Consider the following 60948-nt stretch of genomic DNA (forward strand, 5'->3'; position numbering starts at 1 on the left):
AATTGAATTTACCACAGATTGACTCCAATCAAGTTGTAGAAACACCTCAAGGATGATCAATGGAAACAGGATGCACCTGAGCTCAATTTCGAGTTTCATAGCAAAGGGTCTGAATACTTATGTAAATATTTCTAAAAACCTGTTTTTGCTTTGTCATTATGGGGTATTGTGTGTAGATTGCTGAGGATTTATTTATTTTTAATCCATTTTAGAATAAGGCTGTAACGTAACAAAATGTGGAAAAGTTTGAATACTTTCCGAAGGCACTGTATGTTCCTTTTATTCACCATGTTCTCTATGAATTCACCATGATGCACTCCAAACAGTCCCCAGGTCCAGAACAAATTCAAGGAAATGAGTGCATGGAACTCCCTTCCATCTTATGTGAAGTGAACAGCAAACCTGGTTTCAAAAAACTAATAAAGCAACACCTCACAGCACAACGCCTCTCCCCCATTTGACCTACTTGTTGTGTGTATGTACTGACATGTATGTGTAACTGATAGATGCACACACACACACTACATGTTAATGTTTTTAAATGTATGTAAATTGTAAAGTATTTTGTCTGTAATGTATTTTTCGTTATGTGTCGGACCCCAGTAAGACTAGCTGTCGCAATTGGCGTCAGCTAATGGGGATCCTAATAAATCAAATCAAATCCCAGTTTACAGAGAGAGAGAGAGAGAGAGAGAGAGAGAGAGAGAGAGAGAGAGAGAGAGAGAGAGAGAGAGAGAGAGAGAGAGAGAGAGAGAGAGAGAGAGAGAGAGAGAGAGAGAGAGCGAAAGAGAAGGAGAGAGAGAGAGAGAGCGAAAGAGAAGGAGAGAGAGAGAGAGAGAGAGAGAGAGAGAGAGAGAGAGAGAGAGAGAGAGAGAGAAATAGAATGGGAGAGAGAGAGAGAGAGAGAGAGAGAGAGAGAGAGAGAGAGAGAGAGAGAGAGAGAGAGAGAGAGAGAGAGAGAGAGAGAGAGAGAGAGAGAGAGAGGGAGAAAGAGAGAGAGAGAGAGAGAGAGAGAGAAATATAATGGGAGAGTGAGATAGTCAGGGAGAAAGAGGAGAAGAGAGCTGTCACAGGCACGGACAGCTGACAGCTGGGATTGGGGAGGTGAATCGTCGGGGTTGGAAGCAGTGGGGGAGTGGAGCGGAATTTAAAACAACAGGAAGAGTCTTCCACACACTGTGTTCCGGGAAGGAGAGGAGGACAGCGTTGGCCTCCAGAAACTCTCCTTTGTGATATAGTAACAGAGAGACACCTAAAACTTAATTAGCGAGCGACCTCACCCCCCACAAACACTCACTCACATGCACACATGCATGGATGCATGCATACATACACACACATATGTACGTACAAACACACACATAAGCATACACACACGTACTTAGATATGCATGCACGCCTACAGACACCCAATCATCACCCCATTAGTGATTCAGTGCAAAGGTTAATGCAATAGTTGCTATTCAGTGCCTAATGAAAGTTTAAACTCAGATATTGTCGTGTTGGAAATAATGTTTCTGTCGTTTGTGAACTGATGTATTCATTGGGGCCTTATTCAAATAATTCCTGATGTGAGATCGATCATTTATTTTTCTAATCAATCTATATGGCAAATATACAATAATTATTATTTGTTCCCCATTTTTGTTACAATGGTATATATTGCATTATTACACATAATACATAACACAGGTATTACACATATCTGATTTCAATATGGTGTCATCAAATGAAATGTATATATTTAAAATATGTATTTATTTAACCAGGTAAGTCATTGAGAACACATTCTGTTTTACAATAACGACCTGACATATATTTGTTAAACCAACTTCTGTGTTGTTACATGAGTAAACATATGGATGTATTGTTTTTCAGAATTAGAATCACTTTATTTGTCAAGTGCATTTACACATAACTGGAATTTGACTTAGTGAATAGATGATGCCAGCAATAGACAATGTACAGACAGAATACAGACATAAAGTGAACATAGTCAACATACAGAATAGAATATGAATACAGTAAACATAAAAGGCTGGATAAGCTGATTTACAGAAGGATATACAATTTACAGAGGGGATATCTATATATGTAGTGGGAGGGATGCTGCCATGAATAATATATACAGTTTTTTTTATAGCAAAAGGGTCTAAAGGTTCAAGTATATATTATGCATATTTGCCAATAAGATCAATTCCAAGTGTAGATAGATGAGGTTTGAAATAATTCATGTTAATTTCATTGATGTTTCATCATCATGTCTTGTCCTTCAGATCACTGGACTGGTATGAGCGACACGCAACAGATGGAACATTGTCCTCCACCTTTACCCTGTGTTGTGCTGCCCCTTGGTGGTAGAATTATGCCACCACAGGTTTAATTAAAAGTAGTATTTTTAAAGTAGGCCTATGTATTGTATTGCTTTTTATTAAAGAATTTCAGTGAGGACCCAATATTCAACATACTTCTGCTGTAGATCGACGATGTTGATTCTGGAAATAATATATGTCTAAACATGTACTATTACCTCTGATGACTCCCGAGTGGCGCAGTGGTCTAAGGCACTGATACATATTTTATTTTTATTTTATACATGTATACATTCACTAACTGTAAGTTGCTCTGGATAAGAGCATCTGCTAAAATGTAAATGTAAAAAAATGATTATCTTTACATTCCTTATGCTTATGTGATAATATCATACTGAATACTTTTGTTTTTACAGAAAAAAGCAATTTCTATTCATCCCTTATAGGGCATTTTAGGGCCTGCTGAAACAATAACAGCCGCTTTAGAGCTTTGGGTGGCAGAGGTCAAGCTTATATGTGACCACCAGGTGGAGTAAGGAGTGAGTTGTGCTGTGGAGCCTGTTGGCCGCAGGCCCAGTAGGCCTCATTAGATCAGGTCTGAATGTCTGGGACATTTGGCCTCCACACTTGAATTAAATACATTTTTAGTGACCTGACAGGCCATACAAACGCCAATCAAGTACAGTATGTCCGTTCTTCTACTTCTTCTACTTCTAGTGTCTACTTCTTTTTTTAGGTGCATGAGAGAGGTTGTATTTTGTTAATATAGTAGAAATCTTACTATAATAGTGTTATTTAATAGATATATGTTATAAAGAAAAGGTATAGTGCTTTCTATGTATCCAAACAACCTATGGTTAAAGTGCAAAAACGTTTTTTAAAGGATCTCATCTAAAAATGTATTCTATTGCACTGGATGTTTAAATAATTAAGACTAGGAGTTGTAGGACATTCGTGATTCTAATGTTCAGAAGTACAGAAGTTCATAAGTACAGCTGCATATCCTCTGAGCCAATGGGCTCATGTCTCATACATAATGCTGCAGGTGGGAGGGAGGAGAAATGGCATGCCACTAATTAAGGGGCGGCCTAGTTTCTGTTCCCAAGGCTGCGGGAAACAACCTCCCTCAGTCCTCCCTTTTTCCCTTTCTCTCTTGCTTCCACAGGATTGACATAGCCTGGCACGAGCCTGTGAGTAAACCAACCAGGGCTTTAACAAACTGCTGCATCCACCGCACAAACAGACAACAATAATAATGCAATGTATGCACAGTTTTTTACACACAACAACATGTTACTGTACATATGGTTGTTCTGCCCACTTCCTTCCTCACCTGAATAAGTGTCTTCTTAAAAAACACTATGGTATAATGCTCCAATGGCTCAGATGAAACACTGATTCTTATGGAGGAGAAGGAGAGATTGTTTTGTTCAAAGACACTGGTAGCAATGTGACAGATGACAGTAATAGAAACTGTTACTCCTCTGAGGGAAGTCATTTATTAGTAACAAGAACAGTTTCTGTTTATTCCCCAGATGAGTCATAACTCATAAGTAGGTTGGGAAGGTGATGGTGGGTAGGGAGGAGTGTGGCATCATCATTAACCCTCGTGTTGTCCTCCCAAATGCCTTACGCCTTTTGTCCTCTGGGGTCAAAAATGACCCCGCCTGGTTTGACTGTTTATAAAGCATACAGTATACATTTTCAATCAATTCTGTGTTACATCTTTAATCTTACTTCTGTTCAACCCATTACTAGAATTTTTTTCATTTGTTTTGGAATTTAGAGCCAATAGACCTTGTTTACATAAAAGTATACCCTGTTTTTAAGTAAAAATACAATGAAACTATGAATTATTTTGACCTATTATTATTTTGACTATTTGACTTATCACTGAGTGGTATTTGTAAAAGTTTAGTGAGGATGCTGTTTTTGAATCATTTTATTTTTATTAATGACAGCCCATAATCACACCTTTTGTCCTCTGGGGTCAAAAATGACCCCGCCTGGTTTGACTGTTTATAAAGCATACAGTATACATTTTCAATCAATTATGTGTTACATCTTTAGTCTTACTTCTGTTCAACCCATTACTAGAATTTTTTTCATTTGTTTTGGAATTTAGAGCCAATAGACCTTGTTTACATAAAAGTATACCCTGTTTTTAAGTAAAAATACAATGAAACTATGAAATATTTTGACTTATGATTATTTTGACTATTTGACTTATCACTGAGTGGTATTTGTAAAAGTTTAGTGAGGATGCTGTTTTTGAATCATTTTATTTTTATTAATGACAGCCCATAATCACACCTTTTGTCCTCTGGCGTCAAAAATGACCCCGCCTGGTTTGACTGTTTATAAAGCATACAGTATACATTTTCAATCAATTCTGTGTTACATCTTTAGTCTGAAAATAACGTTAGTTGTTTAATACTATGTCTTTTATGATTCAAACAAATTTGAAGTAATTTGATTGAATTATGGGTGTTTTACTAAATGTAATAACTTCTGTTGTCCTCTGGGATCAAAAAGACCCCGCAGCACAAAGTTTACATACTGCTTGGCAAAACATCTTTGATCATGTTTCTTTGATGTGTGGGGTCAAAACATCTTTGATCATGTTTCTTTGATGTGTGGGGTCAAGCAATGGTTATGACAAAAAAAAAAAAAAAGTATTTTCTCACAGGTGTTTGGGCATTTCACATTTTAGTCTGAGAGAGACAGGCAGCACAATGAGGAGGCAGAAGTTTTATAATGCACAGGAGGCTTGCAAGATAATTTTTGAAATAAAAGAAAATAATGACCAGGAGGACAATGCTGCACATAATGAGGATGAATCAACTGATGAAGAGGGTTCAGGGTCAGAAGAGGAGGAACATAATGATGAGGTGATAGATCCAACATACAGACAGCATGCTACTTCTTCCTCCGAAGATTCCCCCACATCTCCTGCTGCAGAAATGGAAGATGATTATGAATATAAGGAAATGGATGAACGTGATGATGACGTAGAATCTGAAGCTGGTATGGAAGAAGTGTCAGAAGTGGAGCACTGCACCTATTATGATGAAGAATCAACAGATGAGGTAGAATCTGAAGTTGAAATGGAAGAAGTGTCAGAAGTGGAGGACATCATCTATTATGATGAAGACGAAGAATCAATTCTTTCTTCCAACACCGCTAAGGGTGGTTATAAGCTGACTTCAAAAGCTTACTGTTTATAACATATGGCAGTGTCAAACGTGTTATAGGCCTAACAGTGTTATGTAGCCCTTATGACAGAGAGTTCAAGTTACCAAATAAAGCATGAGAATTAATACTGACATATGACTGAATTACATTATAGTCATGTCATGGAATCATAGAGAACTGTTCATTAACATAAGTGACAACATTAAGCTGTCAGTAGTCCTCTGTAGCTCAACTGGTAGAGCACGGCGCTTGTAACGCCAAGGTAGTGGGTTCGATCCCCGGGACCACCCATACACAAAAATGTATGCACGCATGACTGTAAGTCGCTTTGGATAAAAGCGTCTGCTAAATGGCATATTATTATTATTATTATTATAGTAAGTAGGCTAATGGACAGTGACATACTTTAGAATAGGCCTGTCAATCACTCTCCCACAAGAAGGCATGATGGACTTGTTTACAGATAAGATACTGGTAAGAGTCCACATTGTACTGGGGAAGAGTGAAAACACAGTTTACAGCTTGGGTAGAGATGGAGGAGCACAGGTATATAAACCAGGCATGGCAGCCTGTGGTGTAAAAGAAGATAAGAATAGAGTGGTCCATAAAAAGGCTTACTTAAACCTGACTAACTTCATCAGGAACTCATGTGCTCCTGTCTCAAACCACCATTGTCTTCTGCTATGACTGACTTTGCCAACATTACGAACTGCACAGACACAGAGACAGCACAGCACAGAGGAACACAAGGCACATAACAAGATGATGATGTAAGAGTTTACTTTAAGTCTATTTATTGACGGATATGTAAATAGATAGGCATTACATCATGTTATGTTTTATTTTTTCTCGTTACAGTGCAGTCTAAAAAGGAAAGAAATACGCGTTTAGCAGGGCTTGTAGACGCATGAACGTGTCTGATCTGTCGGGGCGCTGTTTTGATTGTGTGTGTGCCCAGCGCCGTACACTGCAGGCCCTCTCTCCCACCAGGCTTATGCGAACGAGGCTTAGCAGGCAGCGCAGTTCTTCCGTAGGCTCCAGCTTTTCCCCTCAACCAAAAATGTCGCATATTCGTCTTATGGAGAGTGTGAAGACATATCTTGCCTTCTCGAAATATAGAACTGTTATCTGATTAACATCTTAGCATATTTAATGGTTGTGTATTTATCTAGGACGACTCCACTCCACCCCCTATCCAAGGTCTCTACCATATCATTTCCTTTCCAACAATCCACACAAATAAGCCAATACGTGATTCAAACTCTCTTTTGATGTTCAGGGCATGATGGAGTCTTTATGGAAATTCCTGCGCATTATGGCACACTGTCCCCCTACTACACACACCAGTTACATTTACCCGTCGTGAGCCTTTCTTCTGTAACCTGACATATGATATACACTAAATATTATTGTGGAAAGTGGTTTATTCAACGGTGTTTAATGAATGAATGCAGCTTTGCATTGAGGCTTTGGAATGTTTTGGATGGATTGGAAATGTGTGCGTAATTGCGGTTCAATCTTTTTTTGCTTTGATGTGAACTTCATATCGAGCATATTTTAACACTTTGTGGCCTGTTTTTTGTGAACAGACTCCATTTTGAAGGACCCGGTGAGCAGAGAAAAGGCTTTGCAACTCATCTAAAGAAAAGGAAGCCATCTGTTTTCTGGGTAGCCTATATTAGAACCTATTTACATGAAGATATTCTAATCCTATAATTTAAAAGCGCATGAGGTGTCCATATGGGTTATGATATGATGCCATTGTTGGCACAAGTTTAGCAAATGACAGGCATGTCATAGTGATTCATGTGAATGACAGTAATTGAACATGTATGTGATAATTAAAGACCAGTAGAGAGGAATATGTCCGTATTTTTTCCATCCCACATATTTTTGGATTTTTGGTGGAACTCAAAGCCTCAGCAATACTTCAAGCTGGGGGTTGGGAGGCAGTGCGGATTGGTCCGCTCTCACACAGACACGGGCAGGCAGGGGCTGCAAGGGGCAGGTCGACAGCTAGGAAATAGTAATAATTTAATAATGCATTGAATATGAGGTAACAAGGAATTAGAAACTTATAGCACTGTATGATATGTCGCTGTAAAGGGGTGGTTCTCTCAGTAAGTGAAATGCATGCATATATTTATCGTTTGAAGGGGCCGCGGGTGGTGTAAGAGCTATCGCAAGTAGAGAGAGTGTATGTCCACAGGATCCTGGCCTAGTATTGCTGCTGCTGGGATTCTCCTCATCCGCTTTCACAAAATTCGAAAATAGCATATTTAATGACAGAAATGAAAGGGTTGACAGTTGTTTTTGCGGTGACCGACATTTAAATGGTAAGATTCTTGCGGCATATCATTGTCATACGCGTTTTTATTTGTTTAAACATTCCGTCATTGTGTACAGTATACGTCTGTCGGTGGAAGTCTGTACGTATGTGTGGCAGTGTGAACTTGTGTGTCGATACTGTATGTTCGCGTGCCAGCTATGCACTAAACCTATATCTCTGTGGTGCCTCGTGAGCCGTGGCACACAGAGTTGATGCACAGGCGCTGTCAAGAGCTGTCCATTTTATTCATGGTTTCGCTATTTCTACACCAGCCTTTTGAAATCAACTTAACCCTTCGTTGTCGCTGGGCAGGACAGCGTGTCATTACAGTTACTCTGGTCTAATTTTAACATAACCAGCGGCCTGCCAAACGCGCAATAGGTTGCCACAGGTCCACGTTCTTGGCGGTGTAGCGAGGAGTGGAATGATGATGACACTGTTGCCTAATACTTTATTTTCTCTCATTTTTGAGGTGGGGCAAGAAAACCATCTCACATTTTTATATATAACGAAACTCAGTAATTTAAAACCTTCCCAATTTTACAACACTATTGTTTTTGATAACTTTTCAATAATATAACTTCTTAGCATCCCCATTTTGCCACTCTCTATACTAGCTAACAACGAACAATAAAACAAATTGTATGTGATCAATAATTGCAAATCCATACAATTAATGTTTTTTTTATGTTTAGGATGGAGCCTTGCTAGGATGAGTTGGCCCTATGAACTGCCCATCAGCGATGCTCAGGCCTGTCACTCTGACCCAACATTGACCTCTGCCCCCAATGACCCCGTCTCTCCCTCCTCAAAGCACAATAACCCCAATTCTAGACTAGACCCTTCACATGCCATGCAGCTGTCCACCGCCCCTGGCCTCAAACCTCCATCCACCTATGGGTTCATGCACAAGGACCTATCCTCTTCCTACAGTCCTCTGAGAAGGCTACAGCACCTGACCACCATGGTCAGCCACCCGGACCTGGTACTGCTTGGAGAGGGGGAGAGGGCCTCCCAGGGCTCCAGGGAGGACTCGCACACCCGGAATGCTGTTGGGAAAACTGACTTTGGGAATTCCTTGGCCCTCACAGCTCCCCAGCCAGGCAGCAGAGACACAGACACCAGTAAGACTAATCCTAGTGTGGAGAAGAAGAGTGACTGTTGCTTCTCTGACCAATCTAGTCCAGCCTTCTCACTGGATAGCAATAGCCCTTTTGCGAATGGCTACCTGCCCTTTGAGTCCACTTTGTTTGATGATGATGATGATGAAGAGGATGATGATGACGATACAGCTTTACCTCTGACAGACAGACAAAGAAAAGTTGGAAAGTCACCTGAACCACTTCCTGAATTTTTCAACTTTAAGGTAAAACAATTACTGGAGCCAGGGCTATCTGTGGGTAAAGGCTTGCAGTCCCCTAGTGTCCCCCCATTAACGGCACATGAAGGTTCAGACGGGGTCTGGGGGAGTGACTGTGAGCCGCTCTCTTTTGGGAATAGCCCCTCTGGGCCTGCAATGGCAAGTCCTACTACTGTTATGACCTTTTACATAACATGGCTATTCACAGCAACATCATATAGTACCCAACAGCCCTCATATTTAATCCTGTAACATGTCACAGTTCTGGCCTGGGTACTTCCTTTTCAGTCCAGATCACCTGTTTTTTTATTTTTTTATTTTTTTATTTCACCTTTATTTAACCAGGTAAGCCAGTTGAGAACAAGTTCTCATTTACAACTGCGACCTGGCCAAGATATAGCAAAGCAGTGCGATAAAAACAACAACACAGAGTTACATATGGGGTAAACAAAACATAAAGTCAAAAATACAACAGAAAATATATATACAGTGTGTGTGAATGTAGTAAGTTATGGAGGTAAGGCAATAAATAGGCCATAGTGCAAAATAGTTACAATTTCGTATTAACACTGGAATGATAGATGTGCAAAAGATGATGTGCAAATAGAGATACTGGGGTGCAAATTAGCAAAATAAAGAACAATATGTGGATGAGGTAGTTGGGTGGGCTAATTTCAGAATGGCTGTGTACAAGTGCAGTGATCGGTAAGCTTCTCTGACAACTGACGCTTAAAGTTAGTGAGGGAGATAAGAGTCTCCAGCTTCAGAGATTTTTGCAGTTCGTTCCAGTCATTGGCAGCAGAGAACTGGAAGGAATGGCGGCCAAAGGGGGTGTTGGCTTTGGGGATGACCAGTGAGATATACCTGCTGGAGCGCAGACTACGGGTGGGTGTTGCTATGGTGACCAGTGAGCTAAGATAAGACGGGGATTTGCCTAGCAGTGATTTATAGATGACCTGGAGCCAGTGGGTTTGGCGACGAATATACAGTGAGGGCCAGCCAACAAGAGCGTACAGGGCACAATGGTGGGTAGTATATGGGGCTTTGGTGACAAAACGGATGGCACTGTGATAGACTACATCCAATTTGCTGAGTAGAGTGTTGGAGGCTATTTTGTAAATGACATCGCCGAAGTCAAGGATCGGTAGGATAGTCAGTTTTACGAGGGCATGTTTGGCAGCATGAGTGAAGGAGGCTTTGTTGCGAAATAGGAAGCCGATTCTAGATCTAACTTTTGATTGGAGATGCTTAATGTGAGTCTGGAAGGAGAGTTTACAGTCTAACCAGACACCTAGGTATTTGTAGTTGTCCACATACTCTAGGTCAGACCCGCCGAGAGTAGTGATTCTAGTCTGGTGGGCGGGTGCAAGCAGCGTTCGATTGAAGAGCATGCATTTAGTTTTACTAGTGTTTAAGAGCAGTTGGAGGCTACGGAAGGAGTGTTGTATGGCGTTGAAGCTCGTTTGGAGGTTTGTTAACACAGTGTCCAATGAAGGGCCAGATATATACAAAATGGTGTCGTCCACATAGAGGTGGATCCGAGCGTCACCAGCAGCAAGAGCGACATCATTGATATACACAGAGAATAGAGTTGAGAATTGAACCCTGTGGCACCCCCATAGAGACTGCCAGAGGTCCAGACAACAGGCCCTCCGATTTGACACATTGAACTCTATCTGAGAAGTAGTTGGTGAACCAGACGAGGCAGTCATTTGAGAAACCAAGGCTATTTAGTCTGCCAATAAGAATGCGGTGGTTGACAGAGTCGAAAGCCTTGGCCAGGTCGATGAAGACGGCTGCGCAGTACTGCCTTTTATCGATCGCGGTTATAATATCGTTTAGGACCTTGAGCGTGGCTGAGGTGCACCCATGAACAGCTCGGAAACCGGATTGCATAGCGGAGAAGGTACGGTGGGATTCGAAATGGTCGGTGATCTGTATGTTAACTTGGCTTTCAAATACTTTCGAAAGGCAGGGCAGGATGGATATAGGTCTGTAACAGTTTGTATCTAGAGTGTCACCCCCTTTGAAGAGGGGGATGACCGCGGCAGCTTTCCAATCTCTGGGGATCTCAGACATTACGAAAGAGAGGTTGAACAGGCTAGTAATAGGGGTTGCGACAATTTCGGCGGCTAATTTTAGAAAGAAAGGGTCCAGATTGTCTAGCCCAGCTGAATTGTAGGGGTCCAGATTTTTCAGAACATCAGCTGTCTGAGGGGGGCATGGGCAAGTTGCAGCGGAGGGTGCAGAGTTGGTGGCCGGGGTAGTGGTAGCCAGGTGGAAAGCATGGCCAGCCGTAGCAAAATGCTTGTTGAAATTCTCGATTATTGTAGATTTATCGGTGGTGACAGTGTTTCCTAGCCTCAGTGCAGTGGGCAGTTGGGAGGAGGTGCTCTTATTCTCCATGGACTTTACAGTGTCCCAAAACCTTTCGGAGTTAGTGCTACAGGATGCACATTTCTGTTTGAAAAAGCTAGCCTTTGCTTTCCTAACTGATTGTGTATATTAGTTCCTGACTTCCCTGAAAAGTTGCATATCGCGGGGGCTGTTCGATGCTAATGCAGTACGCCACAGGATGTTTTTGTGCTGGTCAAGGGCAGTCAAGTCTGAGGAGAACCAGGGGCTATATCTGTTCTTAGTTCTGAATTTTTTGAATGAGGCATGCTTATTTAAGATTGAGAGGAAAGCATTTTTAAAGAACAACCAGTCATCCTATACTGACGGAATGAGGTCAATATCCATCCAGGATACCCGGGCCAGGTCAATTAGAAAGGCCTGCTCGCTAAAGTGTTTTAGGGAACGTTTGACAGTGATGAGGGGTGGTCGTTTGAGCACGGACCCATTACGGACGCAGGCAATAAGGCAGTGATCGCTGAGATCCTGGTTGAAGAGAGCGGAGGTGTATTTAGAGGTTAAATTTGTCAGGATGATATCTATGAGGGTGCCCATGTTTACAGATTTAGGGTTGTACCTGGTAGGTTCATTGATAATTTGTGTGAGATTGAGGGCATCTAGTTTAGATTGTAGGTTGACAGGGGTGTTAAGCATATCCCAGTTTAGGTCACCAAGCAGTACGAACTCTGAGGATAGATGGGGGGCAATCAGTTCACATATGGTGTCCAGGGCACAGCTCGGGGCTGAGGGGGGTCTGTCGCAAGCGACAACAGTGAGAGACTTATTTCTGGAAAGGTGGATTTTTAGAAGTAGAAGCTCAAACTGTTTGGGCACAGACCTGGATAGTATGATAGAGCTCTGCAGGCTATCTCTACAGTATATTGCAACCCCACCCCCTTTGGCAGTTCTATCGAGACGGAAAATGTTGTAGTTGGGGATGGAAATGTCTGAATTTTTAGTGGCCTTCTTAAACCAGGATTCAGACACTGCTAGAACATCAGGGTTGGCGGAGTGTGCTAACGCAGTGAATAACTCAAACTTAGGGAGGAGGCTTCGGATGTTAACGTGCAAGAAACCAAGGCTTTTACGGTTACATAAGTCAACAAATGATAACGCCTGGGGAGTAGAAGGGATACTGGGGGCTACAGGCCCTGGGTTAACCTCTACATCACCAGAGGAACAGAGGAGGAGTAGAATAAGGAAATGGCTAAAGGCTTTAAGAACTGGTCTTCTAGTGCGTTGGGTACAGAGAAAAAAAGGGGCAGATTTCCGGGCATTGTAGAATAGATTCAGGGCATTATGTACAGACAAGGATATGGAAGGATATGAGTACAGTGGAGGTAAACCTAAGCGTTGGGTAACGATGAAAGAGATAGCATCACTGGAGGCACCGATTGAGTCGGTCTCCACGTGTATGGGGGGTGGGACAAAGGAGCTATCTAAGGCAGGTTGAGCTAGGCTGGGGGATCTACAGTGAAATAGTACAATAAGAAATAACCAAAACAGCAATAAGCAAGGCATATTGACATGGGAGAGAGGCATAAAGCAATCACAGGTGTTATTCAAGAGAGCTAAGACAACAGTTGGTAATGGGGACAAAGTTTCGGCTGAGGCTAAACATAAACAGGATGCGGTACCGTATAAAGGAATAGTCCAGCAGGCATCAGCTGTATAGCTGAGTTATCATAAGGTCTGGTGAACAGCAATAGGAGAGTTCGGAGGTAGTTCGGGGGCTGCTACAGCACTGGCGGGCAAGAGGCCACGGCTTGCGTGTGCTAGCGGGCCGGGGCTAGCAGATGGGTCTTCGTGGTCGACGTCGTAACGGGAAGCCTTTTGAAACCACATCAGACAATTTCGTCGGCAGACCAGTCGTGTTGGATCGGCGGGGCTCCGTGTCAACACTAGGAGGTGTTGACAGAGAGGTAGATAGCTGGGAGATGGGCCTGGCTCGAGGCTAGCTCAAGGCTAACTGGTGCTTGCTAAGGGGCAATGGTAATTAGCCAACGTCAACAGCCATTCGGTTGCAGCTAGCTAGTTGCGATGATCCGGCACTAGGGTCCAGTGAGTCCAGTTTTACTGCGCAACATAAATTGTCAAGCTTATTGGTTTTGATTATATGTGAAATGTCAATGAAGATAGTGAGAGGCCTAAATCCTAACTAATTAGCCAGAAAGGTCAAGCAAGGTCACTTCCTCTATAATAGATAAGATCCTCATAGCTGGAGAGGATCCATGTAATTCCAGCATATCATATGGTGAATTGCAATCAATAATAACACCTGCACAGAGAAAAGTAATTAGTCAGGCCATATCCAGAGCTTTGTTTAGTGGCTGGGATGTTATGCATGATCAGTTGATACAAGTTTAGTAAGGTTGACTGACATCTAGGCCAGAGAGTGTGCACAGAGCTGATATATGCATTTTAATGTTTAAAAAAAGTTCCTTCGAGATTTTTAAAAAGACAGTTGGTAATATAATGTGGGTTTGCACTATCTTGCATCTGGTGAAAATTAGGATAGAGTTGCAGGGATTTAACTTTACCTAACCTAATTTACCTCCTAATACACTTCAAAAGCAACCAGATTGGTTGTTGATGTATCATGACTGTGGTCCTGGCCACTCAGCAACTGTATAGTCTTGGAAAATATTGGAATGCTTGTATATGTTTTGACAGAATATTACATTTGCATATTTAAATTGGCATGTCAATTCTGATATAGTACTTTATATATATATATACAGTGGGGAGAACAAGTATTTGATACGCTGCCGATTCTGCAGGTTTTCCTACTTACAAAGCATGTAGAGGTCTGTAATTTTTATCATAGGTACACTTCAACTGTGAGAGACGGAATCTAAAACAAAAATCCAGAAAATCACATTGTATGATTTTTAAGTAATTAATTTAAGATCATACATTTCCTGTAGGTCTTGACCAGGTTTGCACACACTGCAGCAAGGATTTTGGCCCACTCCTCCATACAGACCTTCTCCAGATCCTTCAGGTTTCAGGGCTGTCGCTGGGCAATACGGACTTTCAGCTCCCTCCAAAGATGTTCTATTGGGTTCAGGTCTGGAGACTGGCTAGGCCACTCCAGGACCTTGAGATGCTTCTTACGGAGCCACTCCTTAGTTGCCCTGGCTGTGTGTTTCGGGTCGTTGTCATGCTGGAAGACCCAGCCACGACCCATCTTCAATGCTCTTACTGAGGGAAGGAGGTTGTTGGCCAAGATCTTGCAATACATGGCCCCATCCATCCTCCCCTCAATACGGTGCAATCGTCCTGTCCCCTTCGCAGAAAAGCATCCCCAAAGAATGATGTTTCCACCTCCATGCTTCACGGTTGGGATGGTGTTCTTGGGGATGTACTCATCCTTCTTCTTCCTCCAAACACGGCGAGTGGAGTTTAGACCAAAAAGCTATATTTTTGTCTCATCAGACCACATGACCTTCTCCCATTCCTCCTCTGGATCATCCAGATGGTCATTGGCAAACTTCAGACGGGCCTGGACATGCGCTGGCTTGAGCAGGGGGACCTTGCGTGCGCTGCAGGATTTTAATCCATGACGGCGTAGTGTGTTACTAATGGTTTTCTTTGAGACTGTGGTCCCAGCTCTCTTCAGGTCATTGACCAGGTCCTGCCGTGTAGTTCTGGGCTGATCCCTCACCTTCCTTATGATCATTGATGCCCCACGAGGTGAGATCTTGCATGGAGCCCCAGACCGAGGTTGATTGACCGTCATCTTGAACTTCTTCCATTTTCTAATAATTGCGCCAACAGTTGTTGCCTTCTCACCAAGCTGCTTGCCTATTGTCCTGTAGCCCATCCCAGCCTTGTGCAGGTCTACAATTTTATCCCTGATGTCCTTACCCAGCTCTCTGGTCTTGGCCATTGTGGAGAGGTTGGAGTCTGTTTGATTGAGTGTGTGGACAGGTGTCTTTTATACAGGTAACGAGTTCAAACAGGTGCAGTTAATACAGGTAATGAGTGGAGAACAGGAGGGATTCTTAAAGAAAAACTAACAGGTCTGTGAGAGCCGGAATTCTTACCTGTTGGTAGGTGATCAAATACTTATGTCATGCCATAAAATGCAAATTAATTACTTAAAAATCATACAATGTGATTTTCTGGATTTTTGTTTTAGATTCCGTTTCTCACAGTTGAAGTGTACCTATGATAAAAATTACAGACCACTACATGCTTTGTAAGTAGGAAAACCTGCAAAATCGGCAGTGTATCAAATACTTGTTCTCCCCACTGTATATATATATATATATATATATATATATATATATATATATATATATAATATAACATGAATTTAAACCTTTTTAAACATGTCTTGAGGTAATTTAAATATTGATTTATTTGGTGTCTGTCAACAGATGGACAGCCCAAAGAAGAAGTCCCTTCCACCTGTAAAGTTTTTAGAGGGTGAAGTTATATGGGCAAAGTTCAACCGAAGACCCTGGTGGCCTTGTGAGATGACAGTTGACCCAGTACAGGGAACCTACCACAAAATGAAAGGTAGGCCCTGGTCCTGGGTATTATTTTAACAAGCCATTGTTTGGTTTGAACTGATCTTGTTGAACAGATTTGCACTACCTTGGATGTGTTATATTTCACAATCCACTTTACATTGAAATTGACACATCTCTCTTGCTAAATCTATTTTATACCTGTGATAAAGGTTAAATTAATATGAAATCTACAAACACTAATACCTAGTGGCCCTGGTCCTTTGCTCCTGTGTGGTGATGTTTCAGAGCCCAGTGATAGGCCTTGTCGGCAGTACCACATCAGGACCTTTGGGGAGCCTGTCGAACTGGCCTGGGTCGCAGGGAAAGCTACACACACTTTTCATGGAGGCTTTGAGTTTGAACAGCTCCCCTTGATACGCAGGAGAGGAAGGCAAAGAGACAAAGACTACAAATACACTGTAATTATTCATGTGAATCAAACATGTGGCACAGCTTTTTTGTATGTTGGACAATAATCAATCATGTTTTACCTGAATGTATCTAAAATACAAATATTTGTGATTACAAAAACACTTTATTTTCCTCCATAGATACCCAAGCGTTTTAAGGCGTCTTGGAAAACCAGTGTGGCTGAGGCAGAAGCTGTCCTCCCAGAGCGGCCCAAAATGGTTTCCTCTATACCTGACTCCATAGATACAACCCTCCATGATGGGTTCACATCAGAGAATGAGGACAAGGCCCTTCCAATTCCCCCTTCCTCCATTCCATCCGCCTCTATACCCCCTGCACCAAGTCACTTAACAAACGGAACTGTGTCACCACAAAGTAAACCTTCCTCAACGAAAGGAAGCATTTCCAAGAAGCCTCAGAGGAAGAAGAAGCAAAGTAAAGCATCAAAAGCTAAAAATGAGTTATTCAACACCAAAACATTTGGCAGCACTGACAAGCCAGAGGGGGACATAGAAGAATGTCCATATTCGGACCTAGACTCTATCCCCAATATTTTGTGTCCTAAAACACTTGAGCGTCAATCCAAGCCCTCTCAGACTCATCCCTCAGTTCCAGAAGTAAAAGAAGTGAAGAAGCAGCCTGAAGTCCAAACTGGCCTGTGGTTCAGCAAACCAGGAAAAGACAGGCGACTCAACACTACCACCTCCATATCTAAACACAGTTCCTTTAGCAAGGGCCTCTGCAAGAAAAAGACTCAAACTGCAGCTGCTGTCAACAGAAAGACTCAAGTGTCCAGTGTGGCAATCAAATTATGCTCTAGTGATCAGTTGAAGACTCCAGTGTCCAGTGTAATAGTCAAAGAACGCCCTGCTGATCAGTCGAAGACTCCAGCGTCCAATGCAACAGTCCAAGAAATGACTGGTGATCAGTTTAATACTCCAATCTTAAGTGTGCCCAAGCTCTCTGATCAGTCGAAGGCCCTGGGCAAGCAGCCTGCGCATCTGCCCGCTAGCAACCACCTGATGACCAGAGCACTTAAAGCTATGGAGGAAGCTGAGCGGAAGGTCTCATCTTCCACAAACACTACCTCTGATAAACCAGAGACCAAAACAGACTGTTATACAGAGGACAAATCTTCAATGGTTGACAACGATAATCAGATCACAGCTTTGCCAAATTGCTCCTCATCAAAGTTCACCAGGTCGAAGGACTTTGAGGCAGAGGTTAAGACGGAAAATGAGGGCATCTTGGTATCCCAGATGCCTGTGGACTTCATACCTCTAACTTCTGGGAAGGCAAAGAAAGAGAACTGTCTGTCTCACATCTCCTCCTGTTCCTCTCCCTCGCCATGCTTCTCTCCCATGGACGCCTTCAAAGACATCAAAGAGTTATCCTTCAAGTCCCTGGAATCAAGTGATGGTGATGGAAAACATGTGTCTTTTAAACCAAACACTAACTACAAGTTCAGTACTATCCTCATGCTGCTGAAGGACATGCATGATACCAGGGAGAAAGATGGTACACCCTTGGAGCTGGAAATCGGACCACCTAGTGCCCATGTAAAAGAGGAGCCATCAGTGAGTCCACCCTTACTGGGAGAGGAGTCACTCGGTCAAGGCCCTAGTCTCAGTAAAAGTCAACAGGGCAAGGGAAAAACAAAGGCCAAACCCAAGCTCAAGTCTTCTCTGAAAGTAGAAACCCCACAACTTGAAGGCAGCACAAACCAGGACTTGAAAAGGCCAGCCAAAAAGAGAGGCTTGTCTGGGACTAAAAATAAACGTAATGGAAAAGTGCCTTGTGGTAAGAGGTCTCCTGGACCTGGCTACCTTGAGATGGAGACCTCACACCACCTTCCGAGCAATGCTTGGCAGAAGGTTGACCAGGATTCAGGAACATTAGGGGGGGTGGGGGAGGGCTGCAGTGGGCTAACGAATGAGAGACTACAGAACATGGTGCGTTTGGAGCAGGGTGGTGCAGACCCATCGGTGTCCTTTCAGACAAAGACAGGGTTGGACCAGCAGACTATCCCTGCCACCAATACTGCAAACACTACACCAAGAACTGGGGAACGCCTGGAGGCTCCCACAGGTAAGGAAGAGGGTTTTTTTCTTGGTTTGACAGAATGGTATCCCAAAGGAGATTATTACTGATCAATGCATTGACTTTGCTTCAGGAATTATACCATAAGGAAAATATCAAAAGCTATGAAGTAAAAGCGTCCAATTCAGGGCCATGATGCCTAATTTTCTGTAGATCATGACATTTCATGGTTTTTACATGTATTCATACTTTTTGCACACTTGTCCTCCATCAGCACATAAACGAATTAGAAAACCAAGCAAAAGACTCATAGAATGGACAGAAGATTATGATCAGATATTCTCCACAAGGAAGAAACAGAAAAAGGCCCTCCAGTCTTTGGGAAAGGTAGCTCACTCAAACATACAGTATTACATCTCTTGGATTTTCAGGGTTTTGTACCAGCTTTATACCCTCTTCATGTTTTTCCAGGTGGCACAGTCCAACAGCAACAAACCATATCCCGTACCATCAGGGAAAACCACACATGACCACGCCCCTCTGAACCCACTTCCTGAACCATCCAAGACTCTGAATGGACAAGTCCCTCCCCCAATAGAGAACACTCCTCCTCAGGATGCACCTATCCTGTCCATAGATACTCTAACCCTGCCTCCTGAAGCAGACCCTTCGCTGTTGTGCGACAGTCTGACAAAGAATGTTGGTGAGAAACCATTAACCAACATTAACATTTTTACATTTTTAGTCATTTAGCAGACGCTCTTATCCAGAGCGACTTACAGTTAGTGAGTACATACATTATTTTTTATTTTTTCATACTGGCCCCCCGTGGGAATCAAACCCACAACCCTGGTGTTGCAAACGCCATGCTCTACCAACTGAGCTACATCCCTTTAACACATCAAATGTATACTTTGGTTGATTTGCAAAAAATTACAAAATGTTTTTGCTAAGCAATGTACCGTGAAACATTTACATTTTACATTTTAGTCATTTAGCAGACGCTCTTATCCAGAGCGACTTACAGTTAGCACATACATTATTTTTATCGAACCCACAACCCTGGCGTTGCAAACTCTACCATGCTCTACCAACTGAGCTCCATCCCCTGCCGGCCATTCCCTCCCCTACCCTGGACGACGCTTGGCCAATTGTGCGCCGCCCCATGGGTCTCCCGGTCGCGGCCGGCTACGACAGAGCCTGGATTCGAACCAGGATCTCTAGTGGCACAGCTAGCACTGCGATGCAGTGCCTTAGACCACTGCGCCACTCGTGAAAGCAAGGAATGTTTTTATTACATTACTCCTCTGTAGTAGGGGTCTTAGATCCTAAACACCTCATTATCCCAGATGTGTGTAAAGGTCCATAATAACACTGTCCTGTGGCAGGTGACGTTCCTTACTTGGAAACCATCCGTAAGAGACAGAGGAAACCCACTCTGAAGATTCTGGAATACTCGGAGGCTGCCACAATCCCAAAGAAGAAGGTATGGAGGGGTTAGGGAATGGTTGTGCTTTGTTCATTAAAGGGACAATCTGCAGTTCAAACAACAACAAAGTGCAGACCCCGCCACCTTTTTGGGTAAAGAGCTTAGGGATGGAGCTGGAGAAATGTAACCACTAAATTCATAGATGGGTCTATGGATGCAAGGACTGACCATCTATGAGATCAAAATGATAGTTTTAACCATGTTTTGAAGCTATACAGTGTTTGTTTACATTTGTGAAAAATGTTATAGTGAAAAATGTTATATTTTGGGTCTGAATGGGTTAGACAGTTGAACTAAGCTCATGAGGCATTTATACATTACATTCTTCAAGAATAAATTGCTATATATAATTAATTTTAAAGTTAAAAGAAAAATGTAACAATTGCAGATTGCCCCTTTAAGGATTTTTGTATCTGATGGGTCCATTGATTTTCACAGTAATGAAGGCCTTACAGCAGGGGTTGACTGGTTAATTATGTATTACAGGTCAAGTCCCTGAACTCATCAAGCCATGCTGTTCATTCAGGTCAGTCTACACAGGAAGGATCTCCCTCAAACTGTCCGCATTACACAGTTCTTAAGTGTCTTTCCCACTTTTGTGTAAGATGAGTACGGAAAAAGCATTAAGAAATCTAAGGCTAAACACTGTTTGTCACAAGGCTTTGTGATACTGCTTTCATTTACCTCATGATTGTCAATTCAGAGGGTTGATTGGTCTTGGGGTCAAAGTTGACTTGACCGTTTTTTCCCCCAGGCTCTGGACAACACTCCTTTAAATCAAAGATCAAGCAACCAATGACATCCACCCCTGCATCCTCCATGCCGTTGCCCTGCACGCCTGCACCCTGCCCCCAGACCCCGAATTGCCTGGCGAGGGGGTCAGACTTCGACCTCACCACGCCCCCCACTAAGGACACTGATCTCCATGACGATGGGCGGGACACCATAGACCCAGAGATCAGACAAGAGGTTAAATCTGCAGCTTTATTTTATGGTTCATACATTTTACCTGATAATAACATAGAACTTATATGGTAAAATTGTAAAAACACAATAATTATCAAATAAAAAAAAACACTAAAACAAGCACCAATACGTACCTGAAAGAAATGTTTCTGCATCGAATAGTGTTACGGCATGATTGCTTGCAATGTGGCTTTTGGTGCTTGAACTGTCCTGCTGATTTTCATCTTCTTTGCTCCTCAGGGTTTTACATCCAGTTTCGATGGCAGCTTTTCATCCATGAGGGAGGAGTCTTCACTGTGTGATGACACACTCTTCCCCAATAAGAAGATCATAGGGGACAGAGGGGGCGCGGCCACATTGAAGGAGAATGTGTGTCAGGTGAGTAGGCCTCACATCACCAATGTAAGAGTAGTTACCTTATGTTTTTTTAACCCTTTGACATGTGGTCCCTGCAGCATACGCTCAAACCTGTGTGATTAGAAAGTTTATTTTGAACGTCCAGTTTCGATTGACGCAATCACTTCCATTCAATTACAGAAGTTTACTTCAAAGATGAGAGAACCACTCCTTCACCTCATTATAACATCTTTGGTCTGACAGACGTTTACGTGACACCCAGAATGCATTGTATAATGTCAACAAACATAGTGCTACACATAGCTGGCAAATAGCTTAGCATTAGCTCATCATACAACCTTCAAAAAAGTATTTTACACACATCATAGGTGTCCATTACAATCTATGCAATAATCGGAATGCATTATTTGTCACCAGTACATGAAAACGTGAATAAAACTGTAAATACATTATGCTCCATATATACTGTACATACACTACCAGTCAAAAGTTTGGACACACCTACTCATTCAAGGGTTTTATTTTTCACTGTTTTTTACATTGTAGAATAATAGTGAAGATATCAAAACTATGAAATAGCACATATGGAATCATGTAGTAACCAAAAAAGTGTTAAACAAATCAAAATATATGTAATATTTTAGATTCTTCAAAGTAGCCACCCTTTGCCTTGATGACAGCTTTGCACACTCTTGGCATTCTCTCAGCCAACTTCATGAGGTAGTCACCTGGAATGCATTTCAATTAACAGGTGTGCCTTCCTAAAATATAATTTGTGGAATTTATTTCCTTCTTAATGCGTTTGAACCAATCAGTTGTATTGTGACAAGGAGATAGCCCTATTTGGTAAAAGACCAAGTCCATATTATGGCAAGAACAGCTCAAATAAGAAAAGAGAAATGACAGTCCAACATTACTTTAAGACATGGAGGTCAGTCAATACGGAACATTTCAAGAACTTTGAAAGTTTCTTCAAGTGCAGTCGCAAAAACCATCAAGTGCAATGATGAAACTGGCTCTCATGAGGACCACCACAGGAATTAAAGATCCAGAGTTACCTCTGCTGCAGAGTTACCAGCTTCAGAAATTGCAGCCCAAATAAATGCTTCATAGAGTTCAAGTAACAGACACATCTCAACATCAACTGTTCAGAGGAGACTGTATGAATCAGGCCTTCATGGTCGAATTGCTGCAAAGAAACCACTACTAAAGGACACCAATAATAAGAAGAGACTTGCTTGGGCCAAGAAACACGAGCAATGGACATTAGACCGGTGGAAATTTGTCCTTTGGTCTGGAGTCCAAATTTGAGATTTTTGGTTCCAACCGCCGTGTCGTGTGGGTGAACGGATGATCTCCGCATGTGTATTTCCCACCGTAAAGCATGTAGGAGGAGGTGTTATGGTGTGGGGGTGCTTTGCTGGTGACAATGTCTGTGATTTATTTAGAATTGAAGACACACTTAACCAGCATGGCTACGACAGCATTCTGCAGTGATATGCCATCCCATCTGGTTTGGGCTTAGTGGCACTATAATTTGTTTTTCAACAGGACAATGACCCCACACACCTCCAGGCGGTGTAAGGGCTATTTTACCAAGAAGGAGAGTGATGGAGTGCTGCGTCAGATGACCTGGCCTCCACAATCCCCCGACCTCAACCAAATTGAGATGGTTTGGGATGAGTCAGACCGCAGAGTGAAGGAAAAGCAGGCAACAAGTTCTCAGCATATGTGGGAACTCCTTCAAGACTTTTGGAAAAGCATTCCAGGTGAAGCTGGTTGAGAGAATGCCAAGAGTGTGCAAAGCTGTCATCAAGACAAAGAGTGGCTATTTGAAGAAGCTCAAATATAACATATATTTTGATTTGTTTAACACTTTTTTGGTTACCACATGATTCCATATGTGTTGTTTCATAGTTTTGATGTCTTCACTATTATTCTACAATGTAGAAAATAGTTAAAATAAAGAAAAACCCTTGAATGAGTAGGTGTGTCCAAACATTTGACTGGTACTGTACATACTGTATGCTACAGTGGAAACGACAACACAATATACAGAAAATAAGGCACTTACTTTGAAAGGAATGCACACATGTCCAAAGTTATTATTTGTTAGGAATTCAACAATGAAGGCAATGCGAGCGCCAGCCAGAAAATGTGCCAGGGGGAAAAAGTTTGTGCAAGACAGCGCAAATGTCTGCATACTTGATCTGCGTAAACACTGGGGAAGTGCTTGGGCTCTCCTTGAAGAAGTTAGACCAGCTCAGTAAAGCCTCAAACATAAATTGTCCGGAACAGTGAAATGGGCTTGTCACGAATTCAGCCGAGGCTGCCCTTCCTCCTTGCTCGGGCAGGTTTCGTCGTTCGTCGTCACCGGCTTACTAGCCACTACCGCTCCATTTATCATCACTCCAGTTGTCTTGTCTTGTCTTGTCAATCACACACACACCTGGTACTCATTCCCTCATTAGTCTGTGTATAAGTGTTCCCTCTGCCGCCTTGTCCTTTGTGAGTGATTGTTCATTGTGAGAGTGAGTAGCTCGGTTGAGCTATTCTTTCCTTGTATGTAGCCAAGTAGAATTTTTCCCTTGTGCTAGTTTCGTTTTGACGCTTGCTGCGCTTTATTCATGTACACTGAATAAACTCTGGATTTCTGTGTTTTCCCTCCTGCGCCTGACTCCGTCATTCACACCTCATCACAGGGCTACTTCTACGTGAATTAATGAGGAGGCGGAACACACCTCAATTCAAATTGTTGTTAGAAAATAAAACCTATTAGAAAATAATTTGAAATTTACAAGTTGAAACATAGCCTACAGATAATTAGCAGGCAGCACGGGTTAACTGTCGCATTGCGTAACAATCACATTTTGGAATGTGCATAAAACAACTCACGCTGGGGTGACCGTTAGAGATATTTGGAACTCACACGTGAAAAGGTTAAAGTGCTATAAGTGATTTTGGAATCTATTTCCTCTTTGCCCATCAGAAAGTTTCAGATAGCTGTGTACATGTTGTTCTAATGTTGTGTAAACCTTTATGGACTGTATGGTAGGTATGTGAGAAGACTGGGGAGCTTCTGCTGTGTGAAGGCCAGTGTTGTGGGGCCTTCCACCTCCAGTGTATCGGCCTCATAGAGCCTCCTAAAGGGAAGTTTGTCTGCCAGGAGTGCAAGTCTGGTGGGTCAAGCACATATTCTGTAAAAACACAACCACTTTATCCTCATTAACACGTTTTTATGCCTCATTCCTGCTCAGACAAAATTGTGGAAAGACTATTATTAGTTGCATATAAAGTTATCAGTGTGCTATCTGATTGTATCACGCAATTTTGCTGATTCTCTCCCCTCAGTCATCCTCTCATCCTAACGTCCACCATTCTCTCTGGCTTGTAAAAGCAAATCAGTTTATTAAACTTGATGTGTTTGTTGCTAGGTGTCCACACCTGTTTTGGGTGTAAGAAGCCAGGGGAGGACGTGAGGCGCTGTATGATTCCAGTGTGTGGGAAGTTCTACCATGGAGAGTGTATCGCCAACCACGCTCCCGTTGCCCCTCTGCACCGGGGCTTCCGCTGCTCCCTCCACGTCTGTCTGTCTTGCTTCATCACTAACCCTGTCAACCCCTCCGTCCCCAAAGGTGTGTGCTGCTCTGCTCCACCCAGCACAGTTCAGTTTCATTCGATTTTATGCAAATCTGCTTAATTGCAATCACCTTACCCTGGTAACTCTACAGGAGAAAGGGATGACGTTGGAGTTGGAAAACTGAAAAATGTTAGCAAAATATATATAATTTTTTTTTTTGTACAAGAAATTCAGTTAGTTCAATTCGACGCCATGATAGAAAGACCAACTACTTGAAATTAGCTGTGGGAAGTAAATATATGTATACCAGATATTCTAACTAACAGCTCATTGTGCCTCTGTCTCCCCTGTGTTGTGTGTCCTGTAGGTCGTCTGATGCGCTGTGTGCGTTGCCCCGTGGCGTACCATGCCAATGATTACTGCATGGCAGCGGGCAGTGTGGTCCTGGCCAACAACAGTTTCCTGTGTCCCAACCACTTCACCCCCCGCAAGGGAGTCCGCAACCATGAACACGTCAACGTCAGCTGGTGCTTTGTCTGCTCTGAAGGTACGCCGGCCTCCACATATGTTGGGTTGTTAGAGTCCGATATGCATAGATACACATATGCATTACATGATCAGGGTCCAATTTCCTCCGAACACATGATCAGAGTTCGTATGTACTAGAGCCCAGTTACATCTCTGTTTACTCATGTGAGTTTTCAATCCCATAGACCAGTTCAGTAGACAAACTGTTATTCCTCTCCCCTGCTCCAGGGGGCAGTCTGCTGTGCTGTGAGTCGTGTCCTGCTGCCTTCCACCGGGAGTGTCTGAACATCGACATGCCCGAGGGCAGCTGGTTCTGTAACGACTGCCAGGCCGGGAAGAAGCCCCACTATAAGGACATCCTGTGGGTCAAAGTGGGCCGGTACAGGTCAGTACAGCCGCCTGGGTACCAACCTCACTGGCTCACCATTGGTTTGGCAAAACAAGTTGGCTAAAGCAGAAACAGATTGGCATCCAGGATATTAGTAATAGTCCTCCCCTACCTAAACCACATTCATCATGCTAAAGTATCCTATAGGTGTTCTGACATTACAAAACAACAAAGGTACTGAGAACCGAAATGCACCTGCATTTCTCTTCACAATAGGGCAGTGGTTGCAAATGGTAGTGGTTTTTCTGCCATGGCCCATTTTCTTTTCTCATTCATATCGTCTTTTCCCTTTCTATCTTCTGTCTAGGTGGTGGCCTGCGGAGGTCAACCATCCCAAGAACATTCCGGAGAACATCCTACGTGTGAGGCACGACGTAGGAGAGTTCCCTGTGCACTTCTTTGGCTCCAACGACTACCTGTGGACCTACCAAGCCAGAGTCTTCCCCTACATGGACGTAGACACCAACAACAAGGAGAAGATGGGGAAGGGTGTAGACGCCATCTACAAGAAAGGTATTCACACCAACTTTGATTGGCAGTAGAGGAAATTTGAACGGGAGGCTTGAGCTGTGCAAGTGTTTGTAGTGTGGGTGTGTACAGAGAGTAAGAGTGTGTTGTCGAAATGAATTGTGACAAGGTTGTTGTTGACTTAATGTTAATCTTTCCCCAGCTTTGGAGGAAGCTGCTAGCAGGTTTCTGGAACTGCAGGCAGAGAAAGAACTGAGACAGCTTCAGGAGGACAGGAGAAATGACAAGAAACCCCCTCCATACAGACACATCAAGGTACCACAACTGCCACACCTCTTGCCACACAAAATGTATACATTACAGGCCAATTGCAGTCAAAAACATGACTTTCCTGCGTTTTATATACACTGAGTGTACAAAACATTAGGAACACCTTCCTAATATTGATTTGCACCCGCTTTTGCCCTCAGAACAGCCTCAATTCATTGGGGCATGGACTCTACAAGGTGTCAAAAGTGTTCCACAGGGATGTTGGCCCATGTTGACTCCAATGCTTCCCACAGTTGTGTCAAGTTGGCTGGATGTCCTTTGGGTGGTGGACCATTCTTGATACACACAGGAAACTGTTGAGCGTGTAAAACCCAGCAGCGTTGCAGTTCTTGACACACTTAAACCGGTGCGCCTGGCACCTACTACCATACCCCGTTCAAAGGCACATCAATATTTTGTCTTGCCCATTCACCCTCTGAATGGCACACATTCACAATCCATGTCTCAAGGCTTAAAAATCCTTCTTTAACCTGTCTCCTCCCCTTCATCTACACTGATTGAAGTGGATTTAACAGGTGACATCAATAAAGTATCATAGCTTTCACCTGGATTCAGTTGGTCAGTCTATTTCATGGAAACAGCAGGTATTCCTAATGTTTTGTATACTCAGTGTATATTTCCACTATGAGGTTGGAATAATACTGTAAAATTGTGAAAATTATAATAATGCCCTTTTAGTGTAAAAGCAGTTTGATAAGACTGCCTGAAATTTTAGCCTGTTTGGGTGGGATGAAGTTTTGGCCTGCCTAGTGACATCACCAGGCGATAAATTAGTTAATAGACCAATAAGAAAGAGAGTTCCAAACCTCTCTGCCAATAACAGCTAGTTTTCAGTTTTCCCTTCCCCACTCAGACAACTCCCAGACATTCCTAGCAAAAGTCTTGCTTGAGAAATTGCACTTTGCTAAGAAGCTATTTTTGTACATTTTTGACTATTTTAATTGAAAACAATCACAGTAAGGTACTTAATTGTTACCCAGAAATGATTTGATATTGAGATAAAAAAAAAGTCTGCGTTGGACCTTTAACTTTCAGTTTTCAGTTGCAGAAGTATTACCACATCCCCTTGACAACTTCATTCCTCTGAAGTCACTCTCCTAACCCCTCAGGTGAATCGGCCAATCGGGAAGGTGCAGTTCATCACGGCCGACCTATCAGAGATCCCGTGCTGTAACTGCAAGGCATCGGACGAGAACCCGTGTGGCATTGACTCTGAGTGTATTAACCGCATGCTGATGTACGAGTGCCACCCCCAGGTGTGCCCGGCGGGCGAGGGCTGCCAGAACCAGGCCTTCAGCAAGCGCCAGTATAGCCAGGTGGAGATCTTCAGGACACTGGCACGAGGCTGGGGCCTCCGCTGTGCCCATGACATCAAGAAGGTAATGGTGGAGGTTTTACCATGAATCATGTAACGTAAAGATCAATGTGCCACCATGAAACTGTATCCAATGGGGCTAAAACTATATTTTCAAAAAGCTATGGATTTGAAAGGGGGCTTTGTTTGATTCCTCTTCTATCCAGACAGATTTCAGTCCCAGCATACTTTTTTTCTAGAAAGTGTAAGCAATATTTTGGATGTTAAAGGAATCCTCTCCATGTAAAGATCAAGTATAATGACTTTTGAAATGGTAATCAGTACTATGTTAATTTAATCATCAAACCATAAAGCGACGAAGCCCTGTCATCAATAGCCATCATGGCTTTGAAACATTGATTTGCACAAATCTATCTGCTATGATCTTTACATGTAAATTACCCTTTCAAAAGTCAGTTAGACCCAATGGAGCTCTCAGATGAATCCAAGAGTCCAATCCAAGAGTACTTCTTTGAGTAGTAGAATGATTGGTAGTAGAATGAGTGTTCCACTGTATCTCTCCTGCTGATGGTCATGGTTGTGTGTTCTTAGGGGGAGTTTGTGAATGAGTACGTAGGAGAGGTGATCGATGAGGAGGAGTGTCGGGTCAGGATCAAACATGCCCAGGATAACGACATCTGTAACTTCTATATGCTGACTCTGGACAAGGTGGGGCTCAGGAGTCAGGATTTAAGAGCTCTCATGGGACTGTCTCTTGGCCTGAAGTTATCTCTGTAATCTTATGACCGTTAACCACGATTTCTGTAACTAGCTACAGGAAGTTGTCATGGGTTATTAATATTGGTTACGTTATTGGTTATTATCACTACTATTGACCATTTTTGGTTTCTTGTTCTCTTAGATGTTAAGTCCCCTATATAGATTCTGGACCGGTTCTGGGCAGATTCTGACCGATATTTCTATGAACAACGCGCTCTGTGAACGGCGTTACATCAATTGCCTTACACTCCCTAAAAGCGCTGGTTGTCCTGATTCATATGCGCTATTGCAAGCGCAGCTGTGAGTTTCACAGACACAGGAAATCGGGTATTTGCATAGGGAGCGACACGTCACATTTTCTGTGCCTGTGAATCTCACAGCTGTGCTTGCAATAGAACATATAAAATGGGAAAGTGAAGCTGATGTAACAACAGTGGTTTCGTCTCGCTGTGATGTTCTCAGGTGGATTTATAGCTCTGAAATTGTAACGAGTCTGCACACATTTGAATGGTGTCTCAACGCCGCTCAGAGGACGTTTGGCAGAAAAGTCTCTGTCGTCAGCAATATGAAACAGTGCCAATATTGTACTGTCACTAAGTATGATCATATTTATTTTACAGTTATAAGAAAGGTGAAATCGTATAGTAAGTCATTTATAATTTGATTGTTACTATATTTAGAAAGCATTTAAGTCCTTTCAAGCCCTATTGCTCCACTTTTGTTGAATAGGGGAAAAAATCATAATACAGAGCTGCCAACTCTTACGCATTGGCCCCTCTTCTCACGCTCTCACCGCACACCTCTTATATTTCACGCATTGAAAAGTACTGCTTTTATGTAGTCCATTGTATAGTCAGCGTGTTAACCTTTCAACTGTGCTCCAAATCGTTTTGAAATCGGAGCATCTGCGCCTTCAATTTAACATCATCAAGAGCGGAACCTCTATCATTGTCCTGTCATGTCACAGCACTGTGAACCGCGGCACATTGAAGTATATGATTGGTCTAGATATGTAAGCGATCAAGGGGGTTGGTTGCATGTTTTAAAGATACGCCCCTCAAGATTAGTTTAAAAAGAGCAGCACGGTAGCGCTGTTTTATGTACAATGTTGTCAACAAAATGAGGTTGCTGTTACTCTGGTCCCTACTGCAGAATGCAGCCTTCTGACAGCTTGTACTAAAGTCGATTTAATCCACACTTGCATTAGTCCCCTCGTTTGGTGATTGGCATTTAGGCTACAAGCCAATTTATGCTTTATCCATATATATATATAAAAATATTTTTTTTTACATTTTTTGGTCATTTGGCAGACGCTCTTATCCAGAGCGACTTACAGTTAGTGAGTGCATACATTTTCATACTGGCCCCCCGTGGGAAACGAACCCACAACCCTGGCGTTGCAAGCGCCATGCTCTACAATGTGGTCGGAGGCTCCGTATGGATGGTGTAACGCAATTGTGGAGCCTCTGGAGACATGCAGAGGCCAAATTGTGCTCCATACAGCATTGCTGTGCGACTCCCAAATTCAGTAACAATGCGGGGGGTTCCTTATAGCTCAGTATAGCTCCGCATTGACATGATTGGTTGACGGTAGTTGGGTGCGGGAGGTCCTGTATAAACACAAACTCCCTTCCTTGACAACTTCCTTGACACAGCTCTGCTCAACAGATCTGTGCTGCTACACGAAGCGCAAGAAGTATGAATGCCCTGACTTCTGCAGAGGCCGTATCGTCATAATGCTGCACTGCCAATGCAGAGGCCAGATTGACAACGAAAAGGCAGCAGACGATATGTCTGATATGTTTTATCAGGGAAGTTTGGTAGGGGCAGATTTATGTCATCTTGTCTTCAGGAGATTTTATTATCTACAGTATTTACTTGATTTAGTCTAATCAGTGGAACAATTGTCATTCTTAACAATGGGCTAAAATATAGGGTAATTAGTGTGCTTGTCAGCAAGAACACTACTGTTATTCCCCACACTTATTTTATTATAACACTTCTTCCCAATTTTGCCAGTGGAATCACATATTTGAAATCTGATATGACTACTTGTGCCTTTTGAAAATGAATTGTACAAGGCTATGTATTAATGCAGCCATTCATGGACAGTTTTCAATAAGTCATACAAATAAGCATTGGATATTAAATGCTCCAGGAATCAAATGTAATTTGTCACGTTAGTATTGTGCACATGCTAGGCAGAGATGGTAGGGGGACACAACTCAAACACATCATATTTTGTCTATGTACAGTAAGATGATGGCAAGGATCTTCAACTAGTAGGCATAAACCACCTGAATATTGATATTCATTAAAGAGATAGTTCACCCAAATGACAAAATGTTTGTGTCCTTACCTTGAAAGCAGTCTATGGACAAGGAGACTGCAATCTATGATTTGGTTACCCACTGCCATCAACCATTAATATTAACAATTCCTGTGCAGAGCCTTGGTGAAGTGGTAACACTACAACATTCCACCTGAGAACAGGGCTCAATCCCTTTTTCGAACCTGCCCACTGTTTCTAGAATGTGCCTGTCTCCCTATCTCACTTCATTACTGTCTGAATAAAGTGTCAAACCAACTACAAATATGTTTACAAAAAAATATCAGCATACTTTAAATTTCATCCCCCCAAAATCTCAAAGTAACAAAGTCATCGAATTGAGTGTTCATTTAATGTTGAAAGCATCCTGAATACACCTCACCTGTGGTTTTTATGTTTAACTTTTCCACCCTGGTCATAGGCCTAAGCCATGTCAAAATACGTAGAATTGCAGGAAATTAGTTTTAAACAGTAACATTTTCCTGGGGGAGGACACACAGTCCCCCATCTAGGGGTTGTGCCAGTGGGCAATGAAATTCACATAGCAAAACCTCACTCCAAGCTTTCTTCAAAAGTTGGCAGCCCTGTCATATTTATGATTTTTCATAATCCATAATATTTGTACTATGTACTTGAGCTTATGTCCTCAAACGTGAGTACACCTCAGCTATTAATTTGTGAACAATTACCAGAGGGGTGAGTTTTACACCTTTCTAAAACTATGCAGCATTACCATTAATGTTTATGGCCATCTAATGAAAAATATTTACTTTTGAGTATGTCTATTTAGGCAGAAATCTACATTTCCCCCTATCATTCAAGAGAGGGGATTATTTTGGTTTACTGTATTTCATCTCAGAAAATTGCATCTGCTTTGCATGGTAACACAAAGACACCCAAAAGTAATGATGATTGAACAGTGTTGTCCATGTCGGTGTGTTGATCAGGATCGGATCATTGATGCCGGGCCGAAGGGGAACCAGGCCCGCTTCATGAACCACAGCTGCAGGCCCAACTGTGAGACCCAGAAGTGGACGGTGAATGGAGATACACGTGTGGGGCTCTTCACTCTCATAGATGTCCCTGCAGGTGAGCGGCGCTTTGGCTTAAGGATTTGGTGCTTTATTACAGCTTTGGTTTTTGGCAACACTTTTCATTATATAGGCATTGGCAGGAGAACTACACTACATGACCAAAAGTATGTGGACACCTGCTGTTCGAACATCTCATTCCAAAATCATGTGCATTAATATGGAGTTGGTCCCCCTTTTGGTGCTATAACAGCCTCCACTCTTCTGGGAAGGCTTTCCACTCGATGTTGGAACATTGCTGCAGGGACTTGCTTCCATTCAGCCACAAGAGCATTAGTGAGGCCAGGCACTGATGTTGGGCGATTAGGCCTGGCTCGCAGTCGGTGTTCCAATTCATCCCAAAGTTGTTCGATAGGGTTGAGGTCAGGGCTCTGTGCAGGCCAGTCGAGTTCTTCCACACCGATCTTGACAAACCATTTCTGTATGGACCTCGCTTTGTGCATGGGGGCATTGCCATGCTGAAACAGGAAAGGGCCTTCCCCAAACTGTTGCCACAAAGTTGGAAGCACAGAATCGTCTAGAATGTAATTGTATGCTGTAGCGTTAAGATTTCCCTTCACTGGAACTAAGGGTCCTAGCCCGAACCATGAAAAACAGCCCCAGACCATTATTCTTCCTCCACCAAACTTTACAGTTAGCACTATGCATTCAGGCAGGTAGTGTTCTCCTGGCATCCGCCAAACCAAGATTCGTCCATCGGACTGCCAGATGGTGAAACGTGATTCCACTGCGATCTTTACACCACTCCAGCCGACGCTTGGCATTGCGCATGGTGATCTTAGGCTTGTGTGCGGCTGCTCGTCAATGGAAACCCATTTCATGAAGCTCCCGACGAACAGTTCTTGTGCTGACGTTGCTTCCAGAGGCAGTTTGAAACACGGTAGTGAGTGTTGCAACCGAGGACAGACGAGTTTTACGGCTTCGCGCTTCAGCGCTCGGCGGTCCCGTTCTGTGAGCTTGTGTGTGGCCTACCACTTCGCGGCAGAGCTGTTGTTGCTCCTAGATGTTTCCACTTCACAATAACAGCACTTACAGTTGACTGGGGCAGCTCTAGCAGGGCAGAAATTTGACGAACTGATTTGTTGTAAAGGTGGCATCCTATGACGGTGCCACGTTGAAAGTCACTGAGCTCTTCTGTAAGGCCATTCTACTGCCAATGTTTGTCTATAGAGATTGCATGGCTGTGTGCTCGATTTTATACACCTGTCAGCAACGGGTGTGGTTGAAATAGCCGAATCCACTAATTTGAAGGGGTGTCCACATACTTTTCCATATATAGTGTATAAGGGTAGCATTGCACCAGGTATGGAAGAAAGGGAAGTTGCATAATATTTACCACTGTGAGGGCAAAGTAGTCCATAAGTAGTATATTTACAGTACCACGTTTTTTTACACGGTAATCACATCAGCAGTTCACATCAATCTCTAATTGTGGATACTGGTTTATATCTGTCCTCTATGGGTCATTCTGTCTGTCTCCAGGCACAGAGCTGACGTTCAACTACAACCTGGAGTGTCTGGGGAATGGGAAGACTGTGTGTAAATGTGAAGCCCCAAACTGCAGCGGCTTCCTAGGAGTCCGGCCAAAGGTGAGAGGAGACACTGGAACCAGATGTTGTTATTGATGATATGATCCACAGAATGAATAAGATACATCAATAGTAGAAACAATCTTGATAGCTATTTTAAAATCTCTTTCCACAAATCCAAGAGGCCCTTGATACAGTAGTCAAAATAGTAGTCATGTCAACGGGAATGAGATATTTGAATGAAAGGGCCATCTAGGAGAAAGTTTGGGTTTCTGTGTCTCTATCAACATCCTGACTCTTCGTCCTTCCCCAGAACAACCCTCCAGCAGACGACAAGGTCCGCAAGCTGAAGAAGAAGGTCCTGGCAAAACGGAAGAACAAAATGGAGGTGACCAAGGAGAGGGAGGACGAGTGCTTTAGTTGTGGGGACGGGGGACAGATTGTGTCCTGTAAGAGACCAGGCTGTCCCAAGGTCTACCACGCAGACTGTCTCAACCTCACCAAGAGGCCTGCAGGTCAGTGGCACAGTTAGATTCCTGTCAGAGGAGATGATATCGTAGTATCATAGCTTGTAGTGGTTTGTTCTGTTTCCCCTCTGTTACTGTAGGTTTGTGTGATTGGAGAATTATATACACTACTGGTCAAAAGTTTTAGAACACCTACTCATTCAAGGGTTTTTCTTTATTTTACTATTTTCTACATTGTAGAATAATAGTGAAGACATCAAAACTATGAAATAACACATATGGAATCATGTAGTAACCAAACAAGTGTTAAACAAATCAAAATATATTTTATATTTGAGATTCTTCAAATAGCCACCCTTTGCCTTGATGACAGCTTTGCACACTCTTGGCATTCTCTCAACCAGCTTCACCTGCAATGCTTTTCCAAAAGTCTTGAAGGAGTTCCCACATATGAAAAATGTATGCACTCACTAACTGTTATGTCGCTCTGGATAAGAGTGTCTGCTAAATAACTAAAATGTAAAATGTAAATATGCTGAGCACTTGTTGGCTGCTTTTCCTTCACTCTGCGGTCCGACTCATCCCAAGCCATCTCAATTTGGTTGAGGTCGGGGGATTGTGGAGGCCAGGTCATCTGATGCAGCATTCCATCACTCTTCTTCTTGGTAAATTAACCCTTACACAGCCTGGAGGTGTTGGGTCATTGTCCTGTTGAAAAACATATGATAGTCCCACTAAGCCCAAACCAGATCGGATGGCGTATCGCTGCAGAATGCTGTGGTAGCCATGCTGGTTAAGTGTGCCTTCAATTCTAAATAAATCACAGACAGTGTCACCAGCAAAGCACCCCCACACCATAACACCTCCTCCTCCATGCTTTACGGTGGGAAATACACATGCAGAGATCATCCGTTCACCCACACCGCATCTCACAAAGACACGGCGGTTGGAACCAAAAATCTCCAATTTGAACTCCAGACCAAAGGACACATTTCCACCGATCTAATGTCCATTGCTCGTGTTTCTTGGCCCAAGCAAGTCTCTTCTTATTATTGGTGTCCTTTAGTAGTGGTTTCTTTGCAGCAATTCGACCATGAAGGCCTGATTCACACAGTCTCTTCTGAACAGTTGATGTTGAGATGTGTCTGTTACTTGAACTCTGTGAAGCATTTATTTGGGCTGCAATTTCTGAGGCTGGTAACTCTAATGAACTTAGCAGCAGAGGTAACTCTGGGTCTTCCATTCGTGTGGCGGTCCTCATTAGAGCCAATTTCATCATAGCGCTTGATGGATTTTGCGACTGCCCTTGAAGAAACTTTCAAAGCTTTTGACATTTTCCGTATTGACTGACCTTCACGTCTTAAAGTAATGATGGACTGTCGTTTCTCTTTGCTTATTTGAGCTGTTCTTGATATAATATGGACTTCGTCTTTTACCAAATAGGGCTATCTTCTGTATACCACCCTACCTTGTCACAACACAACTGATTGGCTCAAACGCGTTAAGGAAAGAAATTCCACAAATTAACTTTTAAGAAGGAAAACATTGTTAATTGAAATGCATTCCAGGTGACTACCTCATGAAGCTGGTTGAGAGAATACCAAGCGTGTGCAAAGCTGTCATCAAGGCAAAGGGTGGCTATTTGAAGAATCTCAAATATAAAATATTTTGATTTGTCTAGCACTTTTTTGGTTACTACATGATTCCATATGTCTTATTTCATAGTTTTGATGTCTTCACTATTATTCTACAATGTAGAAAATAGTAAAAATAAAGAAAAACCCTTGAATGAGTAGGTTTTCTAAATCTTTTGACCGGTAGTGTACATGACGTATTTCATGCATTTTCATGCAAATCCCTGGTTAGCAGTCTCAGAGTGCTGATTACTTCTCTGTGTTACTGCTGATGCAGTTGTGTCTGACTGGCCTTGTCTGATAAACTGTATCTATCTCCATGCTCTGTGCTGCAGGTCGGTGGGAGTGCCCGTGGCACCAGTGTGACCTGTGTGGTAAGGAGGCAGCCTCCTTTTGTGAGATGTGTCCCAGCTCTTACTGCACACTGCACTGTGACGGCATGCTCTTCATCTCCAAGCTGGACGGACGGCTGTCCTGCAGCGAACACGACCCCTGTGGACCAGACCCCCTGGAGCCAGGGGAGATCAGGGAGCACCTACCTGACATCTGTGCTCTCTCACCGGGCCTGGGGGCTGGCGTAGTAATCCCTGGTGATGCTGTGGCTGGTGCTGCTGCTACAGTCACTACCACAGGGACAGGGGACCCCCAGCCTAGCCCTGGCCCTGAGTCTTTCCCCCCTCTCCCCATCTCTGGCCCCTTCTCTGGCCCCTTCTCTGGCCCCTTCTCTAGCCCCATCTCTGGCCCCATCAGCACCCCTCTACCCAGCTCTGAGGCCGCCGATAGCTCTCACCTATTCCTTCCCCAATACTCACCCATCTCTTCCTATGAAGATGAGAAAGAAGAAATGGAGGATCCTTTGGGTGATGAAGAGGGGGATAGAGAGGGGATGGAGGGAGAGTTGGAGGATGGAGAGATGGAGGGCCTTGAGTTGAAAGATGAAGAGGAGGAGGAAGAAGTAGAAGAAGAGGAGGAGGAGCAGCATGAAGAAGAAGAAGAGGAATAAAGACATCATTTTTCAACAACTCTCTGCATGGTGGCTTATCATTCCACACAGTCCATACAGGGGGAGAAAACACGGACAATGATCAGCCAAACCACAGAATAGCCCTGTCAATCACTGTTCTTATTGTCCAGTGAGCATGTGATTGTCCTGAAGGCCTACCATAGGGGGAGAAGGGCTACCTGCTTGTTCTTGAGGGTGGGCCTGAGCTCAGCATCATGTAGATTCACTCATCTTTCTATATAAGGATCTGTTCATGTCCAGAGGATTTATAGATCTGTGAATTTGCACACCGCCTTGTTCAGTCAGACTCCCGAGAAATAGCAGGATGTTACAATGGGGTCTGGAGCTGGTGTGTCGAAACGGAGTAGGATGGAGTTGCCCCTGGACACTGATTTATGGTTAAGTCTAGCGTTTTCCCCCCAATAGTCAAGGTTACGGTTTGGGATGGGTACACTGATCCTGGATCTGTGCCTAAGGGCACAATGGAGTATGATGGGAACTGTATTCATATAGCTAGGCCCATTTGGATCTCTTCATGGTTCATTGTCAAAGCTGCTGGTTTGTGGTTTTTGTTTTAGAACATGTTTACACTTCTGCACCTCCTCTTGGAGGACACAGCAACTAACTTATCTGAAGGTTCATCTTTTTCAAAGGGGAGACTGAAGAGAAGCGGGACAGTGCTGTCAAAGGCACGGATATCCCCTCATGAGCAAGTAGCCTATAGTGTGTTAGATGAGCCTGTCAAACTGTTTCTCTCTGTAGCAACTCTCCTACATGGCACAAATGAGTAATGCTGTGAAATGAGTACGTCAGCCATGGAAATTGTTAGTCACACTATCAACCAGTCATTTCATTATTGTCATTGGTGTGCAGTGCAGTCTATCCATACCGGTTTGATGATGATGATTAATCTACTGTCTCTGCTGCCCTCTGCCTTACCACAATAAATGATACAGACACGTAGACAATACACATACAATCAAATGGCTTAGTTAGTACATCTGGGTAGTACATCAAGGAGATGACTTGATATTGAACATGCCCATATCCTAATCCATGACAGCACTTTGCGTTCTCCCCTAACCCTGGCATTGTATCGCCATTAGCTCTTCTGTACTGATATCTGTTTGAGTGCAGTTGGCTGTACTGTAGGTATTTGAACAAAAGCTTCCTCACATGGTGGAGCTTTGCCTAGAAACTGAACCTTCAATGTGAAAGTGCCAGTGTACTCAGCTGTTGAGTAAGCTGCTTGATGTAACCTTATCACTAAGATAGCTAGCTCTTGTGTGTGAATTATATTCTCTATGACGTATTTATGTTGACTTTTATAACGCACAAATTAAGATGGGACTGACTTATAGTAGTGGCATTGCTGTGTCTCTTTATATCATTCATACTTTCCATTTGAAAGGCTTTAGTCTAGCACTACAAAGGACAGATCTGGTCTGTTCCCCTGCTAAAATGCTTGCACTACAGTATGTATGTCTCTGCTGTATGTTTTGTCCCTCTTTAAACTTGTCTCTGTCTCGCTGTCTTTGTTGTGTCAGTTTTTAATCTCTGCTTATGCCTTTTCAATTGAGTCAATCAGTGTTGGGGTTTCTGTGAAAGAAGGGAGGTAAAGTTGATTGGCCAGAGAACAGAATTAAGTGGATTTGCCATTTCCCAGTTATGGGAATGTTGTGTTTCCATTTCTGAAGCTTGTATCATGCCTTTACCATAAATCTGCACAATAAGCAATATTTGTAGTGCTTAATATCGCCCAATTGTGTCACTTTAGTCATGTCAAAGTATCTCTAGCAGCCTTTATGTATTAAAACTTAACTGGCTTAGTTTTAATTCATCATGCATGAGATGAGGCCCATGAAAAGATATGTGCAATTTCTTACATTTGAATAGAAAGCCAACCTGTTATTTAATGATTAAAAAAATGGATGAAACGGACCTGTCCCTTCTTGTCCATATACTGTACTGTGAAAGTTGCCATGGGGCCCCCTGCTGTTGCTCCAATATACAGATACAGACACCATCGTCATGGCCACCAATAGTAAATATTTATCTAACTTGAACATCTTCACCCAGGAGTTATACAGTAACTCATAATTGTATATTAATAGCACTAAAACGTCTACGAATTTTAACAACACAGATAGAAGATCTTAACTGATTAATACATCTGTTGGAATAATATTTGTGCCTGTCCTTCCAAAATCGTATGTAATATGTATATACATAACATTTGTATATAAAAGCTATATATGATGAATGGAAAAAAACTAGAATTTCAAAAATAAGTCTAGAGCCAGAGGATATGCGTTCTCTGGTCTCAGCTCGGTCATCAACCTGTCCAACAAACAGGATCACTTCAACTTTAATACACAAAATTGTGTGTTGTATACGGTTGAGTTGCTGTCAACAGATGTGGTGAATAACACTTTATATTGATGTAACAATATCACAGTCATCAACCAGATAATAGTAGGCTATGATAGCACACAGTATGAGGAGGTCGAGGGTCATTTCTGGTCACATGACGAGTAGGGAGTCGGGAGATGAAACTCCCAACTATCACTACAGTACTTTGGAACTTGTGATACGATAATGAGCTGTATATCTTTTTGCTTTAATATTTTCTGTTTCTACATTGTCAGTTACCCCTCCGTCCTCTTTGAAGGGTTCTCTGATATGTCACAAAGGAAGAGTTGGGAGGCTGTATCACTGTTTTTATACATACATTCCTACACATGTAACAAAGCTTCTTTTTTTTGTTGCTGTCATGCTTCTTAGCTTTGACTCCTTTCCCTCTCTGCCTTATTCAGCCTTGTGTAATTCATCTGTTCAAAATGTAACTGTTGAGAGTTCAGGAATATCCTTCTGCCTTGTGAGGAGATTGAAAGGTGTATTTCTTTGTACATAATAAAGAAAAAGCTAAGTTGCAAATACATGATCTGAATGTTTTTCTTCAACTGTTTTGGGCATTTTGATTTGGGACAGAGGTTGTATTGCTATTTTTCCGACTGAATATTTAAGTTAAAAGCCATCTTACTGTAATAACAGTTAACAGACGATTGCATTGGGCTGGGGTAGATAATAATCCACTTTAGAGGTGCTTATGTTATAGCAACTGGCATTAACAGTTGCTCAGTGTACTGTTAGCCTTGTTAATAAAACTGACCGCTGTGCTCACCACTGTTTCACTTCACATTTATGATATAGTGAAGTGAAACAGTATTGAGTGCAGCGGTCAGTCTGGTTGACCAGGCTAATGTACTGCAGGTGTCACACAGACACACTAACAAAGAGACTTGCAGAAATCAAATCTTTATTTTTCCAATTTACAACATGCTAGAAAACATGGTCACTGGAGTCCACACAATGAATGATCATATCAGCGGACTCTGTGGACCTGTAGTGTTGGAAATATATGCATGTTATCTACAAGGCCTCAGACAGATGTGGGACTGCAAACAACCTCTGGCTTAGTGCTTGTACCCCTTGCACCTTCTAATAACGGAGTCCTGTAAAACATTCATAAAATGAACTATGTGAACTATCCCTCTTTCTCAGGCACCAGGTCTGCGTCCTTGGGGAGTGACAACATAGAAGATGCCGCGTGTGTAAACAATAATGGAGCCTGCTATACACCGCTAATGATGGATTTGTGATTCATTACTCAAGGGAAAACCAGCCTGTGGGCCCATTGCTGCTGCTTACTACTAGTCTCATACAGGCACAACTTCAGTGGGACTGACAAAAAACCTCAGTGAGGTCAAGTAAAATCAAGTAAAAATCAGCCATTAGCCAGACTCTCTCGAAAGGTCAAAGGTGTCGCAAAGTGTAAACATTAACAATACATTCACAGGAGCTTAAACTTCCAATTGTGTGTGAAGTAATGACAATGGTCAGCCACAGTGTGATGAAGTGTCCGTAAAACATTAAATTAGTGACTTGCTGGATATTACATTGTACATTAGCTACACATAGCTGTCTGTATATAGGGTTTCTTACTGCAACAGCATTATCTGGTACTTTTAGCCATGGCGACATAACTGTCTTTTTACAACATTTACCCATAAACTGTTTCCTGTGTTGGTGCAATCTTTGTAGTTGCATTCCATACTTTCAACTGTATCAGAGCTTATGACCCAAAGAAAATATATGTTACATGACAATAAATGTGCAGGTACATAGTATGGCAAGTCCATTTCAACCTAAAGAGTAGACACTGAAAATAGTGTTCAAGGCCCCAAAACCCACAGAATAATAATTGAAATCAAGTACTTAAAAAGAAGCACACTCACTCAAGGCATTTGATTATGGGATAAAAGCCATACATGTCATTGGCATAATGAATTTATATAAAAGGGACAGTTCGAAATGTGTACTGGGGTGAGGTGGTCCAAAATAGGGGAGGGTTGTCTGTCTTTTGTTTTTTTTTCTTTGGGGAGGGTAGTGTGTTTTTTCCCTGGTTTACATTCGCCCCTTTGCAGGTTTTACTATATCATTTCTTCCATCCTAGCCAAAAGTCCTCATCTGCTTCAATGCTCCTCCCCTATATCAAGTTGCTTTGGTACTTCTCTTATGCACTACGCTTTTTCCGCGCACTTACTATACCACAGGTCAATTTAGTCTACCAGTCTATCCTGCCCTCTATCCATCACTCATAGTGACAATAGCGCTAGGTGGATCATTTGTCAAGATCTACAATAGGCCAACTAGCATCATACCACACATAAAATCATTCAAAGTTGCACCAATTTTCAATATCAACAGAGGCCAGGTGCGTCATCGCACATGAAAGAACAGTGAAGAAATGAGATGCGCAGCTCAAAAAGCTCCCGTATTTATCTCCTTCAGGGACAATTTAAATGATCCTACCTAGACTAGCCTACAACACCACAATGCAATGAATAATTGCATTATTGTTTTCAAGTAAGTACAAAATTCTACTCTAGGCTGTAAACTGCAGTGAAACTGTTATTTGAATAATGGTGCAAAAGCCCTGTGATTCAAATGTTTCATTACATTTGGATCAGTTGTGGGTCTACTTGACAGTTTATAAGGTCTAGAAAGGCAGAGTAACAGGCCAGTCTGGCTGTATTTTAAGTTCTCATACTGACATGCATTGTCTGTTGCGGATCATCATTCTCCCAAGTCGTTCTAAAATAATAATAATAATAATAATAATAATAATAATAATAATGTGGCCACATATGCTCCCAGCAGGCCCAGTTATTCAGGAAAGCTTAACGCGTGCTCTGCCTTGAGAGATCCATCAGAGCGGCTATTCCTCACGCACCTAGAACCTAACGCTTCAATATAGCTTAAATATTTGTCATTTAACTTTTAAAATGTATTGAATTTTATGTGTGGCATAAACACAACCAGTCACAATGTTTTAATCAAAAGTATCCTGTAGGCTACCTGCGCACGTTCATCCAAAATATAATTCCAGCATCCAAACTGTGCAGCAGCCATTTGATGAAAGGAAAGAGACATCTGTTTAACATCAAAAAGTGTAACAACAAAAAGCATAATGACATTTGGAGATTATCAAGCCAAGCCTTTGATACTGGGTAGGCCTGCAGGGTAGGGCGGGTTTGACAGTATATTTCATTGTGGTGTTGAAAACGCAAACCATGATGTTGAAGCGCCTGAAATGTGTATGCTTTGCTTATGGTGCATTGGCACAGAAACCTGTTGGTGGAAAATGTGTTGTATATATTTTATATAATTATAGCATCAAACTGTTTGAAATTAGATTTCTAGCTAGCTGAGCATTGTCTGCAGCTGGCTCTGATCGTAATGTAACGAAACAGGCAGGGAGAGTAAGCTTGTTCGTGGTGGTTGGCGAACCCTCAACCTTCTTGCCCCTGTAGCCCTGCGTGGCATCGTATGTGCCACAAAAGCATGCTGAAGTGGCAAAGTCGACATCCACATTTATAAACAGTTCTTGTTATTTGTGGACGTACTTTTTTTTATGAGACCTCGAGTTGGACACCCTACCCCCCCAAGTAAACTTTGAACTGTCCCTAAAGGGCCCTACAAACTTCACGCCAACTACATAAACGCAGCGACAGAGTCGTTTTCACACATAGTTCTACGTACTTTTGTGTGGCAAAAATGTGGGAATGGATTGTATACGACGCTCCGTCGCTCTGTTTCCATGAAGTGTGTAGCGGCCTTAAGGTGGTTTGATAGACACTGAGGAAAATAACTTTTTTTTTTTTTTTAAGTGGGGTTGACGTGCTATTTCCTTGTCTGCTTCATTCCGATATCACCCTTGGCAGGTCTTTTGTCCTGGGAGAGGGGAAGTCCAATCATTATGAACTCTCCTTTAAATGCAGTAGGCATTTAGCCTTCTATGGCACAACTGAAAAAAGCAACCAAAAAAAACACAGTACTGCTTGGACTCCTCTCTTTCTTTCTCTGATTTTAAATGAACGGCTCCAGGTGGGATGTGTAGCATCCATTCAACATTTCCAGGTTGGTTTTAGGGCAAGTGACCGCTGTCTACCAGTAAAGGCTTAACTGTGGCAGCAGGAATAGAAATAAGAGTCCTTCTTCTGACCCAAGTCAATACCTGTCTCTTCTGTAAAGAGAGCAGAGAAGTGTCAAACATACCCATTCAGGAAAGCAATAATTCACCACAGTGGCAATTGAGAGTGACAATTCATAATAGTAATACTACCATTGCAGACTAAATGTGCACTGACAGCTACAGTTGAAGTCAGAAGTTTACATACACCTTAGCCAAATACATTTAAACTCAGTTTCACAATTCCTGACATTTAATCCTAGTAAAAAAATCCCTGTCTTAGGTCAGTTAGGATCACCACTTTATTTTAAGAATGTGAAATGTCAGAATAATAGTAGAGAGAATGATTTCTTTCAGCTTTTATTTCTTTCATCACATTCCCAGTGGGTCAGAAGTTTACACACACTCAATTAGTATTTGGTTGCACTTCCTTTAAATTGTTTAACTTCGGTCAAACGTTTTGGGTAGCCTTCCACAAGCTTCCCACAATAAGTTGGGTGAATTTTGGCCCATTCCTCCTGACAGAGCTGGGGTAACTGAGTCAGGTTTGTAGGCCTCCTTGCTCGCACACGCTTTTTCAGTTCTGCCCCCCAATTTTCTATAGGATTGAGGTCAGGGCTTTGTGATGGCCACTCCAATACCTTGACTTTGTCGTCCTTAAGCCATTTTCCCACAACTTTGGAAGTATGCTTGGGGTCATTGTCCATTTGGAAGACCCATTTGTGACCAAGCTTTAACTTCCTGACTGAGGTCTTGAGATGTTGCTTCAATATATCCACATAATTTTCCTTCCTCATGATGCCATCTATTTTGTGAAGTGCAACAGTCTCTCCTGCAGCAAAGCACCCCCACAGCATGATGCTGCCACCCCCGTGCTTCACGGTTGGGATGGTGTTCTTCGGCTTGCAAGCCACCCACTTTTTCCTCCAAACATAACGATGGTCATTATGGCCAAACAGTTCTATTTTTGTTTCATCAGACCAGAGGACATTTCTCCAAAAAGTACGATCTTTGTTGCAAACCGTAGTCTGGCTTTTTTATGGCGGTTTTGGAGCAGTGATTTCTTCCTTGCTGAGTGGCCTTTCAGGTTATGTCGATATAGGAATCGTTTTACTGTGGATATAGATACTTTTGTACCTGTTTCCTCCAGCATTTTCACAAGGTCCTTTGCTGTTGTTCTGGGATTGATTTGCACTTTTCGCACCAAAGTACGTTCATCTCTAGGAGACAGAACGCGTCTCCTTCCTGAGCGGTATGACGGCTGCGTGGTCCGCGTACTATTGTTTGTACAGATGAACGTGGTACCTTCAGGCGTTTGGAAATTGCTCCCACGGATGAACCAGACTTGTGGAGGTCTACAATTTTTCTTCTGAGGTCTTGGCTGATTTCTTTTGATTTTCCAATGATGTCAAGCAAAGAGGCACTGAGTCTGAAGGTAGGCCTTGAAATACATACACAGGTACACCTCCAATTGACTCAAATGATGTAAATTAGCCTATCAGAAGCTTCTAAAGCCATGACATCATTTTCTGGCATTTTCCAAGCTGTTTAAAGGCACAGTCAATTTAGTGTATGTAAACTTCTGACCCACTGGAATTGTTATACAGTGAATTATAAGTTAAATAATCTGTCTGTAAACAATTGTTGGAAAAAGTACTTGTGTCATGCACAAAGTAGATGTCCTAACCGACTTGCCAAAACTATAGTTTGTTAACAAGAAATTTGTGGAGTGGTTGAAAAACGAGTTTTAATGACTCCAACCTAAGTGTATGTAAACTTCCGACTTCAACTGTAAACTATAGAAGCAATATCTAAGAAGAGAGCCAAAGTCTCACCGGTCATGAATTGGAAGGAGATGCTGTTGAAGTCCTCTGCAACTTTTTGAAACAGCTCATCTGGAATGCGGTTAAAAGAGAATATGAGTCTACTGCTGCATTTTTCGGGAAATGTAGTTTTATGAGACTACAACCTAGATTTGAAATGAACTGACCATGAGGTGTCACTTACCCACGTTGTTGCCTGTTTTACTGGATGTTTCAAAATGCTGAGCCCCAATCTCTGTAGATGAGAATGAAAAAATAATAAACATAAATGACTCTAAAACAGCCAGTCCTTATACTAATCTGCTGGTGTAAAAATGGCTTTATAAATAGATTTGATTGATTGATGTCTGGTAAGATTAAGTGGGAGTTAGTGATGAGGATTATCATAGCAATTTACCATCAGCAAAGTCCTGAACATCATGGTAGTCTACTTGCCGCAGGCCCCGGTCACTCTCAATCAGGTCAATCTTTGTGCCACACAGGTATATCTTGCAGTGCTTCAATGGAGATCATAGAGGAAATCAGTGTCATTGTGAGCAGTTACATAGGATAATATATAGGGCAATACCCATCATGGCAAGTGAGTTGTGTTTTTATGAAAGGGTCTCTAACCTCTTCACAGTTTTGCACCTCCTTCACCCAGAATCTAGCTCGCTGGAAACTGCTGGTGTCTGTCAAATCTACAGGAGCGAAAGTCACACAAATAAAGATCAATGACAACACAAAACTTGACTCAAAACTAAAACATTATGTATGTTTTCACAGTTATAAAAGTGTATTCGACCTAGAATATTCTGTATTACTATTACTAAATAGTACTGTTGCAATGTAAATCAGCCCATAAAAACCACACTAAAAACAGAACCAGCTAAAACTAAAAAAGAAAATTTAGTCATCAACTGTGGTAAATGCCTCATCAGATATTTTCCAAACTATGAAAATTCCCCCAATGAGGGAAATATGAGTGCAGGACACGTGAGCACAATTCACAACATGCAGAAACGTTAATTGCTCTCAACAAAAATTTCCTCAATTAAACATTTAGGATATAAGAACTCCATAGTAGCAAAACAAAACTGTAGACAATGTCAAAAACATAGACAATAATAAACCTAGACAGAGTGCTATTGATAGTGTCATTCCATGGGGATAAGGACTTACCATAGCAGACAATGGCAGCCCTGGCTCCTCTGTAGTAGATTCTACTCATAGCCTCATAGCGCTCTGATCCAGCCGTGTCCTGGGTTGCAGAGAAGGAATCACTTATAGTCTATGCACACATAGCCAGTAGCTACCCCATATCAGGCTACAGTGGATTCATTAATTCATTTATTTATTTCCATGGGATTATAATTAACCAGACAATGCAATAAGGAGTATAGAGACTCATGAAAATGTATTTCCCATTGTATTTTACATAGGATGACATCAGTCGTCTTCACTCACCCATATTCCCAGGGTAACCACCTTTTCTCCCACCTGGATTGGTTTGGCAACGAATGCAGCACCAATAGTCTATCAAAGAAAGACAGATTGCAAGAAAAAAATGTAGCAAGTCAAATATTGAGAAAGAGCCTTCACACACAAGCAGAGAGAGCATCCCACACATCAAGTTGGAATCACACACTGCCCTAGGAAATTAACTGATACTCACGTTCTGGTAGGGGCCAACTAGAAAGCGGTGGTGGACATATCTCTCTACAAGGCTGGTCTTTCCTACACTCTCCTTCCCAAGCATAACTACTTTGGCATCCACACGCATTGTCATAGCGCACAGGACCAAGATGAGAAAGGACAGGAGGAGCAGGAGAAGAGTAGACCAGGAAGCTGAAAAGCTGTGCAACAGATGAAAAATACAAAACGATTCGTATTTTATTCAGCATCAAGTAGCTAGTATGATTAAGTCGGGCACTGTAAACCCATGCTGTGTGAAGAAACAAAATTGTGGAATAAGTTGCCTTGTTCTCTAGTCAGCAACTAAGTGAAGGACTGCCTTCACTTCCTTTGCACCTTATTTATGGAACAAACTGCAGATACAACTTAAGTTAGACACTCTGGTGTCCCTTGCCCATTTAAAAAATGTTATGGAGGATCAATATGATGTTGTCTGTGATTGTTTCTGTTGAATTGTGTTTTTGTTTTGCATGTTTGAAATGTTCTTGTCTGTATGTCTAAAACTGTACATGTCAACATGTTTACACAGGGCACAGCCGTAAAAGAGATCCAGGTCTCAGTCTGTTTTTCCATGTTAAAATAAAGATTTTTTTTTTTTAAGATGTGGTATCAAACTGTCTGTTCAAGCTTGGTACTTAATGTAATCTCCAATTGAAAATAACTTACAAAAATTATTAGAAGTGACACTCAATTTAAATGGGTGGCAGCCACCCACAGTACCAACAGAATGACGGGTTCATCTGCTAGTCGGAACTAGGAAACTGAAATTTCCGATTTACTAACTGGTTGTAGTTATACACGTTCAAGCAGTTAGCAAGTCAGACATTTCCGAGTTTCTTACTTCCGACTACTACGTGAACTCGGCAACTGTATCACAAATTGCTACAGCAGAATGTGTCCCAAGAGAGCAGTATGGCAGCATACATTTCATGTCATTACATTTGTGGCTCCTGCCAACAATTTCTAAGAAGTTCGAATGGGCATTGGTGTGTAGCTAGGTAGTTAACATACACGTAATGTTACCAATAAACTAACGTTAGAGAGCTCAACAATCAACAAAATGGTACACACAATTAGCAGACCTGAAAGATTACACAAAATGCGAATTAACTTTTCGCTAGCTAGCTTGACAGTGGCAATATTATTAGCTAGCTAGCCAACGTTTGCTAGCTTGCCATCAACGTTACATTAGCTAATGATGACTTGCTACGTAACGTTTGCTAAAGCCAAAACACTTACCTGCTTGGCAAATTCAGCGAAATGTGTTCAAATTGAAGAATGAGAACCGAGTCGGATTATACTGAGCTAAATTTAATAGCTAGCTCTTATATGAACATTTCGTTACAGTTAACGGTAGCTATCTAACTAGCTGGCTAGCCAGTGTTTGAGCCACTCGGGGTTGCTGTTGTTGTTGTCAGATTACGCAACGTCAATTGTACTATAAACTAAAATTACATACAAGCTACAGAAATATCCCTAACATGTATATTGTATATGCCATTGCTGTGTCGTATGGCAAATCTTACTCGATTTGCATTTCTGGCAAGCTCAGCCTCATTCGTTAGCTAGCAAGCAAGCTAAACACAAAATTCCAAGAGGCTTTGTTATTGGGAACTAAAGTTTGAAGCATTTTTAAAAGAGGAAGTACTTAGAGGAGAGACATTCTACAGGATGTGATGTCATTAATCAGCATTACGATGACGTCGTTATCAAAGTCCATTTTTTTTAAAACCCAAAATAGTTCAAGTCATTTTAATTACAGTTTGATGTTGTTGTTTGATAAAAATTAAATAAAATACATGACCTACTCTCCAGGCAAGATGATCATTCTTCAATGAATTACGGTCATATGAGTTGCTCCCAAAATTCCGATTTGAATGTATTTATGCTTTGAACATTTTATATAAAATAGATGAATATCTGAAATATGCATCAAATTGATGTAATACATTTCTCAAAACTACAGTTCCAACACAAAGCCCATTGGTCAGTATTTATTGTAGTTATTGTCTCTCATCGTCGTTTAACCTGCTTGCTAGCTACATGTCAATGATTTGTTTAGAATAGCAACGTCGAATGAATAGAATTATTTGAATTAAGGACTTGCTCAAAACATGACAAAATAACTAACGACCAGCCCTCTTTTAAAAGAGTGCAGGCTGAGTTAGCTACCACCCTTACGAAAAAAGATTTCAGTCAGAGAGCAGTATAACTGCAGTACAATGCAGTATAACTGCAGTTAAAGTGCAGTCTAACTGCAGTATGTTGCAAATACTACGTCCAAAATAACACCGTTTTTTTACTACAGTAATTTTGCAGTGTAACTGCAGTTATTCTGCAATTACTGTGTCCAAAATACCACAGTCGAGTGCAGTTACTGCACTTTTACTGCAGTTTCAAAACTGCAATCTCTTTTTGTAATGGCAATAACGGTGTATAAAAGCAAGAATGCCCTCGAAAGCAGGTATTATCGTGTGACAACTCCCCCCCAGGGCTGTATCCTGGCGGGCATCAGAACATCCCTTGTCGCAACGTTCGATGTGCCATGAGTTTGTGCTATTAGTAGGCCTACATAAAAACATTCTGCTTATTTGTCCATAAATTACATAGTTAATGAGATACTGGGTTGTGTCGGGACTCGGGAGTTGTCAGACGATAATTCCCAGGTTCTCAGGCATTATTGCTTAAGTAATACATTTGTCAAAACTACAGTTCCAACACGAAGCCCATTGGTTAAAACTGCATAACAATGTGTTTTTGGTCTCTGTGATTGGTGCATTGATCCCACCCTCGATAAGCCTCATATACCAGTACAGTCCCAACCAAGCATAGAGAAACAAACATGGCTGATACAGAGGGAGCCGAGGAAATTCATCCAGGAATTTTGCACGAAATTTTTACTTCGCCGTTGAATTTGAGTCTGCTTGGCCTCTGCATATTTCTTTTGTACAAAATCTTCCGCGGAGACAAGCCTGCAGATATGGGCGAGGTCGAGGAACCTCTGCCTAAACTCAAGAAAAGAGATTTCACTTTAGAGGAGCTGCAACCGTACGATGGGCTGCAAAATCCAAGAATTCTCATGGCTGTCAATTTTAAGGTGTTCGATGTAACCAGAGGAAAGAAGTTCTACGGGCCAGGTAAAATAAGTTGTCTCACATTTGTTTTCATGTGCTGTCCGTCGAGCAACGACTTGGCTATTTCCGGTCAAAAGAATGGTTGGCGCTACTGTAGCCAAGTGGTTGCTGGTCTGTCAACTTTATTCCTACATTTGTTAATTATATACAGTGGTGGAAAAAGTACTCAAGTGTCATATATGAGTAAAAGTAAAGATACCTTAACAGAAAATGACTCAAGTAAAAGTAACCCAGTAAATACTACTTGAGTAAAAGTCTTAAAGTATCTGGTTATAAATGTACTTAAGTACAGTGGTAGAAAAAGTACTCAATTGTCATACTTGAGTAAAAGTACAAAGTAAAAGTAAATGCTATACATCAAATTCCTTATATTAAGCAAACCAGACGGCACGTATTATTTTTAACTACGGACAGACAGGGGCACACTCCAACACTCAGACATTTACAAACACAGTATTTGTGTTTTGTGAGTCCGCCAGATCAGAGGCAGTAGGGATGACAAAGCGTTAAATTGATAGGTGCCATAATTCTATCCTGCTTGAGCATTCTAAACGTAACGAGTACTTTTAGGTGTCAGGGAAATGTATGGAGTAAAAAGTACATTGTTTTCTTTAGGAATGTAGTGGAGTAAAACTTGTCAAAAAATATAAATAGTAAGGTAAAGTACAGATACCCCAAAAAACGACTTAAGTAAAATTATTTTTTCTTAAGTACTTTACAGCACTGTATATATATATGTGTGTGTGTATTAGTAAGTTGTTACATTGTAACTGTGACCATTCTAAAACGCCACACCCCCTCTCTCTTATTCATGAATCATCTGCCCACGTTTGAATTTCACAACACGTGAGCTGCTAGTGGCGTGGTCAGCCGAGTTGGCATGTAACCTCTCACCAAGTTGATTGATCCTGCGCTGTCAGGCAGCCCCTCCTGAGGAACGCCCTCCCTGTAGAAATTGCATTTTTTAGTCTATTATAGGCTATGTCCCTTATTGCTGCTCCTTGTTTATGAGGTTGTTTCAGTTGCCTTCATGCCATTTCAAAATGAATAGTTTGACACAGGTGAATGCCTTGCACAAAGGTTCAAAGTTAAATTCAGCCAGACCAGATGGTTGCACAAAGTAAGGCTTGTTGAGGCCTATTGGAGAGCAATGCTAGTTCTCATTTCAAGCATTCAGGCTGTCCCTTCTTTCAGCCTCAACATCTAGAAAAAAGGGGTTGCTGTTGTGGCTATCTCTGAAGCTGTCATATAATACATTAAGCTATGTCTGTTAGAGAGCATGTGGAATTTAATTTGCACAATAAAAACTGCATACTTTCATAAAATGGTAGTCATCAGCCAATGTATACACCCTGATAAATAGTTTGTTAGAACCTGTCTATTCACAAACACATTGTAGTTAATAAAATACTTGGCTGAATTTCAAATCAAACTGTCTGTGTGATGGTTTCCAGAGGGTCCCTATGGAGTGTTTGCTGGTAAAGATGCCTCCAGGGGCCTGGCCACGTTTTGTCTGGAGAAGGAGGCCCTGAAAGACACCCACGACGACCTCTCGGACCTCAACGCCATGCAGCAGGAGAGCCTCAACGAATGGGAGACCCAGTTCACTCGTGAGTTGATGCAGAAGTTGATAGAAGTGGCTACAAAACACTGGTCTAAATTCTGATACTGTATTTTCTACTTCTACTTCAAGCGGAATGGACCTCTTGCAGTGAACATCACACACACACACACTCTCCACTCAACAGTGCAAGTTGTTAATGCACCAAACAGCTTTGATGACTTAGAATGATTGGTGTTTAAAATGCATTTCTGTATTGTGCCTCAGGGCATAACTAGTGTTGGGGTGGTCCAGTCTTTTTGTGCTTTAGTCAACTCCTCTGTGTTCCTCAGTTGGATGGCTTGGCAATGATAGAAGAGTTGGCTACATCACAAGCAATAGTATAGGACCATGCCAGGGCATAATGTAATAGTACTTTGCATCAAAATGAATATGTTTGATACACTTTCATCAACATTACATTGAGTAGTGCTGTGAATTTAAACCCACACATGGGAGTCTTTCTGGGCCAAGGCTGTTCTCCACCCAGTGATTACCATGTCCTTGATAATGGCTCTGATGTTGTGTCTGGCGAAGGTCTCTGAGGGACTCGATGTCATTTTCTTCTTCTTCCTGCCTTTCACAGAAAAGTATGACTACGTTGGCAAACTTCTGAAACCTGGAGAAGAAGCAACCGAGTACACAGATGACGAGGAGGTCAAGGACAAAAAGAAGGACTAGAACTCAGAAGTACACAAGGGAAATTCAGATGCCTTAATTTTGTCAGGATAATGTGATGGATATTGCCTTGTGTTGCTGCATTTGAGCAAAATGCTTTCTCCTGTATGGTTTTTGTATTATCACATTTTCATGGACCATCACCTCTTGTGCTAATTTCATATGCCACATACCTTAATTTACCAAAATCTAGCAGATTTTAGGTTAAGGTTAAAATAATTATTGAATTCTGTGGTGTCTTTGTAAAGTTATACAGGTAGTATTAGTTGTCATGTAGATGCTGTTGGAGGATCTATTACTGTATCTTGAGATGAACTTATTTCATTTTTTGTAATCATGAGATGACCACAGATTTTCAACACAGAAGCTGATAACATTCCATCACAAATCTTTTTGTTTGTTTTTTGGCCCTGGTGTTAGAGTATCCATAAAAATATCTGACTTGGCCATTCTGAGTTATCCACCACTAAGCATAGCTAAAAATCACATACTCTGTCTGACTGAACTGCAGTTAGTGTTTCTCAAATGTGTTAGAGAAGATCATGCTTGATATACTCACTCTAGCATTCACTTTCAGCATACCTTTGTAATAATAACACAATTGGTCTGATAATTTCACACACTACTAGTGTAGGGCTTGCACTGGATGAAGTAGGTTTTAGGATGTTCATACTGTAGCACAAAATATTAAAAATGTCAAGTGAACTAAGGTGCTGCCGGTACCCATTTATGTATGCCATGGCAAATACTCCCTGGAATTGGCCAGAACCTGGACTCACATACTGGTAAACACAGGAAGGGAACTCTACTAAATGCATTACAAAGGAATGTCCAAGTTTGTGTGATCATGACACTGATGTTTTGATATGATAAATAAATCTACCCAAATGTTTAATCAACCTGTGTTTGTCAGTGTTTATTTTTTGTGTGTGTGAATGTTGGGCCTGGGCATGATATATTCAGTACACACTAGTTACAAAGATCTTGATTGATGATGGGCATGATCGTGTGCATGGAGCTCATCTGAAATAATATGTGGTTTTTAGTCTACAATTCTGAACAGTATTTACTCAGTGGTGGAAAAAGTATTTTCAAATTGTAATTGTCATACTTGAGTAAAAGTAAAGATACCTTTAATAGAAAATTACTCATGTACAAGTGAAAGTCACCCAGTAAAACACTACTTGAGTAAATGTCTAAAAGTGTTTGGTTTTAAATACACTTACAGTGCATTCGGAAAGTATTCACACCCCTTGACTTTTTCCACATTTTGTTACGTTACAGCCTTGTTCTAACATTGATTAAATAGTTTTTTCCCCTAATCTATACACTGTATATCCCATAATGACAAAGCAAAAACAAATGTTGAGACATTTTTGCAAATGTATAAAAAAATAACATCACATTTACGTAAGTATTCAGAACCTTTACTCAGTACTTTGTTGAAGCACCTTTGGCAGCGATTACAGCCTTGAGTCTTCTTGGGTATGACGCTACAAGCTTGGCACATCTGTATTTGGGGAGTTTCTCCCATTTTTCTCTGCAGATCCTCTCAAGCTCTGTCAGGTTGGATGGGGAGTGTCGCTGCACAGCTATTTTCAGGTGGTGGCAGCATCATGCTGTGGGGATGTTTTTCAGCCGCAGGGACTGGGAGACTATACAGGATCGAGGGAAAGATGAACGGAGCAAAGTACAGAGAGATCCTTGATGAAAACCTGCTCCAGAGCGCTCCGGGCCTCAGACTGGGGTGAAGGTTCACCTTCCAACAGGACAACAACCCTAAGCATACAGCCAAGACAACGCAGAAGTGGCTACGGGACAAGTCTCTGAATGTCCTTGAGTGGCCCAGCCAGAGCCCGGACTTGAACCCGATCGAACATCTCTGGAGAGACCTGAAAATAGCTGTGCAGAGCTTGAGAGGATCTGTAGAGATCTGTAGATCTGTAGAGAAGAAATACAGATGTGCCAAGCTTGTAGCATCATACCCAAGAACACTCAAGGCTTTAATAGCTGCCAAAGGTGCTTCAACAAAGTACTGAGTAAAGGGACTCTGAATACTTATGTATTTATTATATTTTATAAATTTGCACAAATTTGCTTTGTCATTATGGGGTATTGGGTGTATATTGATGGGGGGGGGGATATTTAATCCATTTTAGAATAAGGCTGCAAAGTAACAAAATGTGGATAGTCAAAGGGTCTGAATACTTTCGAATTCACTGAATAGACAGGTGTGTGCCTTTCCTAATCATGTCCAATCAATCAATTGAATTTACCACAGGTGGTCTGAATACAAAAAAATACTGTTTTCATGTTGTCATTATGGGGTATTGTGTGTAGATTGATGAGGAATTTTTATTTATTTAATACATTTTAGAATAAGGCTGTAATGTAACAAAATGTAGAAAAGGTCAAGGGGTCTAAATACTTTCCGAAAGCACTGTAAGTATCAAAAGTAAATGCAATTGCTAAAATATACTTAAGTATCCAAAGTAAAAGTATAAATCATTTCAAATTCCTTAAATTAAGCAAACCAGACGGCACAATGTTTTTTATTTTTATATTTATGGATAGCAAGAGGCACACTCCAACACTCGCACAATTGGCCCAGCGTCGTCCGGGTTTGGCCGGTGTAGGCCGTCATTGTAAATAAGAATTTGTTCTTAACTGACTTGCCTAGTTAAAAAAAAAATAAAAAAAATAAGGGAAGCACATGTGTTTAGTGAGTCATGACCAGGGATGTTCTCTGATATGTGCCTGAATTGGACCATTTTATTGTCCAGCTATATATTTCCAAATGTAACGATACATTTTGGGTGTCAAGAAAAATGTATGGAGTAAAAAGTACATTATTTTCTTTTGGAATGTAGTGAAGTAAAAGTAAAAGTTGTCAAAAATATAAATAGTAAAGTACACATACCCCAAAAAGCTACTTAAGTAGTACTTCAAAGTATTTTAACATCACAATGTCCTAGTTCTCTGCAGTGCGTAATTTTTTTATCACGTAATTACAGAACCTGCATGTTTTAGATTTTAGATTGTGACAAAACATGTGTCAGAAGTGGGATTTGAACCCACGCCTCCATTCGGAGACCAGAATTCCCGTTGATCCGGAAGGAGCTGATCCTTGAGTCTGGCGCCTTAGACCACTCGGCCATCCTGACACTGATGTTGAGAATGGAAAAACAGTATTATTTGAAGAGTAGACACATTAATAATTTCAGCTAATTATTATTTTGCGCATTATTAACTACATAAATTGTTGAATGTTTATTTACAATATAGTGCCATTACGAACCAAAATCGACAGTAAAAAAACAAAACAAAAATGCTCATTACGGTTAGCGTGATTTTAGTTCTGCGCATGCGCGTAGGAGTGCTTTTTAAACAGCTTCCGGTATTTTATCACGAACGTTCTTCCATTTTGTTCTTCAAGGGTATCCACAAATCTACAGTTGAGCCAACATGTTTCGGTTTGTTAAAGCAGCTCTGAACGTCTCCGGTAAGAGATCGTTAAAAAAATTATAGAAGTCTGGTCCTTCATATTGTGTCCGTTTGAACATTTCTATAAACGAGCAGTTATTGTGTGACTGTGCTTAGCCTTGCTAGCAACATGGCTAGCTGTCTGAAGAAGCTAGCTCGCTAGCCTACCTAGCACATTACTTTAGCGCTTGTAATTTTGACTGAGTGAATGTAGCAGCCGAGCTACTAGTTGACTAGCTAGCTGCTTACGTTTTTTATATATATATATTTTTTACTTTACCTTGATTGGTCATGTCTGTTTTATTCTGTAACTTTTGTCATTGTTAGCTTAACTTGCCTTGACACTCATTTACAGGCAGTGAGGGGCACAATCAGACGGTAATTTCCAATGTCAACTTGCCTCCTACCTAGTCTCACGTCACCTCATCCGCAGAGCAGGTGTTAGGTTGGGTATTGCACCAGTTTAGTATACAAATCTTACAAATACATCAGTTTAAGTCTGATACTAAAGATACAGGTTAGAGGGCACCAGATTAGAGGGGAACAATCCAACATGACAATGTGATAGTCAGTGCAGAAGTCAAATTGACATTCCATCCCACCACTCTTTGGATAAGATGAGAAGTCCTGGGGTGCTAACAAGTTTGCATTCCATAACCCTTGTCTTACGCCTGTGTTAAACAGTATAACCAAGGGCTCATAACCTCTGAATCACTGATAACTCACTGTGTGGATGTTGTTCCCTTCCTATTTGTTTTATATATTCAAAGCAGGACAAGGTGCCCGCCAAGTGAGGCTCAGTTCGACGCACGCCCCTGACTTCCATGCCAAGTATGGCACTGGCCTGATGATCGGAGGAGTCGCGTTCTGTGTGTCTGTCTGGGGATTTGTACGTTTGTTTTAATCTTTGTGCACATTTCTAGTATAACAACTTGTGGTATAGAACAATGTATAGATTTGTATAGTCTTGTGTGTATTATTCCTTCCCCACAAGCTATGCATCAACATCAAATGTATTTATAAAGCCCTTTTTACATCAGCAGTTGTCACAAAGTGCTTATACAGAAATCCTCAGTTGAGGATTTATTATTTCACTTGCTATGTACACACCAGTTGTTTTGTGATGCTCAAAGTCTCTCCTCGTTTTTTAGGTACTGACACAAACCGGCATCACATGGAATCTGTCTCCAGTCGGCAAGGTCCAGCCTAAACCATGGAGGGAGGTAGAAGAATAATGGACTGACACTGCTATCTTTTTTCCAATGGAGATATCTACCACAGCCAACCACAAAACCCTTAACCCAGATAACCTATAAACATTCTGGTTGTACAGATGGATACCCATGTTTTCAGCTTGTTACCGTTCAGGCATTACCTATGTAAACATTAAATTTAAACTAAACGTTGACTGATTCTTTTACTTAAGCAATCTGTGTCCCCTTTCATGTACCTTTCAAATGGAATCAGGAAAGTAAGAGTCAAGAACTTTATGGACAATACCTGCTCAATGTTAAGACGTGTATCTGAAAATAGCTTTCCATATTATTTTTCAATATTCAGTGTTTTTAAGGATGTCATCCTATGTGATTCTAAGGAGGTTCAGGCTTAGATACATGTCCTGTCACTTCTGCCATGCCATATTTGCCTGACCTATATGTAACCATGAGAGGGTGCTGTTGCTCTGTAAATGTTCTCGCCCATGTCTGATAGAGATACAGCTGAGATGTGCTTGTAGCCAGGCAGTGCTTACTCATCAGAATCACCTTTATTCACCAAGTACATTTACACATACTCAGAATTTAATTATGTGATATGGTGCTGCTAGTGATAGAACACGTAGCGACAATTCAGATAGCGGAGTGTGCATACTGTACATTATATACAGCTAGGTAGTGAGCATAGAGCTATAACGGAATGAACAGTGGCTATGCAGTTGATATAGCCTATAGTGGATGTACAAGTTTACAGTATCAGTATAAATAGATCTAAATGCATAATGATTAACAGAGTGCAAGTGCAGTTATTTTGTGTTCAGTTTGGCTTGAGGTGCAGCAGAATGCATAGTCCTTTAGTTTATGTGCCAGATTGCCGGTTGAGGGCCAAAGCACAGAGAAATAAACTGTTCAGGTGGTGGGTGGTTTTGGTCATGATTGACCTGAACCGCCTGCCAGAGGAGAGTTTTTGGAAGAGGGGGTGACCAGGGTATTTGTATTTATTATGGGGGTGGGAGGAGTCAGCGATAATCTTTCTTGCACACTTCCTTGCCCTGCAGTACTGCGATGGAGGGTAGGTGGTGTATTTTCACCATACAGTTGTTGTTATATGATAGTCAACTAACTGTACAATGTGTTATTTTAAAGCTTATGATACCCAGGCAATATATCATATCACCAGAAAAGCGGGTGTACCTCAAATCCAATTTTGTTCGTCACATGCTTCGTAAACAACAGTTGAAGACTAACAGTGAAATACTTACGGGCCCTTTGCAACAATGCAGAGAAAGAAAATAGGAAAGTAGTATATACACAATGAGTAACAATAACATGGCTATATACACGGGGTACCAGTACTGAGTCGATGTGCAGGAGAACGAGGTAGATACTGTATGTACATATAACTAGGAATAAAGTGACTAGGCAACAAGATAAACAGTAGCAGCAGTGTACACTAACGGTCAAAAGTTTTAGAACACTTACTCATTCAAGGGTTTTTCTTTATTTTTTCTATTTTCTACATTGTAGAATAATAGTCAAGACATCAAAACTATGAAATAACACATATGGAATCATGTAGTAACCAAAAAAGGGTTAAACAAATCAAAATATATTTGAGATTCTTCAAATAGCCACCCTTTGCCTTGATGACAGCTTTGCACACTTCACATTCTCTCAACCAGCTTCACCTGGAATGCTTTTCTAACAGTCTTGAAGGAGTTCCCACATATGCTGAGCACTTGTTGGCTGCTTTTCCTTCACTCTGTGGTTCGACTCAACCCAAACCATCTCAATTTGGTTGAGGTCGGGGGATTGTGGAGGCCAGGTCATCTGATGCAGCACTCCATCACTCTCCTTCTTGGTACAATAGCCCTTACTCAGCCTGAAGGTGTGTTGGGTCATTGTCCTGTTGAAAAACATATGATAGTCCACCTAAGCCCAAACCAGATGGGATGACGTATCGCTGCAGAATGCTGTGGTAGCCATGCTGGTTAAGTGTGCCTTGAATTCTAAACAAATCACAGACAGTGTCACCAGCAAAGCACCCCTACACCATAACACCTCCTCCATGCTTTACGGTGGGAAATACACATCTCACAAAGACACGGCGGATGGAACCAAGTTTCCTCCAGACCAAATTTCCACCGGTCTAATGTCCATTGCTCGTGTTTCTTGGCCCAAGCAAGTCTCTTCTTATTATTGGTGTCCTTTAGTAGTTGTTTCTTTGCAGTAATTCAACCATGAAGGCCTGATTCACACAGTCTCCTCTGAACAGTTGATGTTGAGATGTGTCTGTTACTTGAACTCTGTGAAGCATTTATTTGGACTGCAATTTCTGAGGCTTGTAACTCTATTGAACTTATACTCTGCAGCAGAGGTAACTCTGGGTCTTCCATTCCTGTGGCGGTCCTCATGAGAGCCAGTTTCATCATAGCGCTTGATGGTTTTTGCGACTGCACTTGAAGAAACTGTAAAAGTTTCCGTATTGACTGACCTTCATGTCTTAAAGTAATGATGGACTGTCGTTTCTCTTTGCTTATTTGAGCTGTTCTTGCCATAATATGGACTTGGTCTTTTACCAAATAGGGCTATCTTCTGTATACCCCCTCCTACCTTGTCACAACACAACTGATTGGCTCAAACTCATTAAGAAGAAAATAAATTCCACAAATTAACTTTTAACAAGGCACACCCGTTAATTGAAATGCATTCCAGGTGACTACCTCATGAAGCTGGTTGAGAGAATGCCAAGTGTGCAAAGCTGTCATCAAGGCAAAGGGTGGCTATTTGAAGAATCTCAAATATAAAATCTATTTTGATTTGTTTAACCCTTTTTCGGTTACTACATGATTCCATGTGTTATTTCATAGTTTTGATGTCTTCACTATTATTTTACAATGTAGAAAATATTAAAAATAAAGAAAAACCCTTGAATGAGTAGGTGTTAAAACTTTTGACCGGTAGTGTATGTGATGAGTAAAAAAAAAAAGTGAGTACAAAAAGGGTAAATGAAGTTAGTCCGGGTAGCTATTTGGTTAACTATTTAACCAACTATACTGAACAAAAATATGAAACGCGACATGCAACAATTTCCACGATTTTACTGAGTTACAGTTCATACAGAGCCCTGTCGATGTGAATGGGGACGTGCTCGGCCCTCCATTTCTTGTAGTCCATGCTCCTTTGTCTTGCTGACGTTGAGGGAGAGGTTGTTGTCCTGGCACCACACTGTCAGGTGTCTGACCTCCCTATAGGCTGTCTCTGTCATCGGTGATGAGGCCTACAACCATCGTGTCCTGAGAACCTACATCATGAGTACCCCCCACTGGTACATATGTGGACCCCTTGTGCAATGTATGTAGGCCCTACTTGTCTAAAATTTAATCACATCAACCTGGTTCTCCAATATGTCATGACAGAAATATGTCTGTATGTCTGGTGTTTTCAGTGTTGCAAGATATATTCATATCTTTGGTTGAGTTCCCCTGCTTAGACGTCATGGGCTTTTCATTCGACTGACCGATTGCTATAATATATGGTTAGCTGATACGTAAAATACCTATGCAGGCGTTGTAACGTCTCGATCACACTGACAGCATCATTGCGTTTTGAACACCAGACGTACATTAATTTCCAATGGAACGCTGCATTTGCCTTGCAGGATTGCTTTGCAGAGGCGGTTGCAGTGCGTTCTGTGTGGTGCATACATTATCCAACGTATGCCTCAAATTGTATGCGTAGACTTAACAGAAATAGTAGCAAAAGGTGAATGTTAAACTTTTGTTGCACACATATCCACTAATAAATGTATTACTCGCATTGATGCAGTCGGTCTGATTGAGGCGTAAGATCTGGCATGCATCAGCCCTTATGCCGCATTCAAGACAACTGGGAACTCAAGGGGGGGGCCTAGCGCAAGTGTCAAACTCATTCCACAGAGGGCCAAGTGTCTGCAGGGTTTCGCTCCTCCCTTGTACTTGATGAATTAAGGTCACTAATTAGTAAAGAACTCC

The 60948-nt window shown here is 41.8% G+C and overlaps 5 protein-coding genes and 1 non-coding gene across 7 annotated transcripts; 4 read left to right on the plus strand and 2 right to left on the minus strand.

Moving 5' to 3' along the window:
* Positions 1 to 7583: 7583 nt before the first annotated feature.
* Positions 7584 to 16705, plus strand: LOC121550640 (histone-lysine N-methyltransferase, H3 lysine-36 specific-like). Its single transcript, XM_041862976.1, has 5 exons — positions 7584 to 7843; positions 8532 to 9202; positions 15976 to 16117; positions 16357 to 16529; positions 16697 to 16705. The coding sequence occupies exons 2-5, from the start codon at positions 8549 to 8551 to the stop codon at positions 16703 to 16705; spliced, it is 978 nt and encodes a 325-aa protein (XP_041718910.1). The 5' UTR covers positions 7584 to 7843; positions 8532 to 8548.
* Positions 16668 to 40946, plus strand: LOC121551679 (histone-lysine N-methyltransferase, H3 lysine-36 specific). Its single transcript, XM_041864391.2, has 19 exons — positions 16668 to 18609; positions 18836 to 18948; positions 19033 to 19264; positions 19950 to 20047; positions 20537 to 20576; positions 20805 to 21019; positions 21257 to 21394; positions 24429 to 24552; positions 24808 to 25008; positions 25321 to 25500; positions 25710 to 25866; positions 26177 to 26382; positions 26540 to 26652; positions 27777 to 28046; positions 28574 to 28690; positions 32018 to 32159; positions 33644 to 33750; positions 34004 to 34205; positions 36127 to 40946. The coding sequence occupies exons 1-19, from the start codon at positions 16737 to 16739 to the stop codon at positions 36792 to 36794; spliced, it is 5196 nt and encodes a 1731-aa protein (XP_041720325.1). The 5' UTR covers positions 16668 to 16736; the 3' UTR covers positions 36795 to 40946.
* On the minus strand, positions 40097 to 48475 carry LOC121551680 (ras-related protein Rab-24). The gene is made up of 9 exons (XM_041864392.2): positions 48066 to 48475; positions 46807 to 46987; positions 46599 to 46667; positions 46314 to 46392; positions 45765 to 45832; positions 45550 to 45649; positions 45337 to 45387; positions 45165 to 45224; positions 40097 to 43383 (listed from the first exon to the last, which is right to left on the minus strand). The coding sequence occupies exons 2-9, from the start codon at positions 46918 to 46920 to the stop codon at positions 43319 to 43321; spliced, it is 606 nt and encodes a 201-aa protein (XP_041720326.1). The 5' UTR covers positions 46921 to 46987; positions 48066 to 48475; the 3' UTR covers positions 40097 to 43318.
* Positions 48476 to 49629: 1154 nt separating this feature from the next.
* On the plus strand, positions 49630 to 53137 carry LOC121550449 (membrane-associated progesterone receptor component 1-like). The gene is made up of 3 exons (XM_041862712.1): positions 49630 to 49963; positions 51415 to 51570; positions 52147 to 53137. Exons 1-3 carry the CDS (start codon positions 49669 to 49671, stop codon positions 52239 to 52241), a joined length of 546 nt encoding a protein of 181 aa, XP_041718646.1. The 5' UTR covers positions 49630 to 49668; the 3' UTR covers positions 52242 to 53137.
* A 2154-nt stretch (positions 53138 to 55291) lies between these two features.
* On the minus strand, positions 55292 to 55402 carry trnal-caa. The gene is made up of 2 exons: positions 55365 to 55402; positions 55292 to 55337 (listed from the first exon to the last, which is right to left on the minus strand). It is a non-coding gene; the product is annotated as a tRNA-Leu (tRNA).
* Positions 55403 to 55629: 227 nt separating this feature from the next.
* On the plus strand, positions 55630 to 57129 carry LOC121550300 (cytochrome c oxidase subunit 7B, mitochondrial). Of its 2 annotated transcripts, none has more exons than XM_041862511.2 (3): positions 55630 to 55740; positions 56492 to 56610; positions 56873 to 57129. In XM_041862511.2, the coding sequence occupies exons 1-3, from the start codon at positions 55704 to 55706 to the stop codon at positions 56954 to 56956; spliced, it is 240 nt and encodes a 79-aa protein (XP_041718445.1). In that variant the 5' UTR covers positions 55630 to 55703; the 3' UTR covers positions 56957 to 57129. The 2 variants fall into 2 exon arrangements, with proteins under 2 accessions (XP_041718445.1, XP_041718446.1); XM_041862512.1 differs by having other exon boundaries at positions 55634 to 55740; positions 56495 to 56610.
* The last annotated feature ends 3819 nt before the right edge of the window (positions 57130 to 60948 follow it).

Source organism: Coregonus clupeaformis, chromosome 35, assembly GCF_020615455.1.
Source record: "Coregonus clupeaformis isolate EN_2021a chromosome 35, ASM2061545v1, whole genome shotgun sequence".
NCBI classification, from domain to species: domain Eukaryota; kingdom Metazoa; phylum Chordata; class Actinopteri; order Salmoniformes; family Salmonidae; genus Coregonus; species Coregonus clupeaformis.

Coding starts and splice junctions, on each gene's coding strand:
- LOC121550640 (XM_041862976.1), top strand. CDS start 8,549: ATGAGTTGGCCCTATGAACTGCCCATCAGCGATGCTCAGGCCTGTCAC. Junction 9,203..15,975: donor CTGAATTTTTCAACTTTAAG/GTAAAACAATTA, acceptor GTCTGTCAACAG/ATGGACAGCCCAAAGAAGAA. Junction 16,118..16,356: donor AACCTACCACAAAATGAAAG/GTAGGCCCTGGT, acceptor GTGATGTTTCAG/AGCCCAGTGATAGGCCTTGT.
- LOC121551679 (XM_041864391.2), top strand. CDS start 16,737: ATGGTTTCCTCTATACCTGACTCCATAGATACAACCCTCCATGATGGG. Junction 25,009..25,320: donor CAACCCCTCCGTCCCCAAAG/GTGTGTGCTGCT, acceptor TGTGTCCTGTAG/GTCGTCTGATGCGCTGTGTG. Junction 25,501..25,709: donor GTGCTTTGTCTGCTCTGAAG/GTACGCCGGCCT, acceptor CCCCTGCTCCAG/GGGGCAGTCTGCTGTGCTGT.
- LOC121551680 (XM_041864392.2), bottom strand. CDS start 46,920: ATGACAATGCGTGTGGATGCCAAAGTAGTTATGCTTGGGAAGGAGAGT. Junction 46,393..46,598: donor TGGTTACCCTGGGAATATGG/GTGAGTGAAGAC, acceptor TCTGCAACCCAG/GACACGGCTGGATCAGAGCG. Junction 45,833..46,313: donor GGCTGCCATTGTCTGCTATG/GTAAGTCCTTAT, acceptor TCGCTCCTGTAG/ATTTGACAGACACCAGCAGT.
- LOC121550449 (XM_041862712.1), top strand. CDS start 49,669: ATGGCTGATACAGAGGGAGCCGAGGAAATTCATCCAGGAATTTTGCAC. Junction 49,964..51,414: donor AAAGAAGTTCTACGGGCCAG/GTAAAATAAGTT, acceptor GATGGTTTCCAG/AGGGTCCCTATGGAGTGTTT. Junction 51,571..52,146: donor ATGGGAGACCCAGTTCACTC/GTGAGTTGATGC, acceptor TGCCTTTCACAG/AAAAGTATGACTACGTTGGC.
- LOC121550300 (XM_041862511.2), top strand. CDS start 55,704: ATGTTTCGGTTTGTTAAAGCAGCTCTGAACGTCTCCG. Junction 55,741..56,491: donor AGCAGCTCTGAACGTCTCCG/GTAAGAGATCGT, acceptor ATATATTCAAAG/CAGGACAAGGTGCCCGCCAA. Junction 56,611..56,872: donor GTGTGTCTGTCTGGGGATTT/GTACGTTTGTTT, acceptor CTCGTTTTTTAG/GTACTGACACAAACCGGCAT.